Source organism: Miscanthus floridulus, chromosome 7, assembly GCF_019320115.1.
Source record: "Miscanthus floridulus cultivar M001 chromosome 7, ASM1932011v1, whole genome shotgun sequence".
Taxonomy (NCBI): domain Eukaryota; kingdom Viridiplantae; phylum Streptophyta; class Magnoliopsida; order Poales; family Poaceae; genus Miscanthus; species Miscanthus floridulus.
Genome location: NC_089586.1, coordinates 105713145 through 105783734, shown reverse-complemented (window position 1 = coordinate 105783734; position 70590 = coordinate 105713145). Strand labels below are relative to the sequence as shown.

The window sequence follows — 70590 nt, the reverse complement described above, 5'->3', positions numbered from 1 at the left end:
CTGAAGAAGGGAGGTTTGTTTTGCAGCTAACTGTTTTCGTTTCATCCGGCTATAGGGAGGTTTGTTTTGCAGCGTGCACAGTGCAAATGATCGATACCGAAAGCAACACGCTAGCTAAACATCCCTAGAGGAGGTTTGAATAAACTAAAACTAAAAAAATAAACTTCACAGCTGATTGAATTTTCGACCCTAATTGAAAAATTCTAACCTGGCGGACCCTACTAATTTGAGATCCGGGCGGTACACGTACGTCGTAGGTATATCGCCGAACCTAAAATACAGGTCTCAGGTGCATAGAGAACAACAAGGAAAGCCCCGCAAACGATTTTATACAAATAAGAAGACCTATAAATTGGAATGCGGATTCATTGTTTTTTTTAAATAAAAGCGCAGTAGAATTTCAGTGGACGCACAGATGACGTGCTGGCCATTGGCAAGCCTTCTGCCAGGCTTTCGGCGCCCCATATGGGTTTCCTCAGGAACCGCATCATCATTTCGTTGACAAATCCAGCGAGCGCGCACGAAAAAAATTAAAACATGCAAAGCACCATCGCTCCACCTCCAACGCTGCATGCATCTGCCGACCTGCGTGTCTATGTGTGATCTGCTATCCCCACATGTACAGCGCGCGGTCCCGGCCCGGCATGCGTTGCATTGTATCTATCAGCACGCGGCCGCCGCCTCGCCGCTCTCCTCTGCTTCTGCCTTTGCCACCACTCAGGTCGCCGGAACGTTCTCTTTCTAGCTATTGAGAATTCATTCCATCCCCGTTAATTGTCTCGAGTATAGATTCTTGCACATCCTCGTACCCGTCGGACATCGGTCGGGTAACAGATACCCGACGGGTACTGCATACCCGATAAACAAGGACACTTGGAGTCGCAGCTTTGCAATCAGAGACGTTTCTTCTTCACCCAGGTATAAGTGTCGGAGTCTCGGAGATGCCGAGGAGAAGGAGCGAGGTTGCGAGGAGGACGAGCAAAGGTGGCAGAGAGACCGAACTGAGGAAGCGAGGGGCACGAGCGCTTGCGAGGCAGCCATGCTTGTACTGCTGGCGGAGATGGTGAGGAAAAAATTGAACTAGGGTTCCTAGAACACACAAACTATATATATGATTATTCATATTTGGACCAAAATACCTATATTAAGTTTCTTTGGGCCTAATACTCGCATGACAGCTCAAATAGTTGGGTTCCCCAACGGATAACGGGAACGGATAAACAGGGAACGTTCCCGTACCTGCTATACCCGTCGGGGATGAATTTTTACTCATTTAAATGCCCGCGAGTAAAGATGTGATCACATCTCCCTTCTCTAATGGATTAAATACCCGTCAGGCATGGGGGCCGTTGCCATCTTTAGCGACCACCCGCCTCGCTTCGTCTCGTTCGATCGGATTGTCAAATCAAGCGGGTCTCGCGGTGGTATAATGCCTGTCCTGCCGTTACTGTGCGTATCCTAGCATGGCAGCAGCATCCCCGACCGCGTGCGCGCAAACATGCATGCTGGTCCGGACCAGGCTGCAGTGCTGCACCCCCTTCGGCTTCCTCTGGGCACTGGCCGTGGGCGGGCGGACGACTAGGATGTGTGTACCATTGCCATTGCAAGCGCTACTCATCACGCGCACTCGTTTGCTTGTTCAGCCGTTATTTGTGTTGGAAACTTTGGACAACGTGAGGTTTCAAAAAAAAACTTTGGACAACGTGAACAACAATATCGACAAGAGCATATAATTGTGTGGGTACGGTAAGGACCTGATCTTTTCGACGTACTCCTACACGTAGTAGGACTGTACGTCTGTAGGAGAGTGTATGCACACACCACGTACACACAGCTAAGGGTTGACAGCAAACGGCATCAACAGATGGGATGGGGAAAGGCAGCGGCGGCAATCTATCATCAGTTGCTCGATTCCTCGTCATCGTGATGACCCGCCCGCCTTTCATGTCAGCGATCGTCGTCGGCACTCGGCAGCAGGGACGAAACGACGACACGGGCAGATCTCAATATCTGATCTCGGTGACTGCACGCACGTCAAATACGCCATGAGATCACAGCATGACGACACGCCCACCCACAAGATCATGAGACACGATCTAGGACTCAGAACAGATGATCTACTACTACTAGCTTGAGGAGTGCCATTGTTCTTGTCTCGTGAGATCCATCTGTGGGAGTCTAATCAGGAGATTGGAGTGTTCATTGGTCGGATCGGAACCTATGGAAGCTACTGCCAGCAGCCCCAAACTACCTAGTATAGAGAATAAATAAATTGGCTTGCATTGGCTACTTCCCGGCAATATTCTTGGACAAGGAAACAAGAATGGAAGCATATCAGCAGTAGTTCATCACTGGCTCACTGCCACCAGAGCGTTATGAGCTGAGCACATGCCATGCATGAGATTGTTCGCTTTGACGCCGGCCCGGGGCGGAATCCTATTGGCCTTCTTGGAACCTTGGGCATCTCTAAACGCAAGCCTAGCAGCTTTATTTGCCCCTTAGCCCAGGGCCCAGGCAACCTCACCACCCAGGCACCCCACCAGGATCAAGAACACGGAATCGGAGGACTGGCCGGCCCCCATTGCTGCTCCTACATGGAGCGCACCTGCCATTCTGCCGGTCACAGGATTTTTTTTTTTAATTTTAACACTTTTGAAAACTAATTTTAAATCTAACACGGTCGAGTTTTTTTTTTAAAAAAAACTAACACTTTTGGCCGCGCCTATTGCCCTGGCGCGGCCAAATGCCTGTGCCGCGTCATATATGGTGGCGTGGCAGAGGGCTGACGTGGAGGTGACTGGAATCGCTGACCGCTGACGTGGCAGGGCCTGCCGCGTCATCGTTCTTGACGCGGCGGTGACGCGCCTTGATCCGTGGCGCGGCAGAGCCGAATAAAATCCCGCGGCTAGTCCCGCCTGCCCGAGCAGCAAGCCCGCCTGGCCGCCGCACCCGCTGCCTGCCCGACGGTACCTGGACGGTTTAATCGGAACGCGTCACGCCGATAGTGGGAGTTATTCTAAGTATTGCTTGACGTAAAATCAATAGTGAATTTGTTTCTGTCTTTTGTTGAATTAGTTTCACGACCGAATAGAGAATTTGATAAGGCAATGATTTTTTCCGTCTTTCATAATACGGTTAACCACTATGTTAACTAATCGATTATGAAAAATTGGATCGGATTGAAACGAATATTATTTAAAGGGAACTTATTTCTTGGGCTTTTTGGCCCCATATTGGAGGATCGGCGGCGACGCGACCACGAACCCCGGCTTCCTCGACCCCTCGCGCAAGACTTCGGCCACCGGCGTCGAGATACGGCGGGACTGCCGGTTCCCGAACTAGTTGCTACTTAATCTCGTCGGCAGTGCTGCCGCGACGCATAGAAACGAATATGAAGTAAATAAATGAAGTCCGTGCGCAAGTTGACAAGCTGCCACATAACATTTTCATTGATTTGACATAAGTTTGACATAACATAACCAAATAACCCCGTAAGTTTCGGACGCCAATATTCGTTTGACCTAACAAATTAAGACCCAGGAGTGTAAGGATCCCTCGGACGCCTCTGTCTCTTCGGATTTATTAGCAACACATTGGGAGTGTAGCCAACGTCGGTATGGTCGCGTCGACGGTGCGTACGGCTCGTACCCTGCAAGTATATGATACGCACGATTACTTATAATTCTTTATGATCGTTAGTTCATGGAGCATACGTATTTAAAGAAACTACCTTTGTTAGTACATGTGAGGCTCCTTGGGTACCAAGCGGGGCACCACCTAGCTGAGACATGTCGATCTCATCCTGCGGCCAATCGTCCCACTGGTCGTGCTATCTGCGGAAGCCCGGGGGTCGTCATCGTCGTCCTCGGTTGTAGGGTCCTTCCCAGCGCTATGATGTGGTGGTGTACGCACCGCGGAAGTGGCACCTGTCATCTGCTGAGAAGAGCCGACTTGTGTCCTCAAAGAGGCTGAAGACGTGTCACCCGACCGCGCCGGGAGTAACGGTTCCTCATAAGGAGTGTCCATGCAGCTCAGCTTCTGAGCTAGCTTCCTGCAGCTCTTCTTTACCTTCTACATAAATAGACGTTAAAGTTAGTGCATTTCCCAAACGCATATACACTAAAAACATTTTCAAAATGGACAAGTTTATGTTTACCTCCACAAAAGCCGCGAGAACGCCTGGCCCCTGCCCTCTAGACTCGTGAAGCCGAAACGCTGCTTCGTTGGACAGCCTTGACAATTGTGTCGCCTAGGTACAGAAACACGGTTGGACAGTTTTAGTACACATACTTAATACCAAAAGGATAACAAATTGTACCATTCAAGTATCTTACCATGTATCTTTGAAGCGGGGCTCTCTGTAGCTGTGTGTCCTCCCTAATGGTAACGTCGTACATATCTTCGATGACATCTTCCTCCGAGTCCTCGTCAATCGCCTCCTTAGTGTACAGGGGTTTGATATGTGTCCTCATAGACCTGTGAAGCCACCACAAGTACTTGTCGAAGGTGTGCTGGTCATGTGGAGGACCCGCATGGACCGGATGTCGTACCCTGTTTTGCCATAAATGGATGTGCGCGCTGTGTGTCACGCGCCAATCCTTGGTCTTGTACCTTTTACTGAGGTCATACCTGCAACAAAACGATGTTAGTTGTACCACACACACCTCTGAATTGTAGCTTTGTTATTAATCGATAACACACTCGTGCAATCCTTGGTTGGTGGAGTAAAGCGGTGGTGGGCAGCCTGTCATTCTTCTAAACTATCTGCAGACCCTGATGGGCAAGTGAATCTCGACCACATGGAAGAAAATAAAAGGGACGTTGCAGCGATACTTGTCTGACTCGTCCCTAGTGACAGGACTGAGATAGTACTGGAGCTCCGGAGCATCCTAATGACACCAATGCACCTGAAATTTCGTAATTGAGTTAGGTTGTGATATAGTGTACATCAAACAAGTCACATGTATAATAGTAAAGAGAGCGTAACCTGGTGCTGTGTCAGGACGTCGAGACCGTCCATGTACTCCCTGTACTTGCGCCTCGCATTCCCTCTAACTAACTCTGATTCCGTCTAGATAAACAGAGCGGTAGGGAGTGTATCCTGCCTGTTCCATTGCTGCATTGAACACGATAATGAATTAGCCATTAATAAACTCATCATATGTAACCATATCGAAGAATATAATGAACCGAAGTACTTACCGGTAAACTAGTACAAAGTGGTCTCCCAACGGGCTATCGTTCCCAACACTAAACCTGGAGTAGGTACGAGCAACCTCCAAGGTTCGCATACCCTGAGGTGCGACGGCAGGCAACGCATAGCTGTCGATACGTCCATACCAGGACTGCGCTGCCCCAGCTGTACGCCGCTATGTTCTCCCACGGCTGGCGTAGTATGTCAAGGAAGATCCAGCTGATGGTGTTGCCCGAGGCGTCTGGGAAGAGGAAAGCACCAAGAAAGTGCCAGAGCTACACTCGAGCGAACCTGTCGATCTGAGCCTCCTCAGCCTGTGGGTCCAAGTAATCAAAGCGCTCCGTGATCCAGGACGATGAAATATCGGAAGTTTTTCTAAAATTTACCAAAGAAAATGAGATCCGATGGCTGCAAGAAAGCAATGCAAGTATTAAATAGGCTTCAATTTCTCACTTATTTTTCTTGGAAGCCTCGTCGTCCGGTGGAAGAAAGCCAGTAAACTGAGCCACCAGCTCCCTCCAGTGATCGTTGTCAACTATCCCTGTCACTGAAAGTCCCCTCAACCGAAGGCCAAAAATAGCCTTTACGTCCTGCATGGTCAAGGTCATCTCGCCACAAGGTAGGTGGAACGTGTGGGTCTCAGGCCTCCACCTGTTATAAGAATAGAACGACTGTTAGTTGCCTCAAATTTGTTACAAAAAAGTTTACGTACAAAGAATGCAGTCACACCTGTCTACAGCTGCAGTAAGTAGTGCTGGGTCAAGGGGCGGAAGACCGTGGTTGACAACACGGACAAGCTCGAGGAAGCCGGCACGCCGTATGTACGGCGCATAACGCTCGTCCCACTGGTGCGCCCTGGTGTGCATGCGGGGCCTCAAAGTAGACAAGACCACCTCTGCGTCGTTGTCACTCAAGATATGTGCTTGGTGCTGATCGTCGTACTCCACCTCAAGAATGGGTACAACGGGTGCTGTGTAGGAGGGACCATCCTGTTACAAATTGATAAACAAAGCATTAGAGTATTCAAATTAACAAAATTCAAATTAACATTATGCAGCATTACAAAATTTGAACTACTTGTTATGCAATATGAAAGCACATGAATATATTCAAAGTAAAATTAACTGACATATCATGCACCAGTAACATAAACAACTTCACTAGGAATATAAGCATTTGACGAAACTTTATGAAGCCATCAAAATCGACGTATCACGCACTAGTAAGTACCGACATTTATAAACTAGTATCTATACCCAAAATCCCTAACTAAATAACTATCTATAAACTAAATAATAAATACATAATCAATCCCTAAACCCAAAATTCTAACTTCAAACCTAAAAACTACCTACGTAAATCACAGACAAATTCACTAACCTAACTATCCTAAATCACTAACTATCCTAAATCAATAACAAATATAAAACCCTAACTATCCTATATTACTAATTATCCTAAATCACTAATTATCCTAAAACAATAATAATCAAAATAACATGAAATCAAGAGGGAGGTACCTTAGGAGCGGGCGGCCTTGACGCGCCGGCGTTCGTGGTGCGGTTGGCGTGGGCAGGCGCGGCCGCATGCGGGCGTTGGCGGCGGGTGCTGCGCGGCGGCGGGGCGCGTGCGGCTAGCGACGGCGATGCGGGCAGGGGCGTTGCGCGGCGGCGGGGCGCTGGGCGGCTGGTGGAGGACACGGCGGCGGGCGAGCGGGCAGGGGTGCGGGCAGGCGGGGGGGGCTCGCTCGCGATATTTATTTGGCCCCACCCAGTGGCGGATGTGGGATGCGGGATAAGGGGGGGCTAAAACAACAGAGATGTTGATTTGCACGAAGATTTAACGGTGAAATCAAGTTTTTGCTACAGTAATTAGCATTGAAATCAAGAAATTAGGGGGGGCTGGAGCCCCCCCCCAGCCCCCCCTTTGGATCCGCCACTGGCCCCACCGCGTCATGCTCCGTGGCGCGGCAGGCCCTGCCCCGTCAGCGGTCAGCGATTCCGGTCGCCGCCACGTCAGCCCTCTGCCGCGCCACCATGCATGGCGCGGCAGAGGCATTTGGCCGCGCCAGGGCAATAAGCGCGGCCAAAAGTGTTAGTTTAAAAAAAACCCGACCGTGTTAGATTTAAAATTAGTTTTAAAAAAGTGTTAAAATTATAAAAAAAATTCTCCTTGGTCACGACGCTCACACTGGAGACTGGACAGGCAGCTGCGGATTGTCCTGTCAGAAAATTTAACATTTTAAGATCACACGAAAGCAATAAAGTGTTCACATATATTGCCTCTTATTTATTAATAGACAACAGTTGAAGAACAGCTTATAAAGTACTGAAGCTATATATGATGACGCAGCATCAGCCATGAACCATAAATATTACAGAAAAAACTGCATGCATATACCTAAACCAGTGGGATGGGAAGAAAATTGCGAACTGGCGTACATACAGGGAAGGCTTGGCACGAACAGGGCAAACAGATTGTGGAAAAAAACCAATGAACGACATAGTTGCTGGGCGGTGCGCACTAAAAGAACTAGCCTCTTATCTTCATGCGAATGGGAGACAACTCAGATCATCTTTCCCAAATCCTCCTGTTTACAACGACAACCCTAGGAACACTTCCTTTCGTGGTATGATGGACAACGACCAGATTGCAATAACACACCCTACAAACTTTTGCCATGGCAGCTGATCAGACACTTCAGTTACCCTACGTGGCATTCTATCACCAGGAAAAAACCCTACCTTGTAAATTTCAGAGATCAGGTTACCAGAGAACCACAGGTACCTAACACACAAGGATACATATGCATCTACATTTCAAGATTGTTGCCGTCTGCGTGGACACAAGTTGCAATCCATTAGCATCTCAAGCCTTGCAACATGTAGCCATGTTAAGATTTCAGTTTCTTCTAGCTATCGGCCCAGAAGCCTGTATGATGGCATGTCCTCAACCCTCTGAATATCTTCAATCAACAGCTCCCTTTCTAGCTGACGCCGCGTTGATTTCATGACCGTCTGCAAGTTTAATAATATAGTCAAGTGAGCAAGAGTTCCCAAGACCCAATGTGTGGGCTCTTCGATTATCTGTGGATCTTTTATAAATAAGGTCAAGAAAGGAGAAGTTGCTATCTGGAAATTTTGAGATTTAGAGAGAGAAAAAGAACATACATTGAAGTCCATGTAAGTAGCATGCATGTCAAGCCATTGCTGATCCATCAGCTTGAAGGTTATGCAGTAGAGAATATCAAAAGCTTCGCTCGTTTTCTGAACAACAGAAGTCGAAACATTGAATTAACATTTGGAAGTAATAACTAGATCCTTCAGTCAGCTCACATTTGAGTGTTTTCTACCTCTGAGAAGTACAAGTAAACTAAAAGATAGCATTACTGCATTACTATATTATGTGGCCTTAAAACAATGGAGTGGAACTTAGCAAACTGGAACCATCAACAGATCCATTCTGGTCATATAAACACACAGAACTTGTTTAAATTATGCATACTTGATGAAACACTGTCTTTCAATCATAGCCATCATCACAAGAAAACAACCTAAGGACAAACAACTTTATGGTACAAGGAATAGTTGGCACAAAAGAAACCTAGTGATAAACAGCTCTAGCAGGTTACGATGCCTATTCCGAAATAGACTACTGAAATAAAGACTATACCTGAAAGAAAGCTTTAGGAAAACTGCTCCGAACAATGACCTCGGTTTAACTGCACAGGACATCGAGATTAGGGTACAATTTGAAGTGAACCAATAGTCAAAAACTTCTTCTGACATTGCTTAAAATTTGCAGGAACTATTGCTTGACAAACCTGCTTGGAGATCAAGCATCTGAATGAGCATGAAGGTTATATTTACACCAGCTACAGCAAATGGATACTCCCAGATTGCACGGTCACCATTCTGCTTGCGAAGAAGTTCCTGGAAAGATTTCTGCACAGAAAAATTGGTTGGAGTGATTTGTGGCAGGTATCAATAAGTATCTGAGTTAAGTATCACAATGCCATATCATCATGAACATTTCAGTTTTAAATAAATCGCATGTGTAACCAGATTGTTTCAGCATCCTATTCTGTTAGATGTAGTTTGCTCTTTTTTTTCAGTCTAGCCCACAGCATGTACTGTGAATCTTTTTTTCTTTTCCCTTTTTGAAGGGCTTAACAAGGAAATATTAGACATTTATAGCCAGAAAATAGCAGCATATGCCACATCTTATTATTAACCCTGCAAATGATTATGTTCAGCAAGCCATCTAGGTCATGTTTGCTATGCTCCAAACAGAAGTGCTGAACGCTTGAGTACATCAGAGCCTCAAGTCTTTAAGGCCACATAAATCATTACAGAAAAGCATGTGACAAAAGCAAAATATTGCTAAAAACAAGGATTTGCACTCACTGGATAGTTCCTAGCAAAGTACAATAGATTCTCCAAGGAGATGAAGCCTCCACCTCTGTAATGCCAACACAACAAAGGATCACCCATCTCTACTCTCTAGGTTAACTAAGGTTACTACTGAGAAAACAGGTAACAGATAGCAGCTGGAACAGAGGAGAAAATGTAATACCTAAAATCTGTAGATGGGTCTTTCCCTTGCCAACCCATCTCTTTCCATTGTTCTGATATTAGACCCCGAAGCTCGGTGCCAGGAAAAGAAGCACACCAAAGGGCCTGTAGTGCTTCCTAAGAGAAAGAAAAATGAGATAACAGGTTAACTAGCTATGCTTTCTCAAATGTCATCTGAAAGGACAGATGAGCAAAACCAGAATACGAAAAAGGATTATCTGGATTGAGATGTATAATTGTAACTCGAGCAGGTTAAGTTTTAAGTATTAACTCATAAGGAGGAGCAGCAGCAACATAACAACTGAAGTCCTTGCAAAAAAGATCATCTATGTTGTGCGAAAGTAACAGCAAGTACTTCATATCGTTTGCTCAGTGCTCAGATCTATAGACCTGCTAGATTTTTCAATTTTCTAGTCATGTCAAATTTCATGGCCACTCAATTGAATATCCCATATATGAGGTGATCCTTTTGTGCTGAATATTTTGATTAGAAAATTGTGAGAAAATAGCATGCACCCAGTTTGTAAGAGAAGATGGAATTTCACAAGTAACACGAGATGAACCGCATAAGGGCAGTTTAGCATCAATAGGAACCTAAGAAGTACCTGATGCTCTCTGTTTGCACTATCATACTGAACTTCTATCCGGTTCTGTAACCTCTGTAGGCATTCTTCCTGAAACACGCTAAAGAGAATATGTTAACTGTGCATAAAATCACTATCCTGCAGTGTACAGTTAAACCCAAATTCATCAAATTAATAAACAAATTACTTCAGTTAAAAAGGCACTGAAGTGAATTAACAGAGTCAGAGCAACTTTTACACAGGTGGTGCAGAAGCAATGCGAGATTCAGAGGAGGGTCTGAAGTTCAGGATAAATTCGGGGGCTAAACAGTGAGGTATTTCAAATTTCGTTGACAGGGTAATTCATAAAATTAATAAGCAAACTACTTCAGTTAAAAAGGCACTGAAGTGAATTAACAGAGTCAGAGCAACTTTTACGCAGGTGGTGCAGAACAGCAGAAGCAATGCGAGATTCGGAGGGTTGTCTGAAGTTCAGGATGAGTTCAGGGGGCTAAACAGCGACTCAGCGAGATATTTCAAATTTCATTGACATGGTCGAGAATCTGGCACAGCTTCAGAACCGCAAGAGCATACTGGGAATCAAATCAAATCGTAAAGAAATAGACGAATCCCACCTGCACAGGCGTCAAATCGAAGGAGAGGCGCGCATCGCTGTCCCTCCTCTGCGCGCAGACGCAGGAGAGCCCCTTCCCGATCCACGCCGTCGACCCCGTCACGACCTCCGCTGCAGCAACAGCACAGACCATAAGCATCATCCCGTGGCGGGAGGCGGGAGCAACAACAGTCGCCATATCGGAGGCGAGATGAGGCACCCGAAGAGGAGTGGTGGAAGGCGGCGGCGCGGTCGGAGCCGGAGAGCCGGCGCACGGCGACGAAGGAGCCGGCGCTCCCGTCCATCTCGCCGGCGTAACGGCGACCCTGCTCTGGCCTCCCCCACTTAACTTAGCTTAACTTTGTTCCCCGCTGCCTCCCTCCCTCCCGGCCTCTACGCGCGGGGATTCATGGCGGCGTGCAGCCGGAAGCTCCAACCGCGGGCGGGGGCGGCGAGATCACACAAGGCGGGCGGGCAGATCCCGAGAAGGCAGGAGAGAGCGGGTAGGGCAGGGCGGCCGGATTGGCTCGGCTTGGCGGCGGCCTTGCCTCGCCTCTTCCGTCCGTTGGTTAGTTGGTTGGTTGGCTGGCTCCGTTTCGTCGTTCTGGTTGGGCGCCGCGCTGCGCTGGACGATGGTGTGTGCTGGTGCAGTGCTGCTGCCGCCGCCGCTGCTGTGGATAAATCAATTAGGGAATGCTTGCTCGATTCGCTTTTCTTTTCTCTTTATTTATTATATCTATATATATTTATCAATTTATAATTCCCCTCCCCAAAATCCCATTTGCTTCTTTTGATTTGGGGGGCATATATTCCTTTTCGTTTTGAAAGTAATACTGCCTCTGTCCCTAGAAAAAAAAATGTAACTGTATGTTTGACCTAAACCAAATTATCTTAAATTTAACTAAGTTTCATAAAAAAATAGTATCAATATTTATATGACTCTAAAGATGTATACTATAAAAACATGTTTTATGATAAATTTATATATGTTTTTTATTTGGTATATAAATATTAGTATGCTTTTTATTTATATTTGATTGAAGTTAAGATGGGTTGACTTAACAAAACTAAATCACGGTGTTTTTGGAAGGTGGAGTAGCTAATCTAAATTTGCAGGAGTAGATCAGCGTGTTTTCGTGTTATATAATGTAGGTCATCAGATCAGACACGGCGGGCGGGCAGATCCCGAGAAAGCAGGAGAGAGCGGGTAGGGCAGGGCGGCCGGATTGGCTCGGCTTCGCGGCGGCCTTGCCTCGCCTCTTCCGTCCGTTGGTTAATTGGTTGGTTGGCTGGCTTCCGCTTCGTCGTTCTGTTCTGGTTGGCGCCGCGCTGCGCTGGACGATGGGTGTGCTGGTGCAGTGCTGCTGCCGCCGCCGCCGCTGTCCCCCTTTGCCTTTGCTTGCTCGATTCGCTTTTCTTTTCTCTTTATTTATTATTTATATATTTATCAATTTATTATCAAAATCCCATTTGCTTCGTTTGATTTGGGGCATATATTCCTTTTCGTTTTGCAAGTAATACTGCCTCTGTCCTAGAAAAAAAATGTAACTGTATGTTTGACCTAAACCAAATTATCTTAGATTTAACTAAGTTTCATAAAAAAATGTATCAATATTTATATGACTCTAAAGATGTATACTATAAAAACATGTTTTATGATAAATTTATATATGTTTTTTATTTGGTATATAAATATTAGTACGTTTTTATTTATATTTGATTGAAGTTAAGATGGGTTGACTTAACAAAACTAAATCACAGTGTTTTTGGAAGGTGGAGTAGCGAATCTAAATTTGCAGGAGTAGATCAGCGTGTTTTCGTGTTATAATGTAGGTCATCAAGGGAGGGAGGCATTAGGGGTTTGACGTAGCTCCAAGAAATGTAAAGCTGGAACTATGAGTATATTAAAAAGAATCGGGGTCAATAACTATGTTTTTATTTTGGAATAGACACATATAACTACTTTTGCTTCATTCTAATAAAATTATAAATTTATGTCTTGGGGGGCTACAGCTATGCTAAAAATGCCACCTGCTGACTGCTGTCAAGTTCTTTTTCGGAGGCAGGCGGCTCAATTTTATTTCAGCACGCTTGCATTGTTTACCCAATATCGAGCAGAGTTCGTTGGTGGTGGGTAATCTGTTTCTGTTGAACCGCCGAGAGCTTCTTCAAAGATGATGAAGGGAAGTAGACTGTACTATCGGATTGCTTGAGCTGTCGTCTTCTGACGCAGCTATCGCCGTTGAGGCAGCGCGGGCCGCGGTTTGGTCCGGTGACAGGTGGCGACTACCAGTTCAACACCCGCGGTCTCAGTGGACCTGGACCGAACAGGTGCGTCCTAATCCTACGCTGTCCACTGACCTAATCCCACCCACACCTTTTTCCTTCAAAAGGCAGCGAATTCGTCGTCACGCTAATCATATGGTGTGTGTCGGCTGAGACTATGCTGAAGCGCCCATCTCCTTATAAAAGTAGTACCTACGGAGTATATTACATTAGTTCATCGGCACCTTTTTTTCATACATGCGAGCAGCGATCCGGCGGCTAAATGAAGAGGGTCGAAATCGTGCCGAAACAAATGAAGGAAGCAGCGGTCATAAGGAACCAGCGTCGTTCAAACTGATGCACCGCCGAGCAAGCTAAGAATGGAGAATTGGAGAGAGAGCGTGTTTCTTTGACTTCTGCGAGTCTGCTGCAGTTTGTTCTGACTTGTGAGTAATGGCCATGTGGTGACTTGTGAGTAATGGCCATGAGCCGTAATATTTCAGCGAACGAACAATATTTTTTTCTCACAATAAATTAACGAACGGTACTTTTAGTCGTAGCTTTTCAGCAAAGCCAACAGCCATATCAGGAACTCAGAAGTCAGAGCAAACCAATCGATGTTGAGGGAGGAGACGGTGAGCCGTCCTAATCCCTCAACGGTTAGGCTGCCGGACGGACCGGACCCCAGCCGGGGAAAAGGCGCCTCGCTCGCCCTCGCCGCGTAGGGGGGATCACCGAATCACGGGCCGACACCGCCGCCGTGGGCTCCGGCTGCCTCCACTTTTCCACGGCGTCCGCTCCCATCGCGGGAGGCGGAAAACGATGGATCCGCCACATGCGGGGGCGCGCGATCGGATGGTCGGTGTCGCGGCGCGGTACGCTACGCCCTCGGGTGGTGAGAGCGAGAGCCAGGGCGCGCGCTTGCGCGGAGACGCAGCCTTTGTGTGAGGTCGCCGCCACCGATCGGCGTGTCGGGCCGGTGCCGGGGGGCGGTACGCGCTCGCAGATGGGACGGGACGGGATTGGGATGTGATGCGTACGTCCCCCGGTGCACCGGAGCTGGCAAGCAAGCTGGTCACCACTTCGGATCGGAGGGGCCCGTGCTTCGAGTATGGGCTTTTGCGGTTGGAACGGCATTTTTGGATCGGAGAACTGCAGCCCGTAACGACGAGGAAATGAATTGTGGCTACTGAATATTTGCTGTTTTTTTAATAATCTTTGCGGTAAGGGGAATTGAGGATTTGTGTAGGCGACGGTGCTTAATGGTCATAGGCTCGCAGCATTGTTTTGATTTATTGGGATGCATGGTTGGCGGGAAAAGTGAGCACCATTATATTAAGGGGCAAGTCGACATGATTAGATCCTATGGGTTCATCATTTTCAGGATTAAGTAGGATGATGAGAACTTTACCGTGCTCTGATCTAGTAGTACTCGGCGGCGGCTTGCATTGGCGCTTCTTTTCATGGAGCATTGGAGCATAATAAGATTTTTGAAAGATCGCATTTGAGCATAATAGTATCACACCCACACTGGTCCTGTTCGGCTTATCCCATATTTGGCTTGTTCGGCTTCTTTTTTCCAGTCGAAATAGTATTTTTCTCTCACAATAATTCAGCCATAACCGTATTTTTCAGCCAGTTTCAGACCAGCGAACGGAGCTGTACGTACACTCTGTGATCATGCTTTAAAGCTTTATAAAGTGACTAGATACTGATCGATTAACCTTCAGAAAGAAGTCACTAATGACTTTCCTTAGCCGGCAAAGGCAACCGGAATGATATTGTCCTCTCACGCTCAACCGATCAGCTAGCTACAAATAATCCGATCGAGTTGGTATACCAACCTAAGCGCGCGAACAAAAGCGTTGAGCTAATTATTGGTGCACAAACAAGCATCAAACTGATTTGCACGCCTAAAATTTTAAACACAAGACGGTCTTGATGTAAAGCCGCAATGTCGTCGATCCGAATTAAGAAACAGTAGTTGCATTGCCGCATCTCCTTTTCAAAACAAAAAAAAAACAAATTTAATACGTACGTAGCTGAGCATATGGAACCTCATTCCTGTCAAACAAGTAGCGGTGGTAGTGATTTTACTACTTTATTATGCACAAACTTGGCACCCCGCCCCCCCCCCCCCCCCCCCCCCCCCCCCCCCCCCCCCCCGGGGCGATCTACAAACGGTCTGTTCGCCTAAATGCCTGGTTCTGTGGAGATACTGCTGGATGCCTGGATCGGTGGAGAGTACGTCGGGATCCACGAAAATGGAACAGCGTCAGCGACTCAGCGTGCAGCCCGCCAGCCCTGCAGCGATCTCCAAGCCCTGAAGCTGCCCGTGAGCATGTGTATGATTGTGCAGCAAGATAGGCTGATAGCTTAGCCAGATTTTTTTTTTGAGGGGATGATACCTTAGCCAGATGCTGGGGACATATGTATGTTGGGCTGCCAACTCTATGGGCCATGGGCCTCGGCAACTATTCTTTGAGGGCCCGATTGGTTGGCTTCCAATTCTTGTTCAATCAAAACCATGGCACTGCCAAAGTTTGTAGTCATCACACTACTGCAAAAAAAAATCTTTTGTGAGGCGTTTTGAAATTGGCCTTGGAGGCGGACGGGATTTTGAACCGCCTCGGTTAATGCCTGGGATTAACCGAGGCGGTTATATTTAACCGCCTCGTAAAATCTATTTATAGAGACGGTTAAAAAATAACCGTCTCCTAAGATATATTAACCGAGGCGGGCCTTATAAAAAGCAGGTCATTTTTGGAGGCGGGCCTAAGCCCATACCAATCCACCTATCGGGCTTATATAAATACAAAGAGTTAGGGCTCACTCACTCATTTCCCCCTCCCTCAGCTGTCTCTCTCTCCCTCACCCTATCCATCTCTCTCTTCCACTCTCTCCCTCACCCGACAGAGGCGCGCGGGCGGCCGGCGTTCCTCACCGAGGCTTCCTCTCCCTCACCTCTCACTCCACCACTCTCTTCCTCCCTCCACTCTCTCTTCGGCGCGGCGCGGCGCGGCTTCGCGAGTGGCGCAGCAGGCTCGGAGCGGCGCGGTGCGGCGGAGCAGCCTCGCGGGCTGGGCGCGGTGGAACGTGCTCGGCGCGGCCAAGCGTGCTCAGCGCGGCAGAGTGGGCTCGACCCGGCGATTTGGTGTGGCGCGGCGAAGCGGTCTCCCTCGCCGGTGCTCAGATCCACGCGCGACGGCTGGCGGCCGTGGCCCAGATCCGTCCGCCCCCTGCTCCCGGATCCGGCCATCTCTGAGCGCGACGGCGGCTTCGCGAGTGGCACCCCCCCCCCCGGCGGCGGATCCGACAACGACGACGACGGCGGCCCGTGGATGAGCTCGCCGGGCTTATCTATGGGTTTTCTTTTTTTTTGTTTTCTTAATCTAATTTACCGAGGCGGGCATCCAACCGCCTCAGAAAAGGTTCCATTTACCGTGACTTTTCGTCCGAGGCGGTTGCGATGTCCACCTTGGTTAATTGTTTTTGCCCGCCTCGATAAAGTTTTCTGTAGTAGTGTCAAATTGTTCATTGCCAAAGAATTGGCACACCAATGTTTATGGCCAAAGTTTTGGCAAGTCTCTATAAAGTTCTTAAGCCGCATAAAAGAGAAAATTGGCAACCCTTGATTTATACACATCTTTGTTTTTTGTCCTAACTTTGGCAAGCCTAAGTTTTGGCTTGCCATTTGGTTCGGCAAAAATCAGTTGCCAAAATCAAGGCTTGCCAAAGTTATTTGTGATAAGTGAAATAATGTGAAGATCATACTTTTTAAATATATATATTATATACATTATTTGAATTTTGAAATTTAAGGTCAAGCCATTACTGGAGAAAATGCGGGTGTATATGTGTACCGCTCACGGTTAACTCTTGGATTGTCTCGTTGACCGAGGGTTATCCTTAAGTCAAACTTGTTTAACTTTAATAATATATAAAAATTTGCATAGGTTGGTAACACAAGAGAAGAGAAATGGAGAGGGAAGAAGGAATCTCAAGATGGAGAGAACCATGAGTGCTGTTGCCTCGAACTATGAGATGAAGAGCTACCTACCTGTTCTAGCTTCGTGTGGTTTTATGGAGACCATGAAAGGGTCTTGGTAGACTGTCTTGATAGGTTTAATTTCATTTTGGTTGTTGGGTTAATGTTATTATTTAGTGCACGGCATGTTCTTGGATAACGCCACTCATGGCAAAATGTTTACGTCACATGCCCTATGATAATATTTCTGCAAAGGAAATACTCACATCATGTTCTTGATAACGCCACTTATGCGAGACACAGTGAGATACCCACACGACAACAAAAAGGTTTCAAACACACATATATATAATCAAGCTTATGACCGGCAGGCCCGGTCCCGTCAATTTATAGGCCTGGAGCCATATAATGACGTTTCTAACAAGTGTAATGCATAAAAGACATTTTTATGAAACAAGTTATGCATCTTACCTTTAAAATTTCTTCTAACATTTACTGTTGTGAAGTCATTGATGATAGCTTCAATATCAATTTCATCTAATAGTTTCTTTTCGATGCATAAAGTTGCCAAACCATTTAATCGTTCTGGGGACATTACGAACCTCAAATAATTCTTCAATAATTTCAGCTTTGAAAATGTTCTTTCAGCTGAGGTCACAGTCACAGGCATAGTGAATAGGATCCGATAAGCAATATAAATATTACGATAACAATCCGCTTATGTGACAAACTCAAAAATCTCGATAGCAGACATTGGCTTATCTGGCAGAGTAAACTGTATAACAGCTAACTTAAAATTAGGTCATTTACATCAACATCTGACAAACCATCTGAAGAGAAAGTTTTTACAAATTTCATGCATTGGTCTTTTAGATCAGCACCATCCAATGACTTCAAAGATGTTGAATTCATTAGAAATCCAAAATTTTCATTGAAGGGCCGGAGTTCTTTAAATCTGCTTTTCAACGAACTAATTGCCATATCAACCATAGCAAAAAAAATAACTAACTTCAAAATCCTTCTCAGCTTGCAAAATAGCTTCATTGGAGTCAATTTCATCGAATTGTTTCTTCATAACAGAACAACGCTTTACTGGAAAGGATGCCTCTACTCCCATTTCAAGTACAATTTCTGTGGCAGCAACCAAACTATCAGCAAACCCATTATTTATGTAGTTCTGAAAGTAATTCACCATACCTTCTATCCTGCAAGGTAGAATCAACACACATGGATGGTGACTGCAACTTCTTACTCACAATATTCACATAATATAAAATGTCATGCCAGATAACAATACCAAGTATGAACTCAAAGCTGTGAAGCACGTCATATAAATTTTTTGTCCTTTGGTTCAGTATCTCTATCCTCACTTAGCCACAACAAAGCTGACCTCAGTTGAAGAGCTTGATATCTAATTTCTCGGACACTTTTGATGTGACTCTCCCAACGAGTATTGCTCAATGATTTCACGGTCAAATTTTGAACATGTTCAAGCAAAACATTCCATCTTTTGGTAGAACCCGAAAATAATACATATATCCTCTACACAATTCCAAAGAATGAAATAGCTTTACTTCATGATTTAGTCATATCATAAAGAGTGAGATTAAGACTGTGGCATGCACATGGCATATGCAAAGCTCTTCTATTTATATCAAGCAAACAACTTTGTACCCCCTAATGTTTTTGTTTCATATTAGAGCCATTGTCATAACCTTGACCTCTAATATCATCAACATTAAGGCCAAATGACTTGATGGAGTCAACTAATACATTGAAAAGCCCTGAGCCAGATGTGTCATCCACCTTCAAGAAACCAAGAAAGTACTCCCCAATTTTTATTTTCCTATCAGACATATCAACACATCGAACCAACAAGCTCATTTGTTCTTGGTGACTCACATCTGGGGTACAATCAAGGATAACCTAGAAAATATTTGGCCTCTTTAACAATCTTTATGATGGAGTTTGTAATGCTAGAAGCCATAAGCGAAATCAACTCATTCTGAATTTTATGACTAAGATAATGATAGTGTAGCTCTTTGTTTTGAATGCGTCTAAGGTGGTCTTGCATTACCAAGTCAAATTCAGCAACCATCTCACAACAAGCTAAGAAATTACCATTCACGTCATTGTAAAGTTGCTCGCTAGATCCTCTAAAAGCTAAACTGCGTTTACCAAGAAACTTCACAATGGCAACAATTCTTAGTAGAACTAAACTTATGTGTTCTTTCTCCTTTGTGATTTGATGTCATAACTCCTCGTCAATTGTTTCATGTTTGCTTAATCTAACTCTCAATTCATTCGAAGAGTTCATGTTGGTCATATGATCCACGCTAACTTCATGCTCTTTTAGTCTTTCACTAATATGGCTCCAATCTCTAAACTCATCATGCCCCAATGAACTCTTGCGGTTGCTAGAACCAAACAAATAAAGCAAAACACTTTATCAACACTTTTTGAATAGACCAACTATTTCCTGTCATGTACCTCTCCATTGCTCATTATTCTAGAATAATGAGTGTATGCAAAACATCTTGATCTGGCATCCATAGGAAACACAATATTTTCTTCTCTAATAGAGCCCTTCTCCACTAATATGTCCCTTGCTTTGTTATCAAGATTGTCCCAATTTATTGGATCATATATACATATCAATAGTAAAAACTAGTTCTTCATCAACACGAGTAGATTCTATCGTAGGAGAATTAAATATGGGCTCATGGTCACTCACATTATTATCATCCGTGTCAATGCCAACATTATCTTCTATAGGGCCTTAATTTTCTGGATGCGTAGTTTGTTCCTCCACAACAACTATTGCCCACTCATGCGTATTCGATAAAAAACTATTGCTCACTCATATGGATTTCTTGCAGTGCTTGTATTACGCTTAAAAAATTTAACAATAGATTCTCCTTGTGATTCTATCAAGCCCTCTATCCTTTTCTTCTTTTTTTTCTTTTCTCACTTCCACATGCATGCTTTTTGGGCAACATGAGTTCATTGTAAATTTAGAAAAGTAGTAAGTAATTAAAAAATATGCCATACTAAATTCAACATGATTGTAGCACCATATGGGATTCCTAAATCCCAAATCTAAAGAAGTAAAGAATAAAGATTGGGGGCAAGAGCAAAAATTTATTAGGGGGGCTTGGTCGCTTAGGGCCAGTGTAACACCCCGTGTCCAAAACTGCTTATATGGCCCTGCGCCCTGCTCCGCACGTGGAACAGACCTACATACACGAAGCACCTCTCTTACACTTTCGTCATCGCTTCGTGTAAAAGGGGGCCTACATACGTGAAGCACCTCTCTTACACTTTCATCATCGCTTCGTGTAAAAGGGTTAACCCGTACACCCCTCCATGGGCACATGCAACAAGGGTTGATGCTCTGAATACGCACCTCTCTTACACTTTTGTCATCGCTTCGTGTAAAAGGGTTAATCCATACAGAGCCATGGGCACATGCAGCAAGGGTTGATGCTCTGAATACTATGTGGAACGGGTCTGCATACGCGTAGCACCTCTCTTACACTTTGGTCCTCACTTCGTATAAAAGGGTTAACCTGAATGTGCTACATTTGAAATGACAAGGCTTATAAGCTGGCTCTCACCCTCCTAAACTTCTAAGGTGGTACTAAACCCACCAACAACAACTCCACATAAGCCACTTAGCCATATGGGCTAACTTCACAACTCCAACATGCTGCTAATGCGCTGGCGTGTTACAACCAATTTCTTACCTCCGTATATGAAGACCAGGAGCAGGAATAGACAATGAGTAATGGAAGTGGATGCCGCCGGCCGGCGACTGCTCGCACTCACGCGGGAGTCACGATTCGCGAAGATGACCAAGACGCATGGGATCGCTTGCTGCTAGCAGCCTCGCATGGGAGTCGCTCACTTGCATAGGAAGGCGGAGTCTCAGTCGTGCGACGGAAGGGCATGGGAGTCATGAACATGGTAGGCCAACCGAATCGACGCAGAGTCATACGCCTGGTGGTTTAGCTGTTCCTATGGGCCATAGAAAGAATACTACTACTACTTATAGAGTACATATTTGGGGTTGGGCCCCCTGGCCTCAAGGGCCTAGTGTGGTAGCCTAGCTTGAACCCCCTAGGGTTGAGCCCAATGATCGGTGAGCCCAATAATTACATCTATTTTGACCCAAAACCGTTGGAAAAAATGTCACCTTCTTAGGCCTAAAAAATACGATAACTATCGGGGACAACTCGACTCTCCTCCGCTCGGTGCTGAGGGGGTGAGGCCACGAGGGTTTCTTGTAGCGGCGCCCAACCCTAGAACCACATGCCGCCACTGCATCGACACCGTTGATCCCTCCCCCAACCACTCCTCGACGTTGACTCACCATAGAACCATTGATTGTAATTGCCGAAGGGCGTGATGAAGGATGTCTTGATCTGGTCATCCTTTTTGAGAGCGATCTGGTGATAACCAGAGTAGCAATCGAGAAAGGACAGCAGCTCACAACCGGCAGTTGAACATATGACCTTGTCTATGCGAGGTAAGCCGAAGGGGTCTTTAGGGCAGTGTTTGTTGAGATCAGTGTAATCAACGCACATTCTCCATTCCTTATTCTTTTTGCGTACAAGAACCGGGTTGGCTAACCACTCCAGATGATACACTTCTTTGATAAATCTGGCTGCTAAAAGCCGTGTAACTTCTACCCTAATAGCCTCCTTTTTGTCGTGAGTGAACCGTCGTAGCTTCTGCTTGATGGGTTTGGCCTTGCCGTCGACATTTAAGGAGTGCTCGATCAAGTTCTGAGGTACACCGGGCATGTCAGCAGGTTTCCATGCGAACACACTCACGTTGCTCCTCAAGAACCTGACGAGCGTGTCTTCCTATTTAGGATTCAGGTTGGCCCCGATAAGGGCCATTTTGCTGGGATCACCGTTGACCAGCTAGATCTCTTTGTGCTCTTTGGACTTGATGTTCTTGCATGGGGCCTCGAGCTCTGGGATCTCCAGGTGGTCGTCTGGGGTCTACTTGGCATCAAGCATGGTCTCGGCCATGCTAATAAAGAGGTCGTGAGCCTCTGCTATTTTGAAGCTGTCATCCTCGCAGGTGTAAGCTGTGTATACGTTGCCCCTGAGAGCTAGAACCCCCTTCTCGGTAGGCATCTTGAGCACCAAATACCTATAGTGAGGTATGGCCATGAACTTGGTGAGCGCTGGTCGGCCAAGGATAGCATGATAGGTGCCTTCGAAGTCGGTGACCACAAAGTTGATGTAGTCGGTGTGGAAGTGGTCTGGGGTACCAAATTGCACAGGTAGCGTGATCTGCCCGAGAGGTGTGGAGCTCTGTCCGGGGAGGACACCCCAGAACTATGCCTCGTATGGCTTGAGATCAGCCTGGGTTATCTTTAGGGCTGGCAAACTGTTCTTGAACAGTATATCGATGGAACTGCCATCGTCAATCAGCACTCTATCGAATTGAACCTTATTGATACAAGGATCGAGAACCAGAGGAAAATGCCCTGGCTCAGGTATTGTAGCCCATTGGTCCTTTCTGCTGAAGGAGATCTCGTGGTGAGACCAAGGAGGGAGCCGCGGATTGGCGATGAGGTTGTCGGCATTGGCCATGTTCAAGCAAGCGCGGGCGAGCAGCTTGGTCTCGATGGACACTCTACCCCTAATGATGGTGTGGACGCGGTCGGTTGGCTTGACGTACTTGTGACAGGGATCTGCGTCTTCATCATCGTTGTCCTCGTTACGCTGCTCCCCTGCGTCGTTAGGCTTGTTGGGTTTATCCGGGGCCTGTTGGCGCGTGTAGATGGATTTGAGAACACGACAATTCTCCATGGTATGGTTTGACTTGGGATGGAGCTAGCAGGGTCCTTTCAATGCTTTGGCGTAGTCTTCTTCGTAGTTACGACATCCGCCACCTTTTTTAACGATGTTGACTTCACCGTCATCTTCCCAAGCACGCTTGCCCCTGTAATCGTCACGGCGATTACGCCGCTGATTACGCTGGTCTTGGTGGTCGCGAGAATCGTTGCGCTGGTTGCGGCGATCAAAATTGTCGTTCTGGCCACGGTTGCCGTGGTAGTCGTCATGGTGTGGGGGGTGGTCGGAGCGTGGAACCCTTGCTACTTCTTCAATGATTATCTTTTTGGCATCATCGGCGTCCGCATATTTTTTAGTAGTAGCTAGGAGCGCTATGACCGATTCAAGTCTTTTGTGGAGGAGCTTGTCCCTTAGGGCATCATGGAAGTGGAGACCAGTGATGAAAGCTTCGATTGCCTCATTGTTAGAGATTGATGGGACCTTGATGCGCATCTCCGAGAAATGTCGGACATACTCGTGCAATGGCTCATCTTTGCAATCTCAAATCTGCTATAGATCATATTTGTTGTCGGGTTGTTCGCAAGTAGCAATGAAGTTGTCGATGAATGCTTGCTTGAGCTCTTGCCAAGAATCAAAGTAGTTCACCGGCAAGCTAACCATCCATTGATGGCCTACATGGCCGATGGCGACTGGGAAGTAATTAGACATGACGTGCTCGTCAGCCATGGCTGATCTGCACGTGGTTTCATAGAGCATGACCCATAACTCGGGGTTCTCCTTGCCGTCGTACTTCTGGAGTTTTTTGAGCTTGAAGTTTTTTGGCCATATGACTTGGCGAAGGTGAGAAGTAAACTGCTTCAAACCCGGAGGGCCGTGGGTAGTATCATATTCCATACGACGATAGCTTTCGTGGGATGCACGATCGTTGGCTCTTTGGTTAATGCGATCGCGCATATCGCGTTCTCTGAGGGAATGGCGGACATCGTTATTGCCACCCTGGTTGACCATGCGACCGTGGTTATCACGCCGATTGTCGCGGTTGTCGCGGCGGTTGTCATCCTGGTAGTCGCGGCGGTTATCGTCTCGACCACCATCATGACCACCGTTTCTGCCTTGACGGTTGTCTGGTGGGTCATTGTTGCGTGAGCCACGTTGGTTGGGTGACTGTGGGTGACTTGAGTACTGGCGACTATGGCTTGATTCGACTGAGACGGATGGAGCCCGAGCTTGGTTTGCAATCTCTGTGGTCTAGGCTATAGCAGCCGTCAGGTAGGCTTGTACATCATCACGAATTGCCTAGATTTCCGGGGTATTGGGTAGTCGTTGCATTGTCGCCATAGCAACAACTACGTTGGCGCTTAGAGTCCTGAAGACCTGCTTTTCCCCTACCCTATCAAAGTCATTATTGAGATCGCGTGGCTAGAACATTATGCGTCGTGCCTCCTCTTCTGCCCCAGCTTCGGCTTGTCTGCGATTAAAACGGTCAATATTGCGTGCTTCGCGTGCTAGCCTTTCTTATTCTATTTCGCCAACTGCCGGTGGTTCGTCATTACTGACGACATTGATCAAGTCTCCTTGCCTTGGTGGGAAGGATGGGAATCATGGGAAACCCGGGGAGTGGTCTGGGATATCCAGATCATATTCAACTCCTTCATTGTCATGATGCTGAAGCTCAGTGTGGACGGAGCCAATAAATGCGATGCCAGATGGGGAGCCTGAGCCGCCCTCTTGAACTGTGTGGACCGATCCTTCTTGATACTCCTCAATCCAAACCATGTTGACAAAGTTGTGTGGCTTTGGTCAAGGTCGATGTATAAAATATAGATCCGAGCAGCGTTGTATATTGTATGCGTTGTTGGAAGCAGTGTTTCGTAGGCCGTAGGGCTGAGCCTGGTAATTCTCCATCAAGGCTTCGCACTCGGAGAGCCGGAGACCCGTTACGGGGGCTGGTCGGCGATGAACGGAGCGCCCTTTAGGAGTAGACGTGATCACAAGATCCGTACCGAGTCGTGTAGGATGACTGGCCCGAGCTGGTCGGGTAGATCTATTGTGGGTTGTGGTTACCTGCTCGGTAGGTTGATTTTGAATCGAATCTACCAGAGCTAGGGTTTCAGTAAGCTTGGTGCCGACCCAATCGATGGAGTCGAGCAGGTCGGTGTTGTCGATCTGCCTCCCTTTGTAGCGAGGAAGCGAGCGACGGGTTGTCGGCGTGGCTGAAGACGATGCTGGTGTGGCCAAAGCCCGATCCAACGTGGTCGGAGCCATAGCTGATGCTGGTGAAGCAGTGGTCGATGCAGATTGGATCTACGCCTCCTCCGTGGTCATGGCGATGAAGTTGTCGGAGCCAGTGGTCCAGGTGATCTGGCCGATGGTGAACGTGAGGCTGTTCGGCGTAGCCATGGATCCGGGGATGATGACCATCTTCTTCATCTGGGGAGCAGTACGCACACCCCCTACTTGGCGCGCCACTATCGATGAAATATGGTCGGCAGTCTACCTAGGGGTATGCCCAAGGTAGTAGATTATCGGTAGACAGGTGTGCAAGCTACGAACGAGATGATGACGCAAGACAGACACGAGGTTTTATCCAGGTTTGGCCGCCACGAAGGCGTAATACCTACGTCATGCATCTGATTGTATTGCTGTATGTTAATGAGATGTTTTTTGAGAGGGGTCCCCTGCCCACCTTATATAGTCTGGGGGGCAGGGTTACAGATCGGGAAACTAATCCTAACTAATTACAATTGCCATAGGTGGCCGGATAAGGATTCCTAGTCTAACCGACCAGGATCTTGCTTGATCTCCAAGTCTGCCTTGATTCCTTGCGCGGGACTCCGAGCAGATCGGTCGGGCCACGCGTCATCTTCTAGTGGGCCAGACCCCCTGGTCTGGGTGGCTCGAGCCTAGCTGTAAGGTATAGGGGTTAATACCCCCACAATGGTCTTGAGCGAGTGTGCAAGCCTGATCTATAACTTGATTTGGGGGCAAGGGCGCGTCGGGCAGGAGGTGGCAAGATTGACAACGGGCTGGGTTTGGCTCGAACGGTGCAAGCAAGGATGGTCAAGCTGAGGCAGGGATCATCAATGGAGAGACTTGGTGTGCAGTGGAACGCTGAGGATTTGCACTCGGTAGCGAGAAGGTGGTGATCTCTTCTTTCCTTTTTAATGCTTCCTTTCTCTATGTTGTGTGTTCTTGAATTATAAGTGAAGTGTCACCTCACTAGTTTGAGGATACGATGCCAGATAGGATATACAGCCTGTTCGCTTGTTGATTTCAGCCAGAGCTTATTAGTCATGGTATAATATTTTTCTCCCACAACAAACCAGCACCAGCCGGGCTTATCAGCCCAGAAAGCAAACAGACTGATATAGGCTAGGACACAGTATTTTGGTTGCACTAGTTCTATGCATGCATCAGTTCAGTTGGTGTGCTCATTCATACTAGTACACTATTATTTCTTTGGAGGAATAAGTTGATTACCTTTAGCTGTAGCCAATACTTGAGTCCGGTTGCGTCGGTAAGCTCAGTTTATACACTTGTGTGATCGTGGTGAACCTATAGGTACCTTGTGATGTAGACTAGGCCCGATCTTTTGATATGTATGATAGCATCGATTGGTGGAGACTCGACGTTCATGATCTAGGCTTCAAACCAAGACTGATTCGGACCCCCACAACCATTACACCACTGCTCTGTTGGTTATCAACCACGCGAACGTGATTGACCTCGCCGAGAAGGCTTTCCTGCAAGCGAATCGAGAACACAAGCAAGAACGGGATAAACACAATATGAAATTGCAAATAAATATGAGGCTTATGATAATGAGAAGGAGTTCAAGTCTTTATTCAAAAGGACTAATCACCACAGGCGAACAAGATTAAGAACTGGAGCCCTGGTTCACAGCAAGTAGCCTTGGCGGCACAGTTGTAGCAAAACGATGTCTGTTTCACAAGGAAATCAAGAACTAAACAAAACCCAAAACCTAAGGAGAGCAATGGCTGCTGTTTATAGAGTCTTGGACGTCACCCCCCTTGGACGTGCCCCCTAATGGGCCCAACCATGATACAAGGTCCAATGGACCAAAAGACGGTGTTGCAGCACCCTGGCAGATTCTGGATGCTAACTTATTTCGACGATTCTCATTGATTCTGAAGGGATTTTGATGTGAGACCACTTGCATTGGCTTCCTTATTAAATTATCTTTCCAACCATATGTGGATCGTTGAAAACGGAGTCTGGATGCGTCCTGGGTGACCAGTTTAAGGCAGACTGGTCCTGGAACCCGAGATGGGCTCCAACTTCAGTTGGACTGGGCCTCCACCATGAGAAAGATTAATTGGACGCCCATGCTAGACCTCCTCCTCTCCTTGGCTTGTATGTGATGAAGAAGTGATGTCCTCATCATCCTCCCTTTTTTGAATTGAAGTCGTCCTCGACTGAAGTAGATCGTCTTCTCCGTTGGATGACAGCAACGATGGCTCCAGAAGAAAACGTTCATCTTGGCGCCAAATCCCTCGCAAAGGCGGCTACCATGGTGGCCTCCCTATTGGGAATTAATCCTCCTTGTCCTGCAAAAGGTTAGTACCAACAAGAGACATAGCACTAGAAGCAGGATCAATTGGACATATAGGCGACGTACAAGTTAGAGCATAACATGGTTCATCATGATCAGCAAGAACATATTTAAGAGCAAATAAAACTTCTTTCATATTACTTGATGGTTCATTTGCTGGTTTGCTAGAGTCTTTATCATGGCCTTTATTTTTCTTTTCAGCAAGTTCCTTTTCATATCGCATAATTTCAGCAGGAGTTAAAGGAAGTAAAGCAATTGTCTTTCCTTTAAACTTAAAATTATATCTATTTTGCCTACCATGATGTACAACATTATTATCATATTGGCAAGGACGACCTAACAAAAGTGAACAAGCTTGCATAGGCACGACATCAAATTCAGCATAATCATGGTATGATCCGATAGAAAAATGCATACGAGCAGATTGTGTTACATTTGCCTTAGCACTATTGTTGAACACTGAACATGGTATGAATGTGGAAGAGCACGTGTAGATAAACTAAGGGTCTTGACAAGCTCAGAACTTACCAAGTTATTGCTGCTCCCTTCATCAATTAAATCACGAACACGGAAATTATTGACAATGAGGAACATTTGAAATAAATTTTGGCGTTGTAGCTTGTCTACTGGCTCAACTTGTGTACTCAAAACACGCTTAATAAGGATTGATTTGTAGTCTGCAGTGCATACCACACTATTAATTACCTCATCAGGATCTTCAGCAACATCAGGATCTTCAGCACTATCTACAAATTTATCTGCATAAAGATCAGTTGCAAGTGCAAATCCATTCTCTTCGTCACTGGCACTAGCATACCCACCATCATCAGTAGCAATATATGCGCGTTTGCTGGGGCATTCTTTAGCAATATGTCCCATGCTCTTGCAGCGGTGGCAAACAACTTTAGAAGAGCTGCTAGAGGAAGGTGTAGCAGATCCACTAGAAGAAGGTGTGATAGAAGAACTCTTCTTTATAGGCGCTGATGGTGTCTGCACATTAGAAAATTTACTCACCTCGGTAGGACGTGAAGGAGTCGATGGAGTCATGGAATACCTAGGTTGTCGTCCCTGTACTTCCCTTTTAGCTTTAAGAGCATAATGATATAATTGGGAAAATCTAGTCCATTTTTATAGTCAAGAACATCCTGTATTTCATGACGTAAACCTCCAAAAAATCTAGAACACTTATCCATTTCATCCTCTTGTATGTTACTATATGCTAGACCAATTAAATGCTCCTAATAATATTTCTCAACAGTCTTACTACCTTGATTTAAATGTTGCAGTTTTAATCGCAGATCATGCTGATAGTATGGAGGAACAAATCTCGATTTCATTCGTCGTTTAAGTACAGTCTAGGTTTGAGGTATTTGAGCATTAGCATTAGCATTAACATTATTGCAAATATCATTCTACCAGAAAAGAGCAAAACTAGTAAACTCACTAGTAGCAAGTCTAACTCTATATTCTTCAGGTACTTGATGGGAGCTAAATTTTTTATCTACAGCCATCTCCCAATCTGAATATGCTTCAGGATCAGTAGAACCAAAAAAAGGAGGTATCTTAAACTTAGTTTTAGAGAAAGGATCATTATTACCTTGGTTATTACCTCCCATACCGTGTTGGTTAAAGTTCAACCGATTACGGTTACGTGCATCCTCAGCACGTCGTTGAGCTTCGGCTTCAGCCTCCGCGTCGCCATCCACCTCCTCAGAGAGATCATCATCATCTTCTTCAGGACGTGGTTTAGGATGTCGTTGTTCAATATCTTCAATCCTCTTGGCCAAGTTGGTGATTTATTGAAGGATCTCATTGAACTTGTCATCAAGAACGGCACGAAGCTCATTCTTAGAAACACAGTCATTGAAATCTATAGGTTTGTCCCCGTTTCCTTTGTCGCTGCCTCCGACTTTTTGACATGGTTAGTAGAAAGAAGAAGACAACACAAATAGTATTATCCCTACCAACTACTTAGGTTGTGGACAAAGAAAAACAAGGCACTCAACTCTCAAGCGTCTTACCACAGTCTTATAAGTGTTCTTACCAAAGCAACAGGCGGTGCAATCGGTCGGTGACTGTGATACCGTTGTAGCTTGAGTGTAACAGTTGCAAGGCGAACCTGTACTTGGTTAGAAGAAAGTGGAGCTGGGACAGGCACAATATAGTAGCAAGGAATAGCAAAATTCGTAACTGAATAGCAAAATCGAATAAGTATCCCAAGTACTTGTCTTAGTTGCTGGCCTACTCACGTTCCAAGTACCAGATGTATCAAGTGATGTGAACAGCAGGACTATGATTAGGAACAAGGCAGAAATTAGCACACGCAAACACAGCTCAAATGGCGCTCTCTATGTGCTCCTCTAGATATTGTTCCACTTTTGCCCCTCTCTTTTTTCTCTATTTTTGGGCTGTCGTCGTTTTTTTATTCTTTGACTTTTTCTTTTTATTTTTTTGATATTTTTTCTTCACTTAGGAGCATAAAAGAAGTAACCACAGAAAATATGAGCTAAAACATAGCTCAAATGGCGCTCTATATGTGCTCCTCTAGATATTGTTCCACTTTTGCCCCTCTCTTTTTTCTCTATTTTTTGGCTGTCGTTGTTTTTTTGGATTCTTTGACTTTTTCTTTTTCTTTTTTTGATATTTTTTCTTCACTTAGGAGCACCAAAGAAGTAACCACAGAAAATATGAGCTTAAACAAGTGAAAGGCGTGGCCCGTGGAAATTTCAGAAGATGTGCTCAAAATCGACAAAAAGCTTATGACCACGAAAAGATGATCTTGTGACCAGTTTTTGGCCAAATTAAAAATTTCCAAACCCAACAAAGCGGGGGACGGACAGATCTGAATTTTTTTTCTAATCGATTTTGATAGATGGAACGTTGAAATCCAAGTTTGTATGCGAAAACTAGATTAGTTTTACGAACTAACTCCGAATTAGAGGACAAAACAGGAATAATGCGCGCAAAATTGGTCACGGCAGCACGGATTTGATGAAAACAGTGAAGACAAGTGTAACAAATTAGATGGCGTGGACTAGGGTTTGATGGATATAAAGAAAACACAGTAAGACTTGAAGGTGTTCACGGATTATGATGAAAAACAAAGGGAAAAACACAAACTGAACTCAAAAACGATCTAAAACCAGCAACCAAAACTTGCCCTAGGACACAAACTCAACAACGCGAAACAGTGATGAAATTGCATGGCACAACGAGGCTATAGGACAGGGAATAAGTGGCGGTGTATATTTTTTTGCCTTTTGTGGACTATAGGTAATACAAAAACAGTAACAATCTAAAGGAGAAAGCAAAGTTATATCTAACGGGCAACAAGGTCTCTGATACCACTTGATGTAGACTAGACCCGATCTTCTGATAGGTATGATAGCGTCAATTTGGTGGAGACTCGATGTTCACGATCTAGGCTTCGAACCAAGACTAATTCGGACCCCCACAACCGTTACACCACTGCTCCATTGGTTATCAACCACGCGAACGCGATTGACCTCGTCGAGAAGGCTTTCCTACAAGCGAATCGAGAACACAAGCAAGAACGGGACGAACGCAATCTAAAATTGCAAATAAATATGAGGCTTATGATAACAAGAAGGAATTCAAGTCTTTATTCGAAAGGACTAATCGCCACAAACAAACAAGATCAAGAACTGGGGTCCTGGTTCACATCAACCAGCCTTGGCGGCACAGTTGTAGCAAAACGATATCTGTTTCACAAGAAAATCAAGAACTAAATAAAACCCAAACTCTAAGGAGAGCGACGACTGCTATTTATAGAGTCTTGGGCGTCACCCCCCTGGACGCGCACCCTAATAGGCCCAAACACGATACACGGTCCAAAAGACGGTGTCGCATCACCCTGGCAGATTCTTGATGCTGAGTTGTTTCGACGATTCCCATTGATTTCGAAGGGCTTTTTATGTGAGACAACTTGCATTGGCTTCCTTATAAAATTAGCTTTCCAACCATATGTGGATCGTCGAAAATAGAGTCCGGATACGTCCTGGGTGACCTGTTTAAGGCAGACTGGTCCTAAAACCCGAGATGGGCTCCAACTTCAGTTGGACTGGGCCTCCACCATGAGAATGATGAATTGGATGCCTATGCTGGACCTCCTCCTCTCCTTGGCTTGTATGTGAAGAAGAAGTGATGTCCTCGTCACCTTGCTGGCCACTGCTCAAGTACCAGTAGCAGCAGTGCAGCACTACATGGCTTGCCTGGATAGGATATAGAGGCTAGGACACACTACTTTGATGGCCTCCTGTTGCTTTGACACACAGACTGCCTCTATGCATAACCACAAACCCGTCCATGAGTATATCAATCGTAGAAGGCAAGAAGAGCGCTAGAAAACCTTTCTGCTGCTCAAGCAAACAGGTCTATGATATGATAGCACATAGGACATAGGGGGTTAAATTTTGGCATTGCAAGCTGCTTATGTAGTTGTTTGTTATGGTACTATGGGATCTACAGAATAGCGTGAGAATATCTCAATTAATTTCTGCACAGTATAGTAATTGGGCTATGTTCTTATTCCTGAGCTTAGTGTGTTTTGTAAGCCTTTTATGGGCCCGTTCGCTTCGCTGAAAAAATAAGCTGAAACACTGTTCCGGCTGATTTGTTGTAAGAGAAAAACACTATTCTGACTAAAAAGACAAGCCAAAAAGTACGGATTAAAAGACAAGCGATCAGGGCCTATATTATGTTGCTTCATGCTATTTGTCTCGAGGACTTATATATATGAAGTGAATTTGAAGACCCCTCAGTTGTGATTCTAAAAATATTAGTAGATTTATCATGATACTTAGAAATATTAGTACAACTAAATCCTGCTGCAGATATGTAAGTGCAATCAAGCCCTATTATGAGTTTTGGTGATAATGACCACACAATTGGGGGACTAATAAGATTTATCGAGTTGACAAGCAGGTAAAATGATAAGGAGGATTATACATATGTTGGTAGAGCCCCTAATTACAAAAGGACACGACGACCGACTCAAAGGCGCTTAATTATTTTATATTTTGAATTTGAGTTTAGGAAAAGTCACACTACAAAGGGGGGCGCAATGCTCAAGCTTCAATGTGTAACCCTGAGCTCAAATACCCACCAAAATATCCTTAATACCTAGCCAAGACAGCAAGCCTTTCACTCCTTCTTTTTGGCTGTCTATGGTCGAGCAGCAGTGCCACATGAGCGAGGAGCACTGCCGTGACTTAAAATGACCGTTGTGACTGAGGGGGTATTTTAACCTCTCCCTCATCTCCTCCAACGATTACCTCGCTCATTTTTCACAACTCAGCAATTAGAGAACCTCTCCTCTCTCCATTGCAAGGCTCCAGAGCTCCCAAGCTTCTCTTCCTAGATTCCCTTCCAAATCTTTGAGAGATTGAGCCTCCAAACTTTGATTGAGAGCTGCTCAACTAATCTCCAACTCCTAGAGCTCGTGGTTCGCGTTCAGGCTAGTGGATTGCATCTATTACTCTTGGAGCTTGCTCCTAGCTAGCTAGAGCATCGTCCATGGACCTTGCCAACTTGTGTGGTAGCCCTGGGAGGTTTGTAATCACCTCAATCAGTTAGTGAAATCACCCCTCACCTCAAGAGTTCATTCTCTTGATTTGAGAACGAGGATAGGGTTTTGTGAAACCCAAACCTTAGTGGCTTCCACAACAATGTGGACTTAGGCAAGCCTTAGTGGTGAGCTGAACCATGGGATAAATCGGTGTCTCACTTGTGTTCTTGTGATTTGCTTTGCAATATTTGTGTTTGTGGTGATTCTAGGGTTTGGTCCCGATCTACTTGTGCATAAGCTTCTGATCTGATTCAAGTGGAGGAATAGGTTCAATACTACCCCAGGAAGCTCAGTAATTTACCTGATCTATTTTTTTCTTAGGTAGTTTTTTTAATTGTAAGCTCATGGGTCTATGCGAGTAGTAGTGCTGCTTGAGTGATCAGCAGCGCTGGTCCTCTGAGCAAAAGTGTTGCTATGGTTTTTATCAAAGTTTTTGAGTTTTTGTTTTGACAGGCCTATTCACCCCCCTCTAGGCTTAGCAGATCCTTACAAGTGGTATCAGAGCAGGTTGCCTCGTTGACGCTTAACCTCGTGAGGTATGGATCCTAGAGAAGGAGCCGGTGATGTGCAACCCGTGCATGTTGATCCAAAAGATGTGGATTTGCACGATATGGATAGTAGCGAGTTGAGTGCCTCAAGAGTAGGCACTTCACTCCCCGCAGTTGTCCTTTCCGATGAAGAGAAGGCAAAAATATTAGAAGAAAAGAAGCAAAGAAAAGATGAAAGAAAGAAGAAAAGAGAAGAAAAATAAAATAAGAAAGAGGAGCAGCAAAGGCTTGAAAAAAAGAAGCTAGGAAGCTGAAGAGAGAAGCAAGAAAGAGAAGAGAAGAAGCTAAGAAGAAGAAGAAACTTGAAGAAGCAAAATCAAGCAACACTTCATCAAATGAACTATCAAGTAGCACCGAAGATGGAGATGATGATGAGTCCTACCAAGTATCCAAGAGTGGCAAGAAGGAGAGCAAGGGAAAGGCAGCGACAACAAATATGCACCCATATCCTTTGATTATTCTTCTATGACTAACAATGATCGTAGACCTTTCATCAATGTGCCCGCAGGCAAGTTACCCCGTTTTGATGGGACCAACTTTGCCAAGTGGAAGCACTTGATGAGAGCCTATCTTGTAGGTCTTCACCCGGGTATTTAGAAAATTGTATGCAATGGTGTTGAGCCAAAAACCTAACTCGAGCCGAAATTTGCAACATTCATCTCAATGGTCAAGCCACAAGTGTGTTGCTAAGTGCTTTAGATGGTGATGAGTACAATAAAGTGATGGGAGTTGATGTTGCCAAGAAAATTTGGGATACTCTACACCTTGCACATGAAGGGGTTGACAAAGTGAGAAAGGCAAGAATTGAGTTGTTGATGGCTAAGTTCAACCAATTTGTGATATTGGATGGAGAAGGGCCACAAGAGATGTTTGATAGGTAGATGGTGATTGTTGGAAAGATTAGAGGTTATGGTGGTGATGAGCTTGATGATCACAAGGTTGTCAGAATTATGTTAGAAGCTTACTCACCTAGAAATGAGACCGTAGTGACACTCATTAGAGAGAAGAAGAAGTTTGAGCACTTCTCACCAAATGATGTGCTCGGAAGAATCATGACCTTTGACATGCAAAGAGAGGAGGCACTTGAGAGAAAGAATCTTGGTGAGTTGCAAGCACAACTAGATCGCTTGAACATCAAGGATGTTGCTCTCAAAGCCAACAAGTCACAAGTCAACCAAGCAACCCTCTACAAGCAAGTCCAAGTCCAACAAGCAAGCATCAACTAGCAAGCCAAAAGCACTGAAGCAAGTCAAAGAAGTAGAGACAACATCATAATCAAGTAAAGGTGAAAGTAATAGTGAACAATATGAGAAAGTGAAAGATGTTGCTCTCTTTTTGAGAAGATATCAAAAGGGGCTCAAAAAGCAAGGCTACAAGGTAGTGAAGAGGAAGTTCCCAAACAAGAAGAAGAGGCTATGCTACAATTGTGGGAGCACTGAACATTTCATTGCTCATTGTCTTCATGAAATCAAAGACAACAATTATAAGAGAGACAAGAAAGAGAGCAAGACCGACTACAAAAAGAGCAAAAGGCATATGGGACATGCTCACATTGGACATGAATAGGACTCAGCAAAAGATAGCTAAAGTGAGGAGGATGAGAAGATTGCAATCGTGGCTATTCACAAGCCATCCTCAACACCAAGGCTCTTCAACAATATGTTTGATGATGACTATTACTCCCCTCATATTTGTCTCATGGCAAAGGGTGAGAAGGTAAAACCCAAATCAAAATCCAAACCTCCTCCCCCTAGTGACATCTCTAGTAGTGATACAAGTGATTACTCTAGTGATAAAGAAATTGATAACATAACTAAAAATTTAGATAACAAGACCAAATTGTTCATCACTAGGCTAATGGAGGATTTAGAGAGTGTTCAAGTTGAGCTAGCATCTAGAGAAGACACTCTTATTTAACAAGAAAATCTCTATATTGCTAGCAAGGAAGCTCTTGCATTGGAGAGAAGTGAGGTGGACTCCTTGTGCAAGGCTTTGGCCAAAGAGCAAGAGGACCATACTATCACAAAGAAAGAACATATTGCCCTCAAACAAAAGTATTGTAACTTAGATGAAAAGCACAAAGAACTGGAGCTGCAATATAGCATTCTTTGGGATAACAACTCATATCCCTCCAAGGCAAAAGACACCTCTACTCCCTCCACTAGTCAAGGTTGTGGAAAATATTATAATCTTGATTTAAATGCTTATTCCACTAACCTTGCTAATATGGAGGCTATGAGAAAAGAAATTGTTAGGCTCAATGAGATTATAGCAAAAGGGTGCATGGATGGCAAGACACAAATTGGTGGCAAGAAGGTGGAGGAACAAAAAAAGGTCACTGTCGACGAAATATGGTCGGCAGTCTACCTAGGGGTATGCCCAAGGTAGTAGATTGTCGGCAGACAGATGCGCAAGCTATAAACAAGATGGTGACGTAAGACAAACACGAGGTTTTATCTAGGTTTGGCCGTCGTGAAGGCGTAATACCTACGTCCTACGTCTGATTGTATTGTTGTATGTCAATGAGAGATGTTTTTAGAGGGGTCCCCTGCCCGCCTTATATAGCCCAGGGGGCAGGGTTACAGATCTAGAAACTAATCCTAACCAGTTACAATTGTCATAGGCAGCCAGATAAGGATTCCTACTCTAACCGACCAGGATCTTGTTTGATCTCCAAATCTGCCTTGATTCCTTGCGCGGGATTCCGAACAGATTGGCCGAGCCGTGTGTCATCTTCTAGTGGGCCAAACCCCCTGGTCCAGGCCGGCCTAAGCCTAGCCGTAAGGGTATAGGGGTTAATACCCCCACAGTCACAATATAAGAATAGGAGGCATCCCTCAATCAAAGATGGGCTTGGGCACACAAAAGGAGCTAAAACCAATGGGAGAAAGTTGGTAAATGGCTTTGAATATGTGCAGTTTGAGAGAAAGGAGCATATTGGTACAGTTTGGCCTGCACAGCCCATAGTAGTGCCATGCAAGCGAGCAGCAGTGCTACGCTTAGACAAGCAGCACTGCTGCGCCCCACAAAAATGGGCAGGCTACCAATCTGACTCCCGATCAGACTAAGCCCAAGAAGAAGATGCCTTAGCAGAAGGAGGTTCGCCAGAAGCCAAAGGAATCAACGTGGGTGACCCCAAACAAGTATGCTTATCAACCAAAGACCCATGCACCCCGGCAAAGCTTATCATCTTGTTTTGTGCTAAAAAGTAACAACCGTGGTGAAGTTGTTGCTAAGTATGTTGGTAAAGAAACCAACATATATGTGAACACGACAATATGGGTTCCTAAAATTCTTGTGACTAACATGAAAGGCCCCAATTATACTTGGGGACCTAAATCTAGGAACTAAATTTGTTTTGCATGCATACTCCTTTGGTGGATCAAGTTGGGTGCTTGATAGTGGATGCACAAATCATATTAGCAGAGAACTGAGTATGTTTTCATCATATTCCCCAATGCCTCACTCAAATGAAAATATTGTCTTTGGAGACAATTCAAAGGGGGATGTGATTGGTCTTAGTAAAGTTGCTATAACCCTTGAGCATTCAATTACAAATGTTTTACATGTTGATTCATTGAGTTACAATTTATTGTCCGTCTCTCAATTATGTGAGATGGGTTATAATTGTGTCTTTACGGATAAGGGTGTGAAAGTCTTTAGAAGGGAGGATTCCTCTATTGTTTTTATGGGTCGATTAAAGAACAAGCTTTACTTAGTTGATTTCAACAAAAGTAAAGCTAAGCTTGAGACTTATTTAGTGGCAAAATCTAGCATGGGCTGGCTATGGCATCGCCGACTAGCCCATGTTGGGATGAGGAATTTGGCCAAACTTCTAAAGATGAACACATTCTTGGACTAACAAATATTCATTTTGAGAAAGATAGAATTTGTAGTGCTTGCCAAGCCAGAAAGCAAGTAGGTGTACCTCACCCACCAAAGAGCATTGTCTCCACCAAGCAACCGTTGGAGCTAATTTACATGGATATCTTTGGACCGGTCACCTACCATAGTATCAGGGGTAACAAATATTGTCTTGTTATTGTTGATGATTATTCCCGTTTCACTTGGGTGTTCTTTTTGTTTGATAAGAGTCAAGTCCAAGAAAAGGTGAAGATATTCATTAGAAGGGCACAAAAGGAGTTCGGTTTTCCCAATCCAGAAAGTGAGAAGTGACAATGGAACCGAATTCAAGAACACCTATGTTGAAGTATTTCTTGAAGAAGAGGGCATCAAGCATGAATTTTCAACACCATACACCGCTCAACAAAATGGTATAGTAGAGAGGAAGAACCGGACACTCATTGACATGACAAGAACAATGCAAGATGAATACAAGACCCAGACATCTTTTGGTGTGATGCTATCAACACCGCTTGCCACGCAATCAACCATCTCTACCTACACAAGATGTTGAAGAAAACTTCATATGAGTTTGTAACCGGTAACAAACCAAAGGTGTCTTATTTTAGAGTGTTTGGGTGCAAGTGTTTCATACTTAATAAGAAACCCAAAACCTCTAAATTTGAACCTAAAGTTGATGAAGGTTTTCTTCTTGGTTATGGATCAAATGAGCATGCCTATCGTGTTTTCAATAAGACCTCTAGGAAAGTTAAAACTACGGTAGATATGACATTTGATGAATCTAATGGCTCTCAAGTAGATCAAGTGGATCCAAGTGTTGTAGGAGATGAGGAGCCACCATATGAAGCAAAGAGGTGGAAACTCCTCAAGCTAAAGCCACTGTCCAGCCAAGTGCTAAAGACAGAGCAACAGTGCTGCCCTCTCAAGCAGCAGTGCTGCTCGTGGAGCAGCAGTGTTGCACCCCTCCAATCCAGCAGCAGACCGCACGCCGACCCATGGACTTGACCTTCAACCTACCTTTGAGCAAGTATATGAAGATGAAGATCCAGGAGACCAGCAAGAAGCCATTGATCACCCAAGGCTTAGGCAAACGATCCAACAGGATCATCCCGTTGACAATATCCTTAGGAGTCTTCGAAAGGGGGTATTGACTCATTTAAATTTAGCAAATTTTTATCAATATTACTCGTTTGTTTCTTCTTTAGAACCTCTCAAGGTAGATAAAGCACTTGGTGATTTGGATTGGGTAATGGCCATGCAAGAAGAGCTCAACAACTTTGAAAGAAATCAAGTGTAGACCTTGGTGGAAAGACCCAAGACCAATGTGATTGGCACCAAGTAGGTTTCTCGGAACAAGCAAGATGAGAATGATGTGGTGATAAGGAACAAGGCAAGATTGGTTGCTCAAGATTTCACTCAAGTAGAGGGCATAGACTTTGAAGAAACATATGCACCGGTAGCAAGACTTGAAGCAATCCAGACAAGAACTTGTCTATGTTGCCCATCACAACTTCAAATTATATCAAATGGATGTGAAGAGTGCATTTCTCAATGGTCCTATACAAGAACTTGTCTATGTTGAGCAACCTAAGGACTTTGAAGATCCCAAGTTTTCCAACCATGTCTACAAACTCCAAAAGGCACTCTATGGGCTTAAGCAAGCACCAAGAGCATGGTATGAATGCCTTAAGGAATTCTTGCTCAAACAAGGTTTTGAAATAGGCAAAGTCGATCCTACCATTTTCACTCACAAAGTTGGTAAAGATATATTTATGAGCCAAATATATGTCGATGACAGAAGGGCAGGCATGGTGCGGTGGTGAGAGCTGACTCACTGAGTCACCAGGTCATGGGTTTGAAATAGCCTCTCTGCAGATTTGTGGGGGGAAGGCTTGCCTCGGTTTTCCCCTTCCCCAGACCTCACTCATGTGGGAGCCTCCGGCACTAGGTCTACCCTGGGTCTACCCTTTTTTAAATATATGTCAATGACATAATATTTGGTAGTACTAATCATTCTTTTTGTGAGGAATTTAGTAGGATTATGACCAATAAATTTGAGATATCTATGATGGGTGAATTGAAGTTCTTCCATAGTTTTCAAATCAAGCAAGTGAAGGAAGGGACTTTTATTAGCCAAACAAAGTACACCCATGATAAGCTAAAGAAGTTTGACATGGCGAATGCAAAGCCCATCAAAACTCCCATGCCAACCAATGGAAATCTTGATCTCAATGAGGAAGGGAAATCCGTGGATATCAAGGTATATCGCTCCATGATCGGCTCTCTACTTTATGTGTGCGCATCTAGGCCCGATATTATGCTTAGTGTGTGCATGTGTGCTAGATTTCAAGCTAACCCGAAAGAGTGCCATTTGATGGCCCTTAAGAGAATCTTGAGATATTTAGTACACACTCCTAACCTTGGCTCGTGGTATCCCAAGGGCTCTAAGTTCGATCTACTTGGGCATTCGGATTTCGATTACGCCGGTTGCAAAGTATATCAAAAAAGCACTTTGGGACATGTCAATTCCTTGGACGGTCCCTAGTGTCTTGAAGTTCTAAGAAGCAAAATTGTGTAGCCCTTTCCACTACCGAGGCTGAATATGTTATAGCCGGTGCATGTTGTGCTCAACTACTTTGGATGAGGCAAACCCTTCAAAATTTTGGATGTGACAATAAAAGTGCCATAAAGCTTGCAAACAATCTCGTAAGCCACTCAAGAACCAAACATATTGACATCTGACATCATTTCTTGAGAGACCACAAAAACAAAGGAGATATCAAAATTCATCATGTCAGCACTGAAAAACAACTAGCCGATATCTTCACTAAGCCTCTTGATGAGTCAAGGTTTTGTGCTTTGCGTAGTGAACTAAATATACTTGATTCTCATAACGTGGTTTGAAATGTAGCACACCTTTGATTGATCAACTAGTATCTAGGAAAAGGTTACAAAATTTAATTATTGTGCTTCCAAATGATTTATAAAAGTTGAGCTTGCTTAAATTGGTCATTGTTTGTATTGACTATCTGCTGCGGACCAATTTATTCAAGAAGTATATGTCTATATCCAATTTATATAGAGAGAAAGTAGGAAATTAAATCTAAGCTGTTGCAGTAGGGAGCAGCAGTGCTGCTCGGGATAGCAGCACTGCCGCGCGAGTAGCAGTGCTGCTCATGATTTTCAAATGGAAAATCCTCACTGCAGTCTTACTGGCTAGGCCTTTTCTCTTAAAACTTTTCCTCTGGGCCCACAGTAATCTCTCTCCCTTCGTTCCTTTCTGTTTGGACCGAGTGGCTACGCCATTCCGTGGCCGCCAGCGTGTTCTTTGTTTGTGGTCAAAATTGTCTCCCTCTTCACCATCTACTTCAACCTGTTTTGAAAGATGGCTGACGATGGCTTTGAGGAGGAGAAGGATGAGGAGGACGACGATAATGATGATGGTGATGACAAAGACAAGAACTTTCTGGAGGATGAGTGAGTGTTTGTGCTTTTCTTTCTTCTCATTTGTCTCTTTTTGGTGTTTGTTGCAAAAGGGGGAGAATGAGAGGGGGTACAACAAATTCTCACTTTTTGTTTTTCGTCGCCATGCTTGGAGGATCAGCCGGAACTACATGTCATATCCATGCAACTGAGAGTCAGTTTAGTTAGTTGTGAGTTGAGAGTCGCTAAAACTCTATTTATGTAATAAGTTCCTATGTGCTCTCTTTATATTTGGATAAGGACATGTACTAGTTGTGTGCTTAATTAGCATATCATTTTATTGCTTTAATTAGAATATATCTTGTGCTAGCTATGTGTGGTGGCTGATTTTATTTTCAGCTAGCTGTCACTGGAGCAGCAGTGTTGCTCAATCAAGCAGAAGTGCTGCTCAGTGTAGTTTCAGTCCCGATTCTTTGAGTGCATAATTGTCATACGCATCAAGAATATCTTACTGTGACACATATGTGCAGCACCCCACAATAGCAATGGATATAGGGGGGGCTCACTTCACTCAATACGTGAATTCTTGGCCTAAGTGCCAAATTGGGAATTCAAATCCTGATTCACATATTCAGGGGGAGCTTCCTACACTTATGGCTAAAAAATCTCAGTTCTAGTTTAATTCTTTTGTAAGCTCTAATTATGTTGTCATTAATCACCAAAAAGGAAGAGACTGTAAGTGCAATCAAGCCCTATTGTGGGTTTTGGTGATAATGGCCACATAATTGGAGGACTAATGCGATTTATCGAGTTGACAAGCAAGTAAACTGACAAGGAGGATTATACATATGTTGGCAGAGCCCCCAATTACAAAAGGACATGGTGACCGACCCAAAGGCGCTTAATTATTTTATATTTCGAATTTAAGTTTAGGAAAAGCCGCACTATAAAGGGGGATGCAATGCCCAAGCTTCAATTCGTAACCATGAGCTCAAATACCCACCAAAATATCCTCAATACCTAGCCAAGACAGCAAGCCTTTCACTCCATCTTTTTGGTTGTCTATGGTCAAGCAGTAGTGCCGCATGAGCGAGGAGCACTGCCATGACTTAAAATGACTGTTGTGGCTGAGGGGGTATTTTAACCTCTCCCTCATCCCCTCCAATGATTACCTCACCATTTTCCATGACTCAGCAACCAGAGCACCTCTCCTCTCTCCATTGCATGGCTCCAAAGCTCCCAAGCTTTTCTCCCTAGATTCCCTTCCAAATCTTTGAGAGATTGAGCCTCCAAACTTTGATTGAGAGCTGCTCCAACTGATCTCCAACTCCCAGAGCTCATGGTTCGTGTTCAAGCTGATGGATTGCATTTATTACTCTTGGAGCTTGCTCCTAGCCGGCTAGTGTGTCGCCCATGGAGCTTGCGAACTTGTGTGGTAGCCCTAGGAGGTTTGTAATCACCTCAATCACCTAGTGAAATCACCCCTCACCTCTAGAGTTCATTCTTAGATTTGAGAACGAGGATAGGGTTCCGTGAAACCCAAGCCTTAGTGGCTTCCTCAACAACATGGACTTAGACAAGCCTTAGTGGCGAGCTGAACCACGAGATAAATTGGTGTCTTACTTGTGTTCTTATGATTTGCTTTGCAATATTTGTGTTTGTGGTGATTCTAGGGTTTGGTTCTGATCTACTTGTGCATAAGCTTCCGATCTGATTCAAGTGGAGGAATAGGTTCAATACTACATGTTCTATTTTTTCTTGGGCAGTTTTGGAATTGTAAGCTCATAGGTCTATGCGAGCAGTAGTGCTGCTTGAGTGACCAGTAGTGCTGCTCGAGCAGCAGTGTTGGTCCTTCGAGCAAAAGTGCTGCTCTATTTTTTAACAGAGTTTTTGAGTTTTTTTTTGTTTTGACAGACCTATTCACCCCTCCTCTAGGCTTAGCAGATCCTTACAAGATGTCATAAAATTTATGTTGCCCATAGGCATGGCGAAAATGGCCCAGTGTTGCACATAGGTCCGCCCACAGCTCAGCACACTACTAGATTGTTGTCTTTAAATGCAGTAAATGAAGTGGTGTTATGTAATCTTCCGTGCCACCTATGAATGCTTAGTTTGAAGATTGTAAAAGCTCTGCACAACACTAGAATAATTGGTGTCTTTAGTGATGGTCACAATTAGTAATCTACCACGCTATTCTTATTAGTATCCCATATGGCTTTCTGTGAAGTTGGTGCACTAAGGCTGGTTTATCAAAAGGCCAGATGATGTGTTCTTCACTAACATCTCTGCAGCATTATTTTTGTAAGTTGTTCTACCATACGAGCTACCCATTTCTTTTTGTCTTTTTTATTTCAATTGATTATTGTGGTTTCATCATTGGTAGTTTTGTTTTATCATGAATGTTTTTCTCTACAACATGAGCTAGTAGTTTCTTTTTGTACAACAATTGATGTGGTTACTGTGGTTTAAACTATAGTTAATTTTATTTTTACTTATTTGGTAGTAAATCTGGTTTTACAAGGGCCTCAATGGAGTTATTTCCTTCCTTGGAGATCAATTTGAGGATATTGATACTTTCACTTCAAGTTATCCTTTGCTTGAGCCAAGAAACAGACTATTTGTCTCTGCGTTTCACCAGAATAGACCATACTTGTTGGTGTAGGCACCAAACATGAGAGAGCCAAGGAAAGCGAAGGAGAAAAAGCAAGAGCCGAGCGAGTGATCACCCAAAAGGTTCCTCTTCACCTCCCCTCCCCTTTAGGGCTCCTTTGGATTATATGAAAAGAAAAACATGGGAATAGGAAAAACATAGGAATATTGTAGGATTGTAGAGGCAAAACAAAGGATTGAAACTTGTAGAAATTTTGATGGAATGACTGCTTGGATAGGTCATAGGAAAATCATAGGAATCCTAAAGGATTTTTAGCCATAATGAAGTTATTTTATTTTCACTAGTTGATCAGACATTTCTAAAACATCTCTTCTAGGTATATGAACCACCATCATCTAATACTAGCAACATTGATTTTCTCGTTCTTCATGCACATGAATTTTACCAAGAGCTTTGACTGGATGCTACAAATCCTCTAAATTCAGCATGCAAAGGAGTAAATTCCTATGGCTATTCATGTTTCCTACAAACCAAATGATAGGATAGGAACAAATCCTTTACAAATAGTATTCCTACAAAAATCCTTCACAAAACTTACAATCCAAATGACCCTTTATAGGGGAGGTGGAGGGGTGGTTCTCATTATTTCCCCTAGTGGAACAGGTATTTATAAAAATGCCACTAAGGGCCACAAATGGACCCAAAATGTTATTTTGCAAGCCTCCAATCTACATCATTGGGCCCTAGAAACACTAGTGGAGGTCCCTAACATATAATACTACCCCCAATAGTAGCCCCTCAGCAATTGGTTTTGATCGAAAGTACAAGACCCAATAGCTGAATACAACTAAATGTGGCCCAATTACAACTCAAACCCGACACGTAGCTCTCGCCTATACAGAGACAATTTATGGATGATTTTATCTTTAGCTAGTCTTCGGTGTTAACCTTTGATCGAGCCTTCATGACCTTGTCCTCGATAGCTTGCTCCTTCATATGGTGTTGAGCCCTCGATACCTTATTTTCATAATTGAGCCTTCGCTAAAGGCGTTGATGTAGTCGAAGTAGGTAAAGTAGTCAACGTGGGAGAGGTAGTTGTAGATTATTGTGACACGTGTTCAAGCTTTCGCTCATGGGTTCTAGGCAAAGCTTTTGCCTTTGGGCAGATTGCTTGTCCAATGCACTCCTCGCCACCCCCTCTTGGCTGGCGCTCGTGAGAAATTCTTTCACGTGCTTGAAGTGAACAACTTAGGCGTAAGTGACGTCACGCAGTCGATGGCAAAGACGAAGGCGAATATGCCAGTGCCAATCCCTCCACTCCAAAATGTTGGCGAAGGTGAAGTCGAATATGTTGAAGTTGGAGTCAAATTAAAGACCCTCACTGAGACGTTGGCTTTGGGGCCACCCCTCATACTTTTCGAGGCGATGGGGCGAGGAGTTGCGAAAACGAGTCCCTCGGTACTTTTCAATTTCTTTGGCGCCACCCCCATACCTTTTTGAGGCGATGGGACGAGGAGTTTTGAAAATAAGACCCTCGATGCTTTTAAATTGCTTTGGCGCCGACTTGTGGTGGATGTCGCCAATGGCAATGCCGCTCACCAGGATGTTGGAGAAAGCTTAGTTGATGACACACGATGTTGATTTGCGAAACAAGGTTTGCAAAACATTGATTCGCGTTTTGCTATTGTTGCATGTATTCTTGGCAACACAAAGTCACTGAGCTCTTTATATAAATGTCTGTACATAGAGGTTGAAATGGATGCAGGCGGTGCTCTGCGTCTGCTGATTAATTTTGATCTTGCCAAACGTGTTTTCGTTGATACTGGTGGTTCTTATGTTGCCAAGGACCTCCTTTCAGCTTTTTAATATTTGCTTGGGTGGTTCGTGTTTATAATTCATGCAGGTACAAGTGGAGTGGATGCCATGAATGAATTGATATAATTATGTGAAAAAAATGTGAGGTAATATATGATAAGAGAATCTTGCAAAAATAACTCTTACATAAGATGAATTGTTGGGTTTCATGTTATTTGTGAATAAAAAGGCTATCCTTTGAACTCTGAAGCATATAAACTGCATAATGCTTAAGATAATAATTTTAATTGTGCGAAAACTCAAATAAAGATGCTTGGAGTTTGTGAGATGTAAGTCCTCACCATGCTTATGATAACATTTGCCAAATGGAAGTTGTATCGAAGATTGACTGAATGTGAAATGTGAAGAATGTGAAAGTAAAAGCGATGGTCGAAACTCGTGATTATACTTGTTGTAAAGGAATGATGATTTGTGGAGACTGGTAGTCGACGAAGTTCAATAATTGATGAGAAGACGATAGGTTCTGAATATCTATGTGTATAGGACCAAATCCGTGGCGGATGCCAACAATCGAAGAAATCCATCAGTTTGGTTAAAATCAAAATTGTATAGAGCAGAAGCCTTGAATCACAAATAATAATAGAAGTGGAAAAGCCCTTTTCCAAATATGCCCATGACTATTAAATTTAGCATAATAACAATATATTCAAGGTAAAATCAATTATGGGAATTGCATTCAAAGTGATATCCAAGGACCTAAATTAGTATAAGGTGATAACTTACACTTTTAATTATTTTTGTAGGACGTGAAAAGGCCTGTAGCCTAGTGATTACAGCCTCAGTAGCACCTTAGTTCCTGGGTTCGACTCTCCGTTGGAGCGAATTTTCTAGGACTTAACGGCATTGTGTTTTCAGTGGTAGGCGGCGTTTCCGTCGACAGCGAGACGCCTGTGATGACTTTGTTAATATTGAGGATTTGCCGGCCCAATCTTCAAATATTCTCATAGGGTAATGTTTAAAAAAAAGTCGGCAAGAGCTTTATCCAATTATATTAGGAGAAACAGAAATTATACGGAGAAGTTACAGACCCCAAATGAAAAAAAAAACAGACCAATGGCAAACCGCTTCCATGGGAATGGCAGACCGCTGCCATGAAAAAAACTCGCTCCAACTATAGAGGACCGAAAAAACACTTCTATATCTATATCTAATAATAATAAAGAGGCAAAAAAAATTCTCATTTTTTTGTATGATCTATCCTAACTAACTTTGTGAACGTGGAAGTTGTCTCTGTATGTGTCTACGGCCATTTTATTATATTTATGACATATATGTACATATATATAAGATTTCTTAGGCCAGGACTCCTAATCCAAATAGATTTTGATGCCAAATAACCTAAATAGGAAATTCTAACTCGAATAGGATTTTTTTTTTGCGTTCTCTTTTTTTCCGTGTCCAGCTCCTCTACTTTGGCGGATCCACGTCTCTTTTTTTTCCTGTGTAACCAGCTCTCGTTCATGATTTTTTCTTTCTTTTCTAGAGTATCTCCCGTTTTATTATATAAACATCAAAAATAAATAATAAATGCAATATTATGAGTATTTGAACTTTGACCATTCCCTATCCCCATTTCTGATAAATAAATATTCTCACCACTAAACTATTGATGTAATTTTGATTAGGAATAAAACTTATTGCTATTAGAATCTGGATCAGTGAATGGTCTAATTAAACCCTGAACTAAAATCTTGAGTAGTTTGTCAATTTAATCAAAACAAATGTACCTTCAAGTTTGTACGCATGCACTAGTGCAATCCTCAACGAGGGTTGCTATGTCGAAATTTAATCGAGAGAGGTTTTGACAACAACTAACTTCTTGCGACTTTAATCAAATATTAGGGTTACATATTTTTTTTATAGATGCCACGTAGGAGTCTGAGGTCTTCAACAACAACTAGCTCATTGCATATTTAATCATAATATTAAAATTACATATTTTTATGGATCCTAAAAAGAAGTAACTTGATATCTAACTCTGCCAATATATGTGTAATATGAAAAATAAAGTTATAACATATTTACAAGTAAATATTTTTGTGGCTTACAATGGAGAAAGAATTGTATCAAGGATGTAGTTTAATATAGAGCATTGTCATATTATTGTCAACATTAACTTATACAACATTGTTATATTATTGCCAATATTAACGGCTCTAGCACCAGAGCAAGCGAAGCCATGTCAAACGAGTTCGCATGAAGGAGCGCTTTTGCCCTCCTTACACGGAGCAAAGCTATTTTTGGTGGTTGCACCTAGAGCGCCAAAAGTTGGTCCACCTGTAGGCATTCGACTCCAGCTCTAACTCTGACCACATAGCATTTGGCACAGAGCCACATCAAATGAGCCCTTATATTATGGATGCCATAGTGATCATAGAATAAATCAACAACAACTAGCTCATTACATATTTTAATCATAATATTAAAATTACATATTTTTATGGACCCTTTTTGTGTCTTACAACGGAGGGAAAATTCTATCAATGTTGTAGTTCAATTCAATATAGACTTAATATAGAGCATTGTCATATTATTGTCAATATTAACTAATAGAACATTGTTATATTATTGCCAATATTAATGGCTCTAGTATCAGAGCAAGCGAAGCCACATTAAATGAGATCACATGAAGGAGCGCTTCTGGCCTCCATACACGGAGCCAAGCTATTTTGGTGGCTGCAACCAGAGCGCTAAAAGTTGGTCCACATGTAGGCCTTCGACTCCGGCTCCGACTCTGACCGCAGAGCACTTGGCACATAGCTATATCAAACAGACCCTTATATTATGGATGCTATAGTGATCATAGAATAGATTATAGCTATTAAGTTTCCTACTAAGAATATTAAATAGATATGTACTATCAAATCATATTTTTTCATTAAAGTTTGAGAGTTTTTTTTCTCATTGCAACGGGCATATTTGCTAGTTAAAACTAAAATGAAAGACTCAAAAGAACTTTGAAGGAAAAGTATATATCCATCATGGTCTGTCATACGCTTTTCAATGTTGTTGTATTTCCTCTTTGATGAGGTAGGCGATCTCCTTCGATCGTTACTCTTGCTGTTGAAATATTCTTCATTTTTTCTTTCCATATATTCCACCAAAAATAACCTTTTGTCTTTCTCAATTTTACTCGTCCATCTTCTCCAACATTTGTGGACTGAATCTCGTAAGTTTGCATTGACCTGTAGGGATAAGTTCCACCACCCCTTGATGACTGTACAAACTCTTTTTATGTAGAAGCAATCTTTATACATAGGCATTGGATTTTCTTGTTCACTGTTGCATAGCTTACAAATTGGATTATTTTGTCAATCTTTCTTTTTGAGATTGTCCGCCCGTAAGAATTTTGCCATGCGTCAAGGTCCAGGCAAAAGAACCAGCATTTTGGTTCTGCTTTGGCCTTTGACAGAACTATTCCTCCTCTCACTATACCAGAGACAGTGAGGCGCCCACATGATAACAAGAGGAAAACAAGTGGTACTGGCATAGGTTACTGGGCTTATTTACGGCCTGTTCGGCAGCTGATTTTATACAGTCGTTGTCGCTGCTCTGTCTCGCACATGTCTGGGTCCTTTACAGAATTAGGGGGTGTTTGGTTTACCTAGCAACTCCTAAATTTAATAGCTTTAGTTTTTTTAGTAACTTTTTTACCAAACATTTTGACTAAATATGACTAAATGATGTTTAGCCAACTAATCACCCAAAGCTTACTAAAAGGGACTAAAAGCCCACCTAAACAGGTGGTGCCCCTCATAATTGCCCTGTCCCGAGCGCCAACCCTATCCCGCGGCCAGGCTTCGCCCCTGCGCTCGCTGCTGCCCGCCCAGCCGCCCGCCGCACCACCCGCTCAGCCGCTCGCCGCACCCACTCGAGACCGGGGCTCCAGGCACGCACGCATGACGGAGCCCTTGGCGCCGCCACCGCCCGTGGCCGGTGCTCACCATGCCGGCTGCACGCGCTGGGGATAGGATGGCGCCGGATCTCGCCAGAGCTTACCGGGCCGGCCGCGCGCGCTAGGGACGGGGCTCACCGGATCTCACGCGTCGAGCTCATCTTGACCGGATCTCGCTGGAGCTCACCGGCAGGCAGGCACTTCTTCCTCCCCTTCTCCGTCGACCAGTTCTCCTTCCTCCCCTTCCCCGCCGGCCAAATGCCAAGGGCAGGAGCTTAGGGGTGTTTTGGTCATCCTAAACATGCACATGTCAAGTTTAGTCATAATTAGTCCACCAAACCAAACGCTACCTGACTAAAATTTAGCATGTAGTTTAGCTGACTAAATTTAGGAGCTGGGAACCAAACAGGCCCTTACATAAGTGCGCTGGTGTGTGGTGTCCAGCTGAAACAGGTTTATTTCAGCCCATAGAAAAGGTCAACCTGTAGCCCACCATTATCCTGCACGTATACGATAAGGAGCAATATAGCATATGCAGTTAATTCTCTTTCAGAGCAACAATTAGTAGCTTCAACAAAATTATTCAATCAGTTCTCTTTCAGAACAACTGTCCTCACATGCTCTTTACAACATCAAAATTTGCAACTACAATATACTCCATCCGTCCCTAAATAACTATCGTTCTCGCTTGCCGAGAAGTAACTTTGACTAATTTTATATTAAAATATATAAATATTTATATTACATAATTAATATCATTAGATATATCGTTGAATCTATTTTCATAATAAATTTATTTGGAGATGCAAATGTTGCACATATTGTATACAAATCTAGTCAAACTCACGATACGAAAACCCAAAACGACATTTATTTAGGACGGGGGAGTAAGAGTCTATTTGGAACTCAAGGTTCTAAAGCAGAAACAAAAAAGAAATATAGGGAGATAATACTTGAACTTCTTGGATCCTATGATTTTAAAGAAAACGTGAGAAAATGCAAGATTAGAACATTTGGATGAAGCGTGGAAAAATACAATAATTTAATGAGTGACACAAAAGAAAATTTCAGGTTCAACCTCTCGGTGGACTTCCTCCAAAATTCCTATTAAATAAGCTATTAAGCCCCCCTCTAGAACAAAGGAAAAATGAAGGAATTCTAGAGAATTAAAATCATATAATAAAACTACCTATGATCCCCTTTGAAACAAAGGATTAGGTTCCTACAAACGCTATGAAATTCTTATGAAATAGCCTGTTCCATAGGATTTTTTTAGGAATTGTACCAAGAGGTTAAACCTCATGAAAATTCCCTATGTCACTTTCTCATCGAATTCCTGTATTTGGTTCAATCTTGTAGTTTCACGAGTTTTCTCTATCCATAGGATTCAAGATGTTAGGACATTTTATTGCTGCATCCTGTGTTTTTCCAAAGGGCTTCGTAAGGAATTTTCTTAAAGGATTCTAATCCTCTAAGAGTTCTTCTATTTTTCCTTTGTTCCAAAGGGGCTAATACAGTAGACATCAACAATCTTTCTTGATACTCCTAGATCAGTTCCTCACTACCCAATCGTTGAATGAATACAGCTTCCGTCCTGATATACTAAATACAGAAAGAATAAGGAAACGAGGGGCAAATACAAATGGAGATGAACCAAGCAGGGAAGGAAAGATTGCAACCCGTTATCGTTTCATATAACTACGATGCAAACAAAAAAAAGAATGAAAATGGAGACTAGGACAGAAATTTCATCTTGTTTTCCCGAGCGAGCTTTTTCCCGATGTCGGTCTGAACAATGCTTCCATAGGCTGCAACCTTTTCTTGCATCTTATGCATCAGCCGGTGGGGAAGAGAAGATGAGGCTCATCAGGAGCCCCACCAGAACACCTATTAGCCCAGCAAACGCAGCAAACGTCAAGGAGAAAACTGCATCGCCTTTGCGGCTCCTACGCCTCCAAAGCACATCCTGAAACAGTAGTGTTTGTTATGATATCTACAAAATTCAACAAAAGAAAGAAAAAGAGTGTGTTTTTCCTAAAAGCTAACCTAAAATGCAGAGGGATATATTCAACAATGCTTGTAGACGATGAACCTTTTCGCACACATCATCAAGTTTACTGAACAAACTACAGCCGGGCTAACTGCTTTGATTTCCTTTAGCTATGGCCACAAAAACTTCTTCGTTAACTACTTTACTCATGTTACAGTTTTTTTTCTTGACAAAAACAGGAGGGGTTGCCCCCCTACTGAACTTTTATTAGTAAACATTATATAATATCCAATTGTTCATAAAAAAAAGACGAGCCAAATATCAAATGTCAATATGATCAAGTAAAATATGGGAACAAAATTAAGCGAAAGAAGTTTGATATACTGTACCAATTCACGTTGCATTTGCTGATTTTGCTGAAGCATGTTATCTCTTTCTTCCTTCAGCCGCTGAATTGTCTGGATCTGAATAAAACAAAAGGGGACAACTTACTGAGAAAAAATGACCAAGTTGTCCCAAAGGATGTCTACTCATTCATACAATCTTGATCGGTAATGCACGAACTTCCTGTTGCAATGAGAATACTTCATGAAACAATATCTTTGGATAACCCATGACTTTCTCTGAATTTTCAGTTAGAAACTTGGAACATGTCGATCAGGTTAAAGGGAGCTACTATGGTTGAAATCGACTATATGAAGGAGAAGAAAAAAAGATCCAAATTCTGTCCCCAGTGGTTAACAAGTGAATGAGGCAACATGCTCATGGGCTTCGGGGCATTCCTCCCTCCCTCAATTATGACATCCCAATTATAGGTACCTTTCCCCATAATCAACTTTATGATCTTTCAACTGTCAAATCATGTTATGTCAACATCTTCCTTATTTCTTAGACTTGCACTTCCCAAAGTTCATATATTAATGCCACCATGGCATTATCCCAATATCACTTTAAGAATCTAAGATGAAAGGAGTAACAGTTCTCTCACTGCACAATCAACAGGACAATACATAATCATGATAAAAGGCTTAAAGCATATCATATTCAAGTTAGCAGAACTATTCGTTCTACAAATTCATCAGAGGAAAATCTTAAACATCACTTTTTCGATCAAGTACCAAAGTAAAAGTGAAGAATTGTTGGGATAAAGGGAATTACCTCTTCGATGCTTGCATTCTTCAGCATCTGAAAAGTACGGCCAAACAAATGATCAACATTAAGAGTTTAAACTGAAAAATTATAAGTGGATCTCAAGCTGCATACATATCACAACAGAACTGCCACAATCTCACCGTCAGATCGTCAGATGCCGCTTTGAAGCTCCGGCTTCCTAAAGATGACACACTAGAGTCATCTGAACCTCCACTAGGTGCTGTGTAAACAACCTTGAGCTTCATTTCCTCGATTACCTTATCAGTTTCCTTGTTGAACTGCGCATATGTAACCATATAGCATATGGCTGTGGATATCATTTCACTATAGTGATAATGTGACGCTAAACCTTTACAAATCTGTTCTGCATTTCTTGCTCACCGTATCAGGGGGGATCTCATCCATGTCGGTACTGGCAGCCACCTTCGTGCTCTGAATCAAGAACTTATCCCTGCATTGCATATCTGGTGGGTACTCTTTCTGTGCCTGCAGCGTAACTGTACCCCCAAATAGGAAGGCACGGAGACACAAACACTTAACACATCGAAATCCAAACGGAGGATCCTAAATATAGCCATGGACATGCAGGTGTTTACTCGTTATTGTGCAAGAATCCCATGGCTGGACGATGCTCGCGTTCGGCCGGACAAAATACTTCCTCGGTGATGTTGTTTTGACCTGCGAAAATAAATTGGGCAAATTTGACCAGACCTAGTTTAATTTTGGAAAAATTGGTTTCATAGCATCGAAAGATCACGAGATCCAGAAAATACCACCGAAAGAACTCCGTTACGTAAAATACCACTAAAAGATGAAACCGTTATCTAAAAATAGCGTTCCGTCGTATTCGAAGGTAACAGCGTCAACACCATCGAGTCCTATCCATCTAAACTTCTAAAGGCACAAAAAAAAAATCCAACTCCCACCTACACGAGCCGGACATGGACAGAGCTCACACGCGAGCACCTCCTCCTCTTCAGCTTAGCTCACATGTGCGCCGCCACCGCCACGTCAGAGCTCGCACGTGTGCCTCCGCCGCCCCGGCCGAACTCCCTCGTGCGCCACCGCCTCCCTGGTAGAGTTTGCGTGTGCGCCACCGTTGCCTCCAGGCTGCTCAAGTTTGCGCGCGTGCCGCCGCCGCCTCTGCAGAGCTCGCACGCGTGACTTCGCCGCCCCGGCCGAGCTCCCCAGTGGGCCACCGCCTCCCTGGCAGAGTTTGCGCATGCGCCACCGTCGCCTCCCGGCTGGTCGAGTTTGCCCGCGTGCCACCGCCGCCTTTGCAGAGCTCGCACGGTGCCGCGGGAAGTTGTAGAGCTGTTCCTGGAGGAAGAAGGCTAAGAAGCACGCCGCCGGCCCAACCATGTGCGCAGCTGCATAATCGTGTCCGCTCGTGGCCTCGTGGGTCAGATCAGCTAGCTACCTTCCATAGTTCCATGCATGCAAGAAAAGAGCTAGATGTGCCTAGATGCATGTGTACTAGTACTACTGAGAAGGATGAGATCCTTCCCATCGAGTCCGCGCTCTCGGCTTGCCACCCGGGTTATGGCTAGGAGGACGTCGCAGGGTCCGTGGCCTTGATGCTGGGTGCGGGAAGACGCGCGGGTGCCCGCCGATGAGGGCTGCAGCGAGTCCATAGCCAAGGCACGTCAGCTCTACCGCCTAAGCTACAAGACATTGAAGCCCTCCCCCCACCAGAGGCTGTGCTGATCCGCCAGGACTCCATCCTACAATGGATCGAGACCTACGCCGGAGCCGAGAAAGACGAAGGGGATGGGACTTCCACCGGTGCTCATGTGGAAAGAAGGGAGAAGCGACTCACGTCGTTAGCCCAAACCGTGACAAACCGTGACAGAACGGTAGTTTCGGGTAACAGATCGTTCTTTTGGTGGTGGCCGTGATATTTGAGTGGTGTTTTCTGAATTTCGTGGTCTTTAGATGCTATGGAGCTAATTTCCCCTTTAATTTTCTTCTCCTCAAACACATGGGCGGATTCAAGGGTATTCCCTTGTATTCCTGGGAATACCCAACTATTTTGAGACATCTTAATGTATATATGAGTATATACTTATATGTATATATGTATAATACAACATTCTGTATAGCATTTCCACTCAATTTAGCCCAAAAAAGCAAAAAAAAAATCAGCCTTTCAGCCTTGCTTCCCAAATATTTTAAGCCTATGGATTCGATTTTTTTATGAGATGGAAGTGGGAATACCCAAGTTTCAAATCCCGGCTCCGCCACTGCTCAAACACCAAACCTGGTTCGATTTTCAGCAAGCAAAACGCGGGAATTCTGAGGCGAACATCACGGAATAGGGAAGCTATGGACCTTGAATGCGACATGGTGCTCGCTGTTGTTCACCACCTTGAGATTGCAATAGCACGGCTTCTCCAGCTCAACTGCGCACAAGAATTCAACGCGGAGAAATTCCACGGAAGTTTAACCAATCGCAATGCGAACGAAAATATCAAGAAATCCGCACAACTTACACAAGAAGGTGAGCTCCTCGGGGTAAACCGAGATCAGCGTTCCGCTACCTCCCATTGCAACCACCTGATCAAAGAAACAGAAAAGGAAGCCAGAAGATGAATATACTGCAGCATTAAAAAGAGGGAAGAGATTACTTTCTGTTTGTTTGTTTAGAGCGGATTCCGAACCTTTCTTTCCAAGAACTGAGTGCAAGCAAAATAGATAATAGATAATAAACTAACAAAAGGCAACGATTTGGAGGAGAAGTCGGGAGGGGAGGAAGCCAGGTGCGGAGGAGGAAAGAGAGAAGCCAATGGGTTTGCAGTTTGCTTTGCTTTTCTTGGCTCCCAGCGACATTGACGGGGCAGCACTCACTTCTTGGGCCCGTGCTCTGTAGCAGTTCTCCTTTCTGGGTTTTTCTTTTTTTAGTGAACAGCATTGCTCTCTCTTTTTCTTTTTTTTTATTGGTGGTTGGTGATTTATGCTACTTTATTCAGCGTGCTGTTTCCAGGACTGGAAAGGCATGGCTTTTGTAGTTCTTGTTAACCAGTTTCAGTTTAATATAGTATATTATTTTACATGACATAAACACATTTTACAATACTCTGATGAAAACAATTTAGGGACAAGTATTTTGGGGACTATTTAGCACAAACAGTAAATCATCACCAAAACTCCTAAAATCTAAGAAAAATGTGAGACTGCTGCTGTCACGGTACTTGTAGATCTCAAGTATGTGCATTTATCCGCATAAATCCCCATACAGTACAAAGCGGGAAGTATACACAAAATTAGATCTCAAGAATATTCTTGTCTGATTGAAGTATTAAACAAACATTAGCAGTTTCGCTCTGCATCCTCATCTACAAACCATTGGGGCATACGTGACCTGTACTCTACTTGTGGTAGGAACTCATACAATTTTTTTTATGGATACCAGAGATTACCAATCATTTTTGTCATTGTCAGACAGGGGTGACGAAGAATATTATGAGGTCCCAGATTCCCAGTTGTTGCTTTAAGGAAAAACGAGCTAAACTTAAACTGAAATTTTGGTGCTGTGAAGTATACTACTAGTAGTAAACCAGACTTGAAGATAGATTGGAGAAAAGGATTGGTCCTTTTTTTTATGAAAGAAAAGGATTGGTCCTTGTGTGCGAAAACAGGCAAAGTAATTTCCATGGCGACAAAGTTATGAGTGAATAAAACTCCTGATATAGGTATAGTCTTTTACAAACTAGAGGGATAGTGAAAGTCGGGTTGTTTGCTGATTGGTTTCTAAGCTGGTTTGGGCTGGTTGGTGCTGGTTTATTGTGAGAGAAAAATACTGTTGGTTGGCTGGTTTAGGCTGGCTGAAACCAACAAGCGAACAGACTGAGTGATTGAAGGTTCAACAAACCTTCCAGCAAAGGACTTTAGGTCTTTAACCACCAATTTATTACGACTAGTCATGTCAACTGCTAATCCACAAAAATACAGGCCGTATGTTCCACGACAGGCATTCTTTTTTAGGATAACAACATACGTACATATTAAATAAGTTGCACACGTACTTGAGAACCCATGATCCTCATAAAAGGGTGCAATTAAATTCATAATAATAAGGCCCTAGTACGAATTTTGTACACTGACCACAAAAAAGTATTGCATTGCAAGCCAAGTATGCTATAAAGCTGTAGTAGATATTACACATCTGATATCCGGGGATTACAGTGAAATGCGCTGATTTGGACAGGGAAGTGAAAAAAGGTTTGCTAAGAGAAATCGAAATGGTGGTGTAAGAAGCTGTTCTGTCAGCATATCTGATCTCACTTGATTTTTTTTTTGGGAACGATCTCACTTGAAGGTTGAAAAGCGGGGAAGCTTATCTTTCAGGTAGTACAACTTTGCTCTCCTCACTTTCCTGTGCCTGATTACCGTGATCTCCTTGATCCTGGGTGAGTACCTGCAATGAAATATGTAGGTGCAGTTACCAAATTTGCTGCAAGCATTCTGAGTTTGAAGTTTCAAGCATTTAGCGTGCGCGGTCAGTCACCATAATCATTACTAAAAAACAGAACTGCAGGTAACCACATAACTAGGAGAAACCCTACACAAAGTAAGGCTTATCACAACAAAAAAGTCTTCTCCATCTGCTGAGAACATAGGTTAACAGTACATAACAGATGGCTAGGTCCATTTGCACACACAAAAGGGGTAAATTGATGACCAAGTTGACAAAAAGTTATGGAATAATAAACAATACAATTATAGTGCTTAATCTCAATACCTTTTCTTTTGCCAAAAAAAAAAAATCTCAAGTTCACATAGGTATAACAAAACAAAGTGTCATGGTAAAATGGGAGCAGGATAATTGTTCAGGTATGACAAGAGGTCACTGCAAAGTGAAAATATTTGAATGCTTCTGATCCTTTGTGATAGCTCTTCAGCTTTGCTGCAAGTATAAAGTATTCTGAGTTTAAAGTTTCAAGAATTTAGCATGCGGTCAGCCACCATAACTTATCTAATTAACAGAACTGCAGGTAACCACATAACTAGGAGCAGCCCTATACTCTTCTCCATCTGCTGAGAACATGGTCAACAGTACATAACAGATGGCTAAGCTGTGTTTGGTTGAGCTTCTGAAAAATGCCATGCTTCCGAAAAGCAGAAAGCTTACCAAACGGGTGAAACCTGAAGCTGCTTTTTCAAAAGCAGCTGCTTTTGGCTTTCTGCTTTCTGCATTTTGAAATTGGTGGAAATAGAGAGAGTGGGTAGGTTTTATACTTGTTTTAGCCAAACAGCTTACAGTTTTTTCACAGCACATAGATCACAATAGTTTTTTCACATCTCACAGCTCATAGCAGCTTTTCCACGGATCACAGCTAAACCAAATAGACACTAAGTCCATTTGCACACACAAAAGGGGTAAATTGATGGTGAAGTTGACAAAAAGTTATGTAATAATAAACAATACAATTATAGTGCTTAATCTCAATACCTTTTCTTTTGCAGAAAAATCTCAAGTTCACATAGGTATACCAAAACAAAGTGTCATGGTAGAATGGGAGTATGGGATAATTGTTCAGCATGACAAGAGGTCACTGCAAATATTTGCATGCTTCCGATCCTATGTGATAGCTCTTTAGTTTTTTTTTCTTGCATTCAAAAAAAAGATAGCTCTTCAGTTTCGCTGAGATGGTTATAGTTCCAGAAGATATGGAATGTGTAATGAACTTATAAAGAAAGGGAAAGCAAGAGGATCAAAGAATAGTCAAGGTACGGCATTTATCTGGTTTTGCAAATCTTCTGGTATGATACTGAGAGATAATGTATATTGAGCTAGAATTCATGAATCATGACAACCTATCAACATTTCAAAAGAAATTTCCAAGTTCCGCTATGCACTTGTAAGTACTGCAAACTGAACCAATTATATAGCCCACTTAAACAAAGGTAAACCAAGTATCGTGTTCATTATTTCATTCTTTATTCACTTATCAGAACCAATCAACCCAATTCAAAGTGTACCTATTATGAGAGCACAAAAGTCACAAGGTATAAAGAATCACATAGATGCACTCCAGATTTTTAATATACCAGTACTCCAGTAGACTCGTTTCTATTTTAACATACAGAATGACATAGATCCAGTCAATTTGTTCTGTGGATACATAAAAACTTTTGAGTACTATCATTTTAGCAACAGTGTTACCATGCAAAATATTAAGCAAATATCAGCACAGCACAGATAAAGAACATAGAAACAACTTACACTGGGAAGGTAATCTCAACTCCTACACCAGCAATGATCCTTCTGACACGGATTGTGGTGTGAACACCGGCTTTGTGTTTTGCGATGATTATGCCCTTAAAGAGCGACAATCTCCTCTTGTTGGGCCGTTGCTGCAAGATTTGCTTCAGGTATCAATTATTGTCCAATTAGGAATAGACCAAGCACCACACTAAAGATGGGAAATTTTTACCATCCTAAGCTCAATGATATCGCCGGGCCTCAGATCTGGTACAGTCTTCACCTTCTCAGCCTCCTCAATGAACTGCTTATTCAGAATCTACAACGCGAAAATAATTCAAGGAATAAGGACATAGCATGTCAAGCTTCACAAATTCATAATGGATTGTACCAACACAATGAATGAACAACCAGGGATTTTGCAAAAATAGTCAAAACACCAAATTTATATCTCGCCATGTGCCTGTGTTAATGAAACCGTGCAAGTGTCCAAGAAAACAGAGAATTAAATAAAGCTCATCAAAGATATTAGACGCGTTGCTGACTTCTCTGCATTACCAGGCTCTCCAGGACAGGACTACAAGTATTTGCATAAATAGTGAGAAAATAAGCTCTTCACTTCGTCCATTACTAATTCCAATGGGCGGCTGCTTAGAGTTTATGCTGCCAAGAACTAAACAAGCTACTAGTAAGCATTCGCCACAGATAACTAGTAAATTCTAAAATCATGCAAAGATATGCTGCTCGATAAGACGATAGCCTGCTGCCTCTCAGCCTATATTTTCAGTTTTTCACAGTTCCAGTTCTCCAATCCCGGATACTAATCAACTTCATGAAATGTCCGCGCAAGAAATCCTCACCCCAATTATTTCGCCGAACTTAACCTTCGGCTTGCTCGGCGGCGGCGGTTCCTCTTCCTCCGCCTCCGCCACAGCGACAGCCCCCTCGGTCGCCCCCTCTTCGGATTCAGCTGAGGTAGTGACAGGTTCCGCCTCAGCCTCAGGCTCCGGTTCTCCGGCTTCGTCACTGGCGTCAGCGCGGGCAATTAAGTGGGTGGTCATGCGAGGGGAAGCGCACAGGGAGAGCCGGCGGAATGAGGCGGCCACGGCTAGGACCTGCGGCGCCGGCGACCGGTGGGAGAGCAAGGCGTGGGGAAGCACGACGCCAGAGACGGCAGTGGCGGAGGCGGAGGCCATCGGAAGGTTGAGTCGGGCCAACGTGTCAGCGACGGAGCATGGGACGGAGGAAGGAGGGAGGGGAAGGCGCGTCGCCGCGGCGGGAGGATTGCAGGGAGACGCTATCCGCCTATCTCTTTGTGGGATGGGGGCTGTGAGGCTGCACACGGGCCCCAAACTTCTATCCAGGAGTGAGATCGGAGCCGTTGGTCCAGGTGAGTCCCATTTGATTAAGGGTTAATATGGATTTTTCATTGAAAAAAAAAAACAGTGCATTATAGAACTTGTAAATCTCATCTTATTTCTAGTTAGAAGTTAGAACATTTGGGACGCTATGAATCTTAGGGCCGTTAATTGAATTCATTCTAATAATTAGAATTTAAGCATAGATTAATTAAGCTAATATAGGCTCCATTCGCTGGTCTTATAATCCGTACTTTTCGGCTTGTCTTTTCAGCCGGAACAATGTTTTTCTCTCACAACAAATCAGTCGGAACAATGTTTCAGCTTGTTTTTTCAGCGAAGCGAACGAGGCCATAGTTGTATATGAAATATATCTGTATATTTATTGTTAGGCATATAAGGGATATACTTATATATTGCATTTCTATTGTAGGGAAGTGAGTTAAAAAGTGTGTTATAAGTTGGAGAATAGAATTATAGCATTATGATCTATAGAATCCATTTCCATCTCTCGCACTATCAATTTGAGATAGGCTTATTTATGAGTTTGGGAAAGTTATGGAATGTCAAATTTTAAGAGAAACAGCTTAATCCATTGTGTAGATTTTAATTCCTTCAAAATGAAGGGATTCAAACGCCCCTTAGAGTAGGAAAGAAGTTGTTGGCATTGATTTGAGAAAAATAAAAGAGAGTGAGGTGAGGTTAGTATGGATGCAGTGATTAAAAAAAGATACATTACATGTAAAAAATGGCTTTTCCATACGGAATAAAGTTTCCAAGGAGCTGAAGTGCAAGAATTACTTCTGAAGGGTTCAGCACAAAAAGAGAGATCATGCAACCTCTCTGTAAATAGAAGAGAAAAAATATATGGTCTTACGTAAAACACAACTTGTTTATGCCAATGTGCTAGTGAAAAGCCTTGCACAAAAAAATGCTACTTTTTTCGTTCTAAATTATAAGACGTTTTGACATTTCTAGATACAGTATATTTTTTCACTATGTATCTATTTCAACTTACCCTTTTTGATGGAGAAGAAAATAATATTTTCTCCTCCGTCGATCCGTATTAGGATGGCACAAATAGTCTTTTTAAACTAAGATGAGGAGAAAGGGATACCAAAAATTTATTGTTAAAGGCATGTATCCTCATGTTCATCTAACATTTGATGCATATAAGGGCTTGTTTGAATGACCATGTAGCCACAATGGTGGATACATAGACATCCAAAAAGACCTAAGCATCTGTCTCTTGATGCACATCGGACATACGTCCTTGGTAACGTAAACACTAATGTCGCTAGTTTCTTAAACAAAAAGACATTGCATGTCCATCCATTCCCAAGGTGTTTGAAAGGCATAAACCAAAGCATGTTTGGTTGGTTGGGAAAACAGCTGATGCTGATGTTGATGTTGATTTGTTGTGAGAGAAAAAACACTGTTATTTTGCTAAAACGGTACGATCGATAAGTTCAAGCGAACAGGGCGCAAAGTTGTTCAATCTAACTTGAACTAGCTACTGAAAGGCATTAGCTGAGGCACCTCGTGCTCCCTCTATCTAACTTGAACTAACTATAAAAATTCAATATACTCCTTCCGTTCAAATTGCAAGTCGGTATATCTTTCCAAGGCACGTAACTTTTGCTATCCAGATACATAAGCTAAAACAACTTATAATTTAAAATGAATGGAGTACAAGATTTCAAACGTGAACTACAAGTGGTCTGATTCTAGAGCAGATGAAGCCGAATTTTCATCCTTTATCTAAAAAAAAAGTGAACCACAAATACACGAATATAAAGGTACAAATCAACGAGGCTTATATATAACCTTGAGCAGGAACAAGCAAGCAAGGCACCCGCATCAACATAGGGACATGCCAAGACAAAGCAAACTGAAGGTTCAGGAAATGAAAGGTAAACAGGAGCCAAGCCCAACGTCATCCGAAGAAAAAAAATCAAAGAAATAAAACTGGCATAGCGTTCAAAACAAACAAACAAAAAAACTGGCATAAAAATTCGTTTCCTGATGAAATCAACAGACAGTGGAGTCGAGCCCATAACCAACTCGGACGCGTGTCCAGCGCCTCGACCCGTCTCCCCGCCACGTCCTCTCTTCCCCTTCCTTCCGGCCTTCCCCACGGCCCCACCGGCCATTGCCCCTCCGCCCCCGCGACCTCCACTCCAACCGCACCGGGATGACGAAGCCGCCGGCACCGGCGGTTCCGTCGCATGAGCCGCTGCCGCGCCTCGCCGGTGGGCGTGGGCCGCGCGGCCTCCGATCCCTGCCCGCGCTCTCCTACAACACCCACCGCGCCCTCGTCCTGGGGCTCACCTTCCTGGCCTACGCGCTCTACCACGCCTCCCGCAAGCCGCCCAGCATCGTCAAGCGCGAGCTCGCCCGGTCCTGGCCGCCCTTCGCCGACCCGGCGCTCCTCGGCGCCACCGACGTCGCCTTCCTCACCTCCTATTCCCTCGGCATGTTCGTCGCCGGCCACCTCGGCGACTGCCTCGACCTCCGCCGCTTCCTTGCCTTCGGCATGGTCACCAGCGGCGCCGCCGTGGCGCTCTTCGGCGCCGGGTACTTCCTCGGCCTGCATTCCCTCGCGTTCTACGTCGTCGCCCAGGTGATCGCCGGCATGCTCCAGTCCACGGGCTGGCCCTCCGTCGTCGCCATCGTGGGCAACTGGTTCTGCGGCCGGAGGCGCGGCCTCATCATGGGCGTATGGAACGCGCACACCTCCGTCGGGAACATCACCGGATCGCTTGTCGCCGCGGCCATGCTTGGGTACGGGTGGGGATGGTCGTTCGTGGTCCCCGGTGGGCTCATTGCGCTCGGTGGAGTTCTTGTGCTTTTCTTCCTCGCACCATACCCCCAGTACGTCGGCTTCGGCCCGTCGCCGATTGAACCGGTCACTGATGAGAGCACCGATGGGGAGGACATCAGTGCCGCAGGTGGCGCTGGGAAGGACAGACGGGATGCCGTGGGAATTTTTAAGGCACTAGCCATTCCCGGTGTGGTCATCTTCGCGCTCTGTCTGTTCTTCGCCAAACTAGTTGCCTACACGTTTCTGTACTGGCTCCCATTCTACTTGAGCCAGACTGGTAAGCCCCTGTTTTTTATTTCAATGAGTTTGTTCCGTATCTATTAGAATTGGCCACAGCGGTTACCATATTAGATTAGATTGGTATGAATTGTTAGCTTCCTGCTCTGCATTTGGTTAGGTTGGTATGGTTCTTTATGAAAGTTATCATATTTGTTTATCATTGAATTCTGATTGGGGTGGACACATAAACTTACGTTGTAGAGTAGCACATGTTGTAGTAGTTATGCTGCGGCAGTAGTATTATGCTTTGCAGTATATCAGGCGTGCAAGAGATATATAGCGCATAAAAAGGCAAAATGTGGTAGGAATTTATGTTCTGGTAGTTAACCGGTTTATCCTTGCCCAGCACATCCTTTGTGCGTCTGTATAAGTTTCGTCAGACGTTCAGAGCTGATCGTTTCTTTTACAGAAGTTAGGAATGGACTAACAATAACGCGACTTGCATTTTGATTTGAATATACCATGACTTACACATTTATCTGTTGTTCTGTTTATCTGAATACAACTTTCATTTTCAAGTCAAATGCATCTGTATCTGTATTATACTATTATCCATACTGCATTGTAGTGTCTCTAGATGACTTGTGTGATTGTCTTGTAAGTTGTATCCTTTTTTTTGGAATTACTGATACTGTGCAGGACATCTGAACTTTATTAGCTACTTAAACTTCATATTTGGATTCAACATTTAAAATGGCACTTCTTTTAACATTGTAATTTTTTTCCAGCTATTGGAGGCCAGCATATGTCAGCTGCATCTGCTGGATATCTATCAGTTTTGTTTGATGTAGGTGGAATAGTTGGGGGAGTTCTGGCCGGCTTCATATCTGACCAGCTCAATGCTAGGGCAACCACTGCTGCCGTTTTCATGTACTTGGCGATTCCATCTCTTTTCCTCTTTCATGCATATGGTAGTACCTCAAAAGCGACAAACATTGGCTTGATGATGATCAGTGGCCTGTTTGTTAATGGACCCTATGCTCTCATAACAACTGCTGTTTCTGCTGATTTGGGCACTCACAAATCCCTTAAAGGAGATTCTCGAGCATTGGCCACGGTAACGGCAATTATAGATGGGACAGGATCTCTTGGTGCTGCATTAGGGCCATTCATAACGGGCTTCATTTCAAGAAAAGGGTGGGATTCAGTATTCATAATGCTTTCTCTTTGTGCACTGGTTGCTGCTGTATCGTTGTCAAGTCATGTGAAAACAGAAATTCCTCAGATCATCCAGAAGTGGAGAAATCGCTCAACTAATACGCAGAATGGAAATGCAGGTAATGACTACAGGCAGCAGTGTTGCATATATATCATTCTGGATACTGTCATAAAAGCTTAGTGAGTTGGTATATTGTGCTGATGTTCTCCTTTCTCTTTGTCTGATAGATCCTGGTGTTCAGCCACTTCTAGTGGACGAAAGTTGACGGGGAGATCTTTCAGTGCTGCTCCTAGTGTGAGACAGTTTTGTTCGTGTTGTTGTAATTGAGGTAATGTGATGGTTCTGGAGAAAAGCCAAATCAGACCATGATAAGGAAACGGTTCCTGTCCCTAATGCTTATTGATCTGAGCAAACAAGGAGTGGGATATAATCTGCTTTCTCAAAATGATGGTATAGCCCATCGCAGTAGAAATTTTGGATACATCAATCTGTTGTATAAAAATATACTGTATATCTTTAGCGTATCAAATGTACTTCAGGGATTTAGATGAACCTAGGCAGATAGAACAATGACTTAACAGTCTGAAATACAGATGAAGGCTGTGTGCACAATGTCAATGATATTGCGTTTTTGCCCTTGATGGTAACTGTTTAGCTGAACGGGGCCCAGAATCCCTGTGGCCATTTTGCAGTAGCGTGTCGGAATGACCAGCGTTCTGCTACTTTTATTTTGTGACCTAAGCTGACATGTAGTTAGCAGAACTACTAAAAGTTGATTAAGGGCTTGTTCGGTTGATTCGGAATAGGGCCCTGGAATAATTCCTACTGGGAATGATTTAATAATTTGTACTAATCTTGAGGAGTTGCTTCCTCGTGCATTCATAGGAAACCGTACGGCCCTAAGGGAAATCGGGTGAAAAAATTTGGGTGAATGGTGTTGCAGACATAATGGATATTAACTCCATTGGGTCTTCCAGACATATATGCTTTGTGTCTATTCTGAAATCGAAACATTAAGGCCCCGTTTAGATCCAAAATTTTTTGGATTTTGACTACTGTAGCATTTTCGTTTGTATTTGGTAATTAGTGTCTAATTATGGACTAATTAGGTTCAGAAGTTTCGTCTCGCGATTTCTCACCCAACTATGCAATTAGTTTTTTTTTCGTCTACATTTAGTACTCTATGCATGCGCCGCAAGATTCGATGTGACGGGTACTACGCAAAATTTTTTGGAATCTAAACAGGCCCTAAACTGTTAATCTTTCCAAAACAAAGAAGCCAGCCCACTATTTCAGTTAGCAAATAACATTACAGAAGTATCATACACAGTACGATTCTACAGGTTGGTCGTACTTATCCTGAAGTTCGTTACCGCCTGCACATCAGAGGCCTATGAGAAAGGACTTCAAAATCTAGTAGCACATACAATCACAATTGCTCAAGCAGGCAAGCAGCCAGCTAGTAGCCCAGTAGCAATATTAGCATGTTCGTTTCGGCTTATTTGCTTATATCTGGCTTATAATCCACGGATTGAACAATGTTTTTCTCTCACACCAAACCAGCCAGCAGTACTTTCAGTCATGACTTATAAGCCAATTCAGGCGAAACAAACAGGCTGATCGGAGGCAACAAGCAACAGAGAAGGCGTACCTGGACCAACGCAACACTGAAATTAGCGATCCAACAAGAGGCAAGTGGGCAACAAGCAGAACCGCAGAAGTCATGGCTGCCATCTCTTCCTCCTCTGTCCCCAACAAGAAGCCCCAGCTTGCAGGCAACTTCAGTCTTCAGGGGAAGAGCGTAGGTTTTTTTTTTTTTTTTGAGAAAAGGGGAAGCGTAGTTTGGTGAATGGTGTTGGCTACCGGGCTACCGCAACCTGTAGTGAAGCTGGCGCTCGGAAGGGCAGCCCGTGGACCTAAGGGCAACTCGGTCCTTTGTTTGGGCCGTGGCTGTTCTGGCCTTCTGGGCTCCGAGCTTTCGACCGGAGACCAACCTCGTCTCACGTAGTCACGTGTATTTGCAATTTTTTTCTGTCCTCGGAGTAATTGCTATTCATCAACGAAATATTTTTTAAAAATTTTATAATGCACGTCTATTATCATATATAAATATAAATATATGTGATATAGGAATTCAATTACTCCCTCCGTTCCGAATTATAAGTCGCATTGACTTTTTTTGTTTATCCATTTTGCTATTTATCTAGACATATTATTTATCTAGATGCGTCGCAAATACCAAAAAAGTTAAAGCGACTTATAATTTGGGGAGGGAGTATTAAATATTTGATTTTTTTGTACTCATCCATCTTGATATTTTTATAGACAAGTGCTTGTCGCACGTGCATATTACCTTTCGTCTTTTTTCTAAAAAAAACTTCTGTCCGAAATATTTAAAAAAATATTTTGTATGATATTTTTTCGATCAAAATATGTTTATAAATTTTGGGAAAAAATAGATAGGAACTATCCCACCATGCACCCGTGGTCGTCACCCAATTCTTGCCATGTGTCCATGCATAATCATCAAACGGTGGACCACTGTATAAATTAAGGTGGATTGGTTGGAAAGAAAAATCACAACTCCTTAGATGATTGTGCATGGACACGTGACATAAATTTACGGTGGGTCTCCACGAGTACATGGTGAGGATAAATCTCCACCCAAATTTCTTTTGCAAATTTTGGGGACGTGGAGTCGTGTTCACCGCGACACCGACCATTGCCAAAACGCTGGTTTCAGCCAAGCGCTAGGTGGGACTGTGGGAGTAGGGATGAAAACGGATCGGATACGAACGGATATCACTCATATTATATTTGTTTTTATATTTCTGTTTGGATTCGGATTCGGACACGGATAGCGTTCGGATACATATACGAATACGGATTGACTCGGTTACGGATACGAATAATGAGTATTGAATATGGTATGAATCGGATTCGGAGAAGGTCGGATACAAATATCTATTCGGATATTGAGTAAAAGCAGCATATATATATATATATATATATATATCTCATACGTGCGCAAACTATTACACCACTCTATGAGTCCATAATCCATCTAGATTAAGCCGAAAGACTAAAGAGTAAAGCAACAAATAAGATAAAGATACAGATACATCATACATCAAACATCATACAAGCACCAATCTTCGCGGCATGAGTAGAAATAACCAAGCTCATGGCTTCATGGGTCTCATGGAGTCATGGTCATGGATTCAAGATCTACAATCCTTATATAGGCCATTTTTTCATTTGAGAAAGTTTGAACAAAATGTAGTTCAAATTTCACAAGTGTGTGACATAGTTTTAGAAAATCTGTATGAGATTTAAGAATTTGTGACTAGTGTTTGATAAAACTTTCTCAAATAGGAAAATGAGCTATGTAACAATTGTATATATTGCTGAGACGATCAAACTTGGTATTCAGAGTTTTTTCATCTGAGGTCATTTAGTGTCTCGTTTGAGCAAGTTTGACCAAGTCAAATTTGGTCAAATGAAAAAACAACACTTTGACTCTAATATTATGAACTCTAAATGACTTCAAATTGAAAAGTTTTGAATACCAAGTTTGTTTAACTCATCAAGATCTACAATTCTTGTTTTGGTCAACTTTCCATTTGAGATAGTTTGGACGGTTCAAATTTATGATTTTTAAATTTCGATGCTTACAAACTAGTTTTCGGAACCCTAGTTTGTCTCAAATTGAAAAGTTTTGAATACCAAGTTTGTTCACCTCATCAAGATCTACAATCCTTATATAGGCTATTTTTTCATTTGAGAAAGTTTGAATAAAATGTAGTTCAAATTTTACAAGTGTGTGACATAGTTTCAGAAAGTCTATATGAGATTCAAGAATTTGTGACTAGTGTTTGATAAAACTTTCTCAAATGGGAAAATGAGCTATGTAACAATTGTATATCTTGCTGAGACGATCAAACTTGGTATTCAGAGTTTTTTCATCTGAGGTCATTTAGTGTCTCATTTGAGCAAGTTTGACCAAGTCAAATTTGGTCAAATGAAAAAACAACACTTTGACTCTAGTATTATGAACTCTAAATGACTTCAAATTGAAAAGTTTTGAATACCAAGTTTGTTCAACTCATCAAGATCTACAATTCTTGTTTTGGTCAACTTTCCATTTGAGATAGTTTGGACGGTTCAAATTTGTGATTTTTAAATTTCAACGTTTACAAACTAGTTTTCAGAACCCTAGATTGTCTCAAATTGAAAAGTTTTGAATACCAAGTTTGTTCAGCTCATCAAGATCTACAATCCTTATATAGGATATTTTTTCATTTGAGAAAGTTTGAACAAAATGTAGTTCAAATTTTACAAGTGTGTGACATAGTTTGAGAAAGTCTATATGAGATTCAAGAATTTGTGACTAGTGTTTGATAAAACTTTCTTAAATGGGAAAATGAGCTATGTAACAATTGTATATCTTGCTGAGACGATCAAACTTGGTATTCAGAGTTTTTTCATCTGAGGTCATTTAGTGTCTTGTTTGAGCAAGTTTGACCAAGTCAAATTTGGTCAAATGAAAAAACAACACTTTGACTCTAGTATTATGAACTCTAAATGACTTCAAATTGAAAAGTTTTGAATACCAAGTTTGTTTAACTCATCAAGATCTACAATTCTTGTTTTGGTCAACTTTCCATTTGAGATAGTTTGGACGGTTCAAATTTATGATTTTTAAATTTCGATGCTTACAAACTAGTTTTCGGAACCCTAGATTGTCTCAAATTGAAAAGTTTTGAATACCAAGTTTGTTCACCTCATCAAGATCTACAATCCTTATATAGGCTATTTTTTCATTTGAGAAAGTTTGAACAAAATGTAGTTCAAATTTTACAAGTGTGTGACATAGTTTGAGAAAGTCTATATGAGATTCAAGAATTTGTGACTAGTGTTTGATAAAACTTTCTTAAATGGGAAAATGAGCTATGTAACAATTGTATATCTTGCTGAGACGATCAAACTTGGTATTCAGAGTTTTTTCATCTGAGGTCATTTAGTGTCTCATTTGAGCAAGTTTGACCAAGTCAAATTTGGTCAAATGAAAAAACAACACTTTGACTCTAGTATTATGAACTCTAAATGACTTCAAATTGAAAAGTTTTGAATACCAAGTTTGTTCAAATCATCAAGATCTACAATTCTTGTTTTGATCAACTTTCCATTTGAGATAGTTTGGACGGTTCAAATTTGTGATTTTTAAATTTCAACGTTTACAAACTAGTTTTCGGAACCCTAGATTATCTCAAATTGAAAAGTTTTGAATACCAAGTTTGTTCAGCTCATCAAGATCTACAATCCTTATATAGGATATTTTTTCATTTGAGAAAGTTTGAACAAAATGTAGTTCAAATTTTACAAGTGTGTGACATAGTTTGAGAAAGTCTATATGAGATTCAAGAATTTGTGACTAGTGTTTGATAAAACTTTCTTAAATGGGAAAATGAGCTATGTAACAATTGTATATCTTGCTGAGACGATTAAACTTGGTATTCAGAGTTTTTTCATCTGAGGTCATTTAGTGTCTCATTTGAGCAAGTTTGACCAAGTCAAATTTGGTCAAATGAAAAAACAACACTTTGACTCTAGTATTATGAACTCTAAATGACTTCAAATTGAAAAGTTTTGAATACCAAGTTTGTTCAACTCATCAAGATCTACAATTGTTGTTTTGGTCAACTTTCCACTTGAGATAGTTTGGACGGTTCAAATTTGTGATTTTTAAATTTCGATGTTTACAAACTAGTTTTCGGAACCCTAGATTGTCTCAAATTGAAAAGTTTTGAATACCAAATTTGTTCATCTTATCAAGATCTACAATCCTTATATAGGTCATTTTTTGTATTTGAGAAAGTTTGAACAAAATATAGTTCAAATTTCACAAGTGTATGACATAGTTTCAGAAAGTCTATATGAGATTCAAGAATTTGTGACTAGTGTTTGATAAAACTTTTTCAAATGGGAAAATGAGCTATGTAACAATTGTAGATCTTACTGAGATGATCAAACTTGGTATTCAGAGTTTTTTCATCTGAGGTCATTTAGTGTCTCATTTGAGCAAGTTTGACCAAGTCAAATTTGGTCAAATGAAAAAACAACACTTTGACTCTAGTATTATGAACTCTAAATGACTTTAAATTGAAAAGTTTTGAATACCAAGTTTGTTCAACTCATCAAGATCTACAATTGTTGTTTTGGTCAACTTTCCATTTG

The 70590-nt window shown here is 43.1% G+C and overlaps 5 protein-coding genes across 6 annotated transcripts; 1 reads left to right on the top strand and 4 right to left on the bottom strand.

Annotated features, from left to right (window-relative positions):
• Positions 1–3469: 3469 nt before the first annotated feature.
• Positions 3470–6765, bottom strand: LOC136464121 (uncharacterized). Of its 2 annotated transcripts, XM_066463081.1 has the most exons (9): positions 6715–6765; positions 5924–6183; positions 5648–5845; positions 5203–5508; positions 4988–5116; positions 4702–4907; positions 4335–4629; positions 4157–4249; positions 3470–4071 (listed from the first exon to the last, which is right to left on the bottom strand). In XM_066463081.1, exons 6-9 carry the CDS (start codon positions 4749–4751, stop codon positions 3778–3780), a joined length of 732 nt encoding a protein of 243 aa, XP_066319178.1. In that variant the 5' UTR covers positions 4752–4907; positions 4988–5116; positions 5203–5508; positions 5648–5845; positions 5924–6183; positions 6715–6765; the 3' UTR covers positions 3470–3777. The 2 variants fall into 2 exon arrangements, with proteins under 2 accessions (XP_066319178.1, XP_066319177.1); XM_066463080.1 differs by having other exon boundaries at positions 5203–5845.
• A 690-nt stretch (positions 6766–7455) lies between these two features.
• Positions 7456–11594, bottom strand: LOC136464120 (uncharacterized). Its single transcript, XM_066463079.1, has 9 exons — positions 11165–11594; positions 10967–11076; positions 10374–10442; positions 9770–9885; positions 9601–9655; positions 9018–9138; positions 8867–8915; positions 8365–8452; positions 7456–8211 (listed from the first exon to the last, which is right to left on the bottom strand). Exons 1-9 carry the CDS (start codon positions 11247–11249, stop codon positions 8110–8112), a joined length of 795 nt encoding a protein of 264 aa, XP_066319176.1. The 5' UTR covers positions 11250–11594; the 3' UTR covers positions 7456–8109.
• Positions 11595–51048: 39454 nt separating this feature from the next.
• LOC136464119 (vesicle-associated protein 2-1-like) lies at positions 51049–55357 on the bottom strand. Its single transcript, XM_066463078.1, has 9 exons — positions 55189–55357; positions 55021–55084; positions 54860–54930; positions 53125–53206; positions 52910–53025; positions 52669–52806; positions 52535–52561; positions 51766–51840; positions 51049–51352 (listed from the first exon to the last, which is right to left on the bottom strand). The coding sequence occupies exons 2-9, from the start codon at positions 55073–55075 to the stop codon at positions 51215–51217; spliced, it is 702 nt and encodes a 233-aa protein (XP_066319175.1). The 5' UTR covers positions 55076–55084; positions 55189–55357; the 3' UTR covers positions 51049–51214.
• A 1271-nt stretch (positions 55358–56628) lies between these two features.
• On the bottom strand, positions 56629–60054 carry LOC136464118 (large ribosomal subunit protein bL19cy-like). The gene is made up of 4 exons (XM_066463077.1): positions 59594–60054; positions 58966–59052; positions 58755–58885; positions 56629–56945 (listed from the first exon to the last, which is right to left on the bottom strand). Exons 1-4 carry the CDS (start codon positions 59927–59929, stop codon positions 56837–56839), a joined length of 663 nt encoding a protein of 220 aa, XP_066319174.1. The 5' UTR covers positions 59930–60054; the 3' UTR covers positions 56629–56836.
• Positions 60055–62211: 2157 nt separating this feature from the next.
• On the top strand, positions 62212–64957 carry LOC136464116 (putative glycerol-3-phosphate transporter 4). Its single transcript, XM_066463076.1, has 3 exons — positions 62212–63192; positions 63923–64471; positions 64581–64957. Exons 1-3 carry the CDS (start codon positions 62286–62288, stop codon positions 64616–64618), a joined length of 1494 nt encoding a protein of 497 aa, XP_066319173.1. The 5' UTR covers positions 62212–62285; the 3' UTR covers positions 64619–64957.
• Positions 64958–70590: the final 5633 nt, after the last annotated feature.

Coding starts and splice junctions, on each gene's coding strand:
- LOC136464121 (XM_066463080.1), bottom strand. CDS start 4,751: ATGACAGGCTGCCCACCACCGCTTTACTCCACCAACCAAGGATTGCAC. Junction 4,250..4,334: donor CCCCGCTTCAAAGATACATG/GTAAGATACTTG, acceptor TTCTGTACCTAG/GCGACACAATTGTCAAGGCT. Junction 4,072..4,156: donor TTCTCGCGGCTTTTGTGGAG/GTAAACATAAAC, acceptor CTATTTATGTAG/AAGGTAAAGAAGAGCTGCAG.
- LOC136464120 (XM_066463079.1), bottom strand. CDS start 11,249: ATGGACGGGAGCGCCGGCTCCTTCGTCGCCGTGCGCCGGCTCTCCGGC. Junction 8,916..9,017: donor GATGCTTGATCTCCAAGCAG/GTTTGTCAAGCA, acceptor TGTCCTGTGCAG/TTAAACCGAGGTCATTGTTC. Junction 8,453..8,866: donor TTCCTAAAGCTTTCTTTCAG/GTATAGTCTTTA, acceptor TCAGAAAACGAG/CGAAGCTTTTGATATTCTCT.
- LOC136464119 (XM_066463078.1), bottom strand. CDS start 55,075: ATGGGAGGTAGCGGAACGCTGATCTCGGTTTACCCCGAGGAGCTCACC. Junction 53,026..53,124: donor GGATTCTTGCACAATAACGA/GTAAACACCTGC, acceptor TTGGGGGTACAG/TTACGCTGCAGGCACAGAAA. Junction 52,807..52,909: donor ATGAGATCCCCCCTGATACG/GTGAGCAAGAAA, acceptor ACATATGCGCAG/TTCAACAAGGAAACTGATAA.
- LOC136464118 (XM_066463077.1), bottom strand. CDS start 59,929: ATGGCCTCCGCCTCCGCCACTGCCGTCTCTGGCGTCGTGCTTCCCCAC. Junction 59,053..59,593: donor AGTTCGGCGAAATAATTGGG/GTGAGGATTTCT, acceptor TTCGCGTTGTAG/ATTCTGAATAAGCAGTTCAT. Junction 58,886..58,965: donor ATATCATTGAGCTTAGGATG/GTAAAAATTTCC, acceptor CAAATCTTGCAG/CAACGGCCCAACAAGAGGAG.
- LOC136464116 (XM_066463076.1), top strand. CDS start 62,286: ATGACGAAGCCGCCGGCACCGGCGGTTCCGTCGCATGAGCCGCTGCCG. Junction 63,193..63,922: donor ATTCTACTTGAGCCAGACTG/GTAAGCCCCTGT, acceptor ATTTTTTTCCAG/CTATTGGAGGCCAGCATATG. Junction 64,472..64,580: donor TACGCAGAATGGAAATGCAG/GTAATGACTACA, acceptor TTTGTCTGATAG/ATCCTGGTGTTCAGCCACTT.